Source organism: Ochotona curzoniae, unplaced genomic scaffold, assembly GCF_017591425.1.
Source record: "Ochotona curzoniae isolate NIBS_2020 unplaced genomic scaffold, NIBS_Ocur_1.0 contig_4064, whole genome shotgun sequence".
NCBI lineage: Eukaryota > Metazoa > Chordata > Mammalia > Lagomorpha > Ochotonidae > Ochotona > Ochotona curzoniae.
Window position 1 is genome coordinate 3,119,374 of NW_024466107.1, and position 70,876 is coordinate 3,190,249.

At 48.5% G+C, this 70,876-nt stretch overlaps 2 protein-coding genes across 2 annotated transcripts; one reads left to right on the forward strand and one right to left on the reverse strand.

The window, feature by feature from the left end:
* Window positions 1-11,621: 11,621 nt before the first annotated feature.
* PXDC1 (PX domain containing 1) lies at window positions 11,622-24,692 on the forward strand. Its single transcript, XM_040984040.1, has 5 exons — window positions 11,622-12,070; window positions 18,885-18,976; window positions 19,628-19,745; window positions 22,427-22,538; window positions 23,779-24,692. The coding sequence occupies exons 1-5, from the start codon at window positions 11,815-11,817 to the stop codon at window positions 23,894-23,896; spliced, it is 696 nt and encodes a 231-aa protein (XP_040839974.1). The 5' UTR covers window positions 11,622-11,814; the 3' UTR covers window positions 23,897-24,692.
* Window positions 24,693-30,021: 5,329 nt separating this feature from the next.
* Window positions 30,022-42,791, reverse strand: LOC121158970 (probable small intestine urate exporter). Its single transcript, XM_040983953.1, has 10 exons — window positions 42,609-42,791; window positions 41,711-41,944; window positions 41,540-41,627; window positions 41,042-41,128; window positions 38,835-38,953; window positions 38,552-38,713; window positions 32,936-33,068; window positions 32,703-32,850; window positions 31,805-31,895; window positions 30,022-30,156 (listed from the first exon to the last, which is right to left on the reverse strand). Exons 1-10 carry the CDS (start codon window positions 42,726-42,728, stop codon window positions 30,022-30,024), a joined length of 1,317 nt encoding a protein of 438 aa, XP_040839887.1. The 5' UTR covers window positions 42,729-42,791.
* Between the last annotated feature and the right edge of the window lie 28,085 nt (window positions 42,792-70,876).

The window sequence follows — 70,876 nt, forward strand, 5'->3', positions numbered from 1 at the left end:
GGCAGAGCCGATGTCACGGCGGGCCCGGCTTCCACAGGGAAGGCATAATCCTGAAGCCAGTGGAGCAGCTCCCTGGAGACACACAGGGCTGACCACGAGAGACTGGGCTCTCAGACAACTTGCAGACTAAAGTACTTTTCCAAACGCCCTTCAGGGAAACAGGGAATGGGATGTTCAAGTAAACATTAGGCATATACAGTGGTGAGGAATGGTAGGGCAGTGGGAAATAGATGGCAATTTCAAAAACCTCTCTTTTCCTTGAAGGAAAGTTGCAGTTAGCTTCAGCTAGCTCCCCTAAGAGGGTGTCTGGCCCTCCCCTCTCACCCCAGCTCACTACAGAATGCAGCCCGGCTGCCTGGGGGAGGCGCGTGCAAATGAAACCTCTGCCTGCAGCAGGTGCTCAAACTCTGATGACGCAAACCGGCAGCCCCACGTGCAATTAAGCCAAAAGGAGGGAAAGCACAAAATGATTATTTTTCTCTCTCTCCCTGGTGGTTAGGCAAGGTCCCACTCCAGCTATTGTGAGAGCAAATTGTGTTTGCCTCTCTCCACCGTCCTTCCAGGCACAGTGCTTTAGCTGCTTAAGATGATTTGCATATCTCAACAGAAATTGCTATCGCAGAAGTATGTCTCGTGCTGATAATTTTTTTTTTTTTAATCAGAAGAGTGAAATAACTGCTGATAGCATGATGTGAGTGTGCGTCTGTCTGAAAGTTCTCTTGTTAATAATGGTTTTCCCCCTGGTCCACACACTGACAACCCAACCAATAAGCATGGAAATGAACTTATCAGGAGAGGATGGGATGTCTGCTAGGACAAACCTGTCATGTTTGATAGACCAGAAAGGTCTCACATGGACACCACTTCCCCAACTGTGAGCTCAGTCCACAAGGGGAACTCAACACCCTGGAGAACCAGCCCTTAAAAGGGTGAGAAAACTGGGGCAGAAGCAAGTGGCAGGCGCCCGGTGGTGTGGAGAAACACAAAGGTATAAACTGCCTACTAAGTGCTGAGCATCATGCTGACATGCTCCCATTGAAGACCTCGGTAACAGTGGCTGTCACTTGCCTTACGGTACCCATTTCTTCTACTTAAAGGAAATCCATTTTTTTTAAAGATTTATTTTGTCATTGGAAAGGCGGATATACAGAGAGGAAAGACAGAGAGGAAGATCTTCCGTCCGATGATTCACTCCCCAAGTGAGCGCAACGGCCGATGCTATGCCGGTCCGAAGCCAGGAGACTCTTCCGGGTCTCCCACGCGGGTGCAGGGTCCCAAAGCTTTGGGCCGTCCTCGACTGCTTTCTCGGGCCACAGGCAGGGAGCTGGAAGGGAAGCGGGGCTGCCGGGATTAGAACCAGCGCCCATATGGGATCCCGAGCATGTTCAAGGAGAGGACCTTAACCACTGTGCCACCGCGCCGGGCCCAGGAAATCCATTTTTTAAATCAAAAGCTGATCTGAAACAGTATCAGAGACACCAGAACATCAACCTCTACAACATCCTTTTTGCTCCCCAACCGTCCCCTGGAGCCCGGTGGCTTTAGCTCTCAGACTAACAAGCTTAGAATGGATCAACAAAAACCCAGCTCACCTGGAAGAGAGTGGTCATCTGGAGCAAAACAACCAAAAGCACAAAAGATTCTCTGCCCATAGTGACACTACTTTCATTTGATTGGGTGCCTAGTACTAAGAATCTGTTGAGTGAATGAATGAACAAGCGTTTGAATGAATAACAAAAGCATGGAAACATTGGACAAAGAGGCTTGCACACAGAAAAGAAGGTAGTGTCGGGAGGAATGGTTTCATTCAATGGAAAATTGGAAAACAGTTCATGTGTAAGGAAAGACTGCTTCATTAGGCAGCCATCTGGGTTTGCATCTGGATTTGTAAGCAGCACATTCAAAAACAAAAGAGAAAAGGCGAGCTCCCTGCCCCCCGCCCGAAGTCCCAGTGGATGTAGGAGTTTCATTTCCGTGGGAAGTGTGCTCACTCATACGATGCCGTCACAAAGACGTGGATTGAGCATCGCTCTCTGGCTGTCTGCACTCAAGAACCTTGGGACTCTGCACATGCTGAATCAACAGGAGACAACGTGGAAGCCCCCCACCTACGCCTGCCTCCTCCCTGCTGCCCGCCCCACGAGAACTCTGTGTGGGTCCTGCCCTTGGCAGGGGCGCCTCGCAGCATCTTGGAGCCATGTGCAATGAGGACAAGTGCAGCTATGAAGGAATCCACGGCCGTGAGGCAGGAGGAGGCCGCGGAGCTTCCGCAAGACAGAGCCAGCTCCTGTGCCGTCGCTAGGATTCGTGGGAAATGCAATGCACAGATACGCTGATTCAGGTACCAAGAAAAAAAAAAAAAGGAAAGGAAATCTGTGAATACCAGGAGTCTTCAACAATGTCATGGAAGTGCATAGTATGCCAAAAAAAAGTGTTTTTCTTTGTTCATAGGTTTTAGAATTTGGGGCACCAAAATAAATGCATCTTTACATTCTTTCTTTTTCCTATGAACTTTTAAAATAATCTTACAGAATGGACCCTAGAGGTCAAGGATTTTGGTATGAGCAGAATGTCCTGGATCGGGGCACATTTGACACTGAACAGGGAGGGTGTACACGCTTGCGTTCTAACAAGAAGTATGCTTCTCCTGAAGGTGGGGACCACAAGCTCTAGACTCTCCCCAGTTCTCTGCCTCTCCATTTGAAAATTCCTGACTACGTGTCACAACTTGTTTGTCCAAAAGGAGCCTAGAGCAGCCCAGTTCAATGCCAAGAGCTATTATCTTAGAGCATAAATTTACGAAAAGACCCCTGAGGAGTAGACAGGGCTCCAGCGACAAGTGGGCGTGAGCTCTGTGAGTAGCATTTGAGCTGGGGCAATTGGTCAGATTGCCCACTAAACCATCCCAGGGGAGGAGGGAAGGCCAGCTCTCTCTGCAGACTTGCCTTTTAGCAAAATCATCTTCCACTGTGTCTCAGACAGACAGTGTGAGTAGCTGCTTTGGTGTGGAGTCTGTCTTTGCAGCATCCTGGCAAACCAAAAAAACTGGTCTAATTGACTGTCAGGCTGGGATTTGCTGATGCTGAACTTGGAACGGAGTTTTGGAAGGAGTATAATCAGAACCCAGAGAGATGCCAGCCTGCTGAACTTGAAAGTAGCTTATTAACCCAAAGCAAAGCTGGTAGAGCAATCTGCAATTGCTTGGCTTTCGAACGGCAGCTGCGGTTTAGTCTAAAGTTGGTCATTGGAATCAGCACTGATTTTTTGGAATACGCATGCTCATTTGTTGTAAGTAATGGTGGCAAGAAAGACTCAGTTATAAACTTAACACACACACACACACACACACACTCCTCTCTGGGGTCCCATGTAAGCAATAATAAATTTTGAAATGTTTTTAGTAAGAGAAAGCAAATATTCTGACAACTTTTTTCCTTTTTATTTTTGATGATGTCTTCATAGTTGATCAGGATAGGAAGGATCGAGGGCCAGGGAAAAGTGGGTGTGATTACTGTTTCTATACCCAGCCTCCCAACCGCCCCAGTACCTGGGGATGGGGAACAGTCACCCAGTACCAACCCAGGGTCCTGATGCGGCACATGCTCTGAGGCTTCTGCCCAGGCGGGTGTGGTATTTCTGAAATGCTGTTGATCTCGCTGATCCAAGGATGAGGAAATCCTTCCACATCGCTTAGAATGCGTACATGGGACCTCAGAGAGGAGTGCACGATCCCATTGACACAGTCGACCTTACAGTCTCCATCTGACCAGTTTGTTTTCTGCCCTCCTTCCTCTGCTAGGGGACAGCTGTCTTCTACACGCCCCGGTGAACTGCCATATCCTCCGTGTACGTCAGGGCCTGTCGTCCACTGCTCCATCTTTTCCACGGAGGAGGACCAGTTCTCAGCCAGATGATCCAAGCCTTGCTGGATCCCCCATTCCCAGGGGTCCCGGATGTGGCACGCATTACACAGGCGTGCCCAAGGACCCGGGCCAGGCAACCCAGGCCCCTCTAGACCCTCCCCCCCCAGGGCTCATGGGCCCTGCACCCATGTAAAAATTTACATGTTTTATTATATCTCATCTTTGTGAATTATTTCTGCTTTGGGTTAACTGAGTTCAGCTTGTCTTGAGTGTTTGACTTAGAAAGACCCCAGGAAAAGAAACTTCAACTGTTTTCTTGTGTTGATAAGCAACAGAACAATTCAGTAGTGGGGCAGTGTTGTGGTGTAGTGCATTAAGCTGCTGCCTGCAATGCTGGTATCTTACGTGAGCGCTGGTTCAAATTCTGGCTTTCTGCTTTCAATCTAGCTCCCTGATGATGTTCCTGCAGTTCCCTTCTTATGGCCCGGGAAAGCAGCAGAGAATGGCCTAAGTCCCTGGAATCTTTACCCACATAGAAGACCAGGAAGAAACTCCTGGCTCCTGGCTTTGGAGTGACAGCTCCAGTAGTTGCAGGCATTTGGGGAGTGAACCAGGGAATAGAAAATCTTTCTTTTTTTTTTTCCCTGTTAATCTGTACTCCCAGTAAAAATAAATAAATCTGTTTTTTTTTAAAAAAGAGAGAAAGAAAAAGAGAGAGAAATGGGATGAAGTGAGTGCTAACCAGAACTCTTCCCACAGCTCGCGGGGTCAGTCCCAAAGGAGCCTCAATCCCTTTCATTCATTAACGAAGTATTTAGAAAGTCTCTATGCTAGGTGCTGTAACTGATGCAAATTCAGAAGGTATGGCTGTCCTGCAGGGGATCACCAACTTCACAATCAACATTCGCTGCAGAGAAGCGATGATTAAAGTGCCTCTCGGCTGAATATCCACCTTGGGAGAGCGGGGCAGAAATTGCAATATTCTGGACTTAATGTGCTCGGGGCGCTGGTGTCCCTCAGCAAGGATGGCCACAACAAGCCTGGAATTCTTGGAAATCAGGTTTTAAATACAGCTGCCTTCACACTCACCATCCCCTCATGGAGCCCTTTGGGGTGCCAGATTCCAGCAGACTCTACGAATACTCTATGAAGTTGCAGCCCAAGTTCATAGCTCTCTGTACTTATCTTAAAGAAAAGACACATGGTGGACTGATTTTGCTTTTTCCCATGACCTCACCAGCATGAGGCTCATTTTCGTCTCCTATATAAAGACCCATGGCCACTCTGCCTCTTAGTCACTCAACAAGAAGAACGGAACGAAACAGTTTGTCTAGGCACAACACAGGCCTTTTCCCTCCCTGCCTTACCATGTGAAGTTGATTTGAAGCTATCTTTAGGATATCTGCATACTACAAAGAGTAGAAAGATAAACCGCTGTTGTGATGTAATGCGTTGAGCCTCTGCCTGAGATGCTAGCATCCCATTCTAATGCCATTTTGCATCCTGCTTGCTTCTGATTCAGTTTCATGCTAAAATGCTGGGAAGAACAACAGGGGAACACCAAGTGCCTGGGTCCTTGTCACCCATGTACGAGACCCGGATGAAGCTCCTGACCTCACCAGGCTTGGTTTGGCCACTGCATCCATCTGGGGAGTGAATCAGCACATGGAAGACTTTTCTCTCTTCCTGCTTCTCTTTCTCTCTCTTTGTAACTCTTTCAAATAAGTAAAATTTTAAAAGTACACTCTTCCGGCCCTGGTGCAATAGCCTAGTGTCTACAGTCCTTGCCTTACATGTGCCAGGATCCCATATGGGCCCTGGTGCATATCCCAGCTGCTCCACTTCCCATCCAGTCCCTGGCTTGTGGCCTGGGAAAGCAGTCAAGAACAGCCCAAACCCTTGGTACCCTACACCCGTGTGGGAGACCTAGAAGAAGCTCCTGGCTCCTGGTTTCGGATTAGCTCAGCACTGGCCATTGTAGCCACCTGGGAAGTGGACCAGTGGATGGAAAATCTTTCTGTCTCTCCTTCTCTCTGCAAATCTGAATTTCCAATAAAAATAAATAAATCTTAATAAAAAAGCACAGTATTCTCTTTCTTAGCTATAGTTTGTGATAAAAATTGTAAAAGGTGGAAGACCTGAATCCCTCCGCTTGAGTTCTAGGTACGTCAACACATCCTATTTACTTATTTATTCTTTTCCCTTTTTGCTGAGCCAGTTGCGAGCGTTACAACACTTCACTCTGTGTACCTTCGCTTGCATAACCTAAAAACGAAGGCATTTCCATTACGAACTACTGCTATGCTTCAGAGGAAACAGAATTCCCGTATCGTCTGATCTTTCAATTTCCCAAGTGACCTATGAGCTACTCTCTAACCGCATCAAATAACTTTATTGTTACCTACAAGGAAGTGCCTTTATCCACACTCGCTGTCATCTTAATTGTGGTCAGAAGCCAGAGTTTAAGCGCTTACTCTAACACTCGACTTGTCGATGGCACTGCTATTCTCAATTCCTCGGAGGCGTATTTTGTCTGACAACAAAACAGTTGGCCTGCTGGGAAGTCTGTCTGGTTTTCTGTCTGTGTGTGTAGACACGTAGCAGACAATTAGCAAGTGCTGGTTTGGAGTTTTCCCAAACCACCATCACTCTGGGCCGATTAGAGCAACTTCCAGCCCGAGGGAAGGGTCAGCTGCGGGTTCTGCTTGCCCCATCACCATCAAGAACTCAGATGCACCTCAGATGGAGTGAGCACTCATCAGATTCACACAAGAATTTTTGCATAAAAGATGTTCATTTTAAAAATTTATTAATTTTTTTCATCTGTATTTGAAATGCAAAGAGACAGAAAGTGAGATATCTTCCATCTGCAGGTTCACTCCCCCAAATAGCCAGGACTAGGTCAGGTTGAAGCCAGGAGCCCAGAACTCAGTCCAAGTCTGCCATGGGATGGCAGGGCCTGGCTGGGGAGCCATCGTCGGCTACCTCCAGGGGCGCACGGCAACAGGAAGCCGAATCAGAAGGAGTGTAGCTGGACTCCAATATGGGATGTGTTTACTTCTACTGGAAACTTAACTGCTGGTACCAAACACGAACCCTGAATTTGAAAGCACATGGCTATGTCCTCAGTCAACAAACAGCACCTGCACTCTGGCTGGGCCAGGGATGTAATCTTGACCACTTGCTGTGCTCAGGGCATAACAGTGTACACATAGACAAAGACCCTCTTCTCATAGGGCTAACGAGCTGGCAAGGGGACAATTCAGAGTGTGAGTGTGTGTGTGTGCGTTCCAAAGAAACTTAAAACAGTGCCTTGGTTTGAATGGGTCTCCCCAAAGCATCAGGGGCTAATTTTCTCCTGCTTTTTTTGTCTGTTACATTTCCTAGATGTTAATGCATGTATTTTTACTCTATAAAGTCAATGTCAATCTTTAGTGCAAATGCAACATAGCTATACCTGAATGCCTGCATGAGTGTTTGTACCCCTCTTCTATAGCTATCAGTCTGTCTGTGTGGTCTGAAATGTGAAGGACACATGACTTGTTTGGGGCTACCACTTTGCTGGTAAACACGAGAACCTGTGTTAGCTCAAGACAACTAAGAAGGAAGTTCAGCATGGACACTGTATGTCCACTGGGAATACAAGGAAAAGCAGAATTCCAGTAGGAAATAGCAAAAGCACACAAATCCACCATTTACAATGTGATAATCCTAAAATAAATGTTATGACCAAACACTTTGTCTTCCTGTCTCACTCAGTGTTGATCCCTGAATAGACCGGACTGGAACCTCAAACTTTATTCTCACTCCATGGTTTCCACGAACAAGTTACACAATGCTGCGGGCTCACCCATGTTCTCTTACTATTACAAAGTCCATGAGGCAAGATGTGAGTCACTCATGTCACTCACTCACTCATTCTTTCTAAAGATTTTGTTTTTTATTTGAAAAAACAAAGTTACAGAAGAAAAGGAGACATAGAGAAAAAGAGAGAGATAAACAAAATAACACAAAATAACACCCCTTGTTTGCTGGTTCACTGCCAAAATGGCCACAGTGACCAGATGCAGGAGCCAGGAACTTCTTCCAAGTCTCCACATGTGTGCTGGGGCCCATGGACTTGAGCCATCCTCCACTGCTTTCCCAAGCTATTAGCCGGGACTTGAACCAGTGCCCATATAAGATGCCCGTTCCGTAGGCAGAGAAATTAGCCTGCCATATCACGGTATCAGCCCCCGAATCTGCTTTCTAACAAGATCCCAGAGGATTCAGGGGAGCAGTAGGACTTGAGAAACGCTGGTCTGGGAAGATGAGTGGGACCAAGTGGTTTCAGGCAGGCTGGGGGCAGCTCTGGGTGACAGAGGCCATGGGCTAGGACCAGTGTCAGGTGACAGCGGGGCATCAGCAGAGCCTGGATCAGCCTGGCCCTGCAGGTCCTCAGTCTGGGGCTAGCCTGTTGCTCAGGACCACCCCAGGCCTCATCGGATGAATCCAGCCATCCTCCCCATCCCCCAGGCCTGTCTCCTTGGGCTGTTGTGCAGTCCAGGTAGGTTTACAACTGCAAGGCCCCAGGCCTTCCTTGGACGAAGACAAGCTGTGATGAGCAGTGGCTGGCCACCCTTCACTGTATGTTGTGACTGTGAGCTGAGACAACTGTCACTCACAGTGCCCTTGCCAGCCCAGGTATTGGTGCAACCAGGTGGCTATGAGCTCCAGCTTTGCACTGACATTAGGGGAGGTGTGTGGGCTTTTAGGCAGCAGGTACTTTGTGGCGTTAGGGCCACTGCAGCCGGCTGGCCAGCACCTCCTCTCCCATCCTCACTTCCTGGCTGCAGCCCATTCTAATTTGCAGATTCTAGCAGCCCTCAAGATACCCACTGCATCCCCAGAGGCTCAGAGAGGGTGGCTGGCAAGGACAGCCTGGAAGGAAACCCCCTCCACACAAACTCTGTACTTGCAGGCCTACTGAGAAAGGAGAGGAACCGACAATATCAAGCCAAACAAAACCAGGGACGCACAGTCACAGGGGTACCCAGGCATCTCCCAGGAAGGCCCCTCGGGGCCCCTCTATTTACCCAGGATTAGCTGTGTTGATGGGCCTCCAGTGTCTGGTTTCCATCTCTCTTAACTTCATCCAGGCCCCCTCCTCCTCCTCCTCACACTTTTGTAATTCGACCCTGGGCTTGGAAGACAAACAGGTGACCCAGAGAGCTTTTTTGTTCCCTGCTGTCTGCACTGCAGGCCCTGGCCAGGAACCAGCTCCTCGGCTTGCCTTACCTCCCCACCCTGCCCCCACTTGGGGCCCCACACATGCAATCACTTTCACTGGTAAGTTTCCAATTGAAGGAGAGGTAAACCCAAACAGTTCAAGGGAGAGGCGGCAATGACAGGCATTGGTGTTGTCAGCAGCTGGGGGGATCTGCTTTCATCGGAAAATAAGTCACAGCTAAGTGCTAAGAAAGTACCAGAGCCCTGGTTCCCACCCCCGGGGTCAGACTGCCAGCATTGCAGCAGTGTCTCACAGCCCCCATCCGACAGCTCACACATGCAGTTGCTTCACTGAGAAAAGCATGATGTGAGGCTGGTGCTGTGGCATAGTAAGCTAAGCCTCTACCTTGGCACCAGAATCCCCTGGGGTCGCCGGCTTGAGTCCCAGCTGCTCCACTTCCCATCCAGCTCCCTGCTAATGGCCTGGGAAAGCAGCGGAGGATGGCCCAAGTCTTTTGGGGTCCTACACCCATGTGAGAAACCTACAACCAGTTCCTGGCTCCTGGCTTTGAGTTGGGTCGGCACTGGCAATTGAGGCCTTTTGGGGAGTGAACAACCAGATGGAAATTTTTCTCTGTGAGCCTACTTCTCTGTAACTCTTTCAAATAAAAATGAATAATTACAAACAATGGATTAAGGACATTACAAATACATACGAAACACATCTGGAACCTCTTGTCTTGGTCCCACTTACCGTCCCAGGGTACCTTTGAGGGGTTGGTAGCTGGCTTTCCCAGTTGGCTTCGTTTTTGAGAGGTAGAGAGAGACACGGAAGAGACAGAGCAGACCGAGCTCTTTGGTCTGCTCACTCATTCGCTGGGCTTGGCCAGGCTGAAGCCAGGAGCCAGGGAGAGGATACCAGGGTCGCTCCTGGGTGACAAGGGCCAGGGCACCTGCCCTGTGCCCACATCAACGGGAAGGAAGAGTTGGAACTGAGGCCAGGGCTGCGGGCATCCTAGGGCTTCTTAATGGGTGATGCATATACCCACACCCCCAGATTTCTAGTGTCTGACACACGCATTTCATGTGCTCCCAGGGCAGCCCCATCAGCCATTTCCACAGCCGAGATCCACCCCATCTCCCAGCAGCTTCCACCTGGCAGTGGAGTGTGCCCACACACCTGTGCATCCTGCACTCGTAGGAACTTTCCTTTCCTTCTTGCACACAGCAATGCAACAGACATCTGTGCCCATGCCTTCCGTGTGGATGCAGGAATCTCTCTAGGACTCCCACAAGAGGGAATTGCTTTAGCTTCAGCCTGCCTTCCCAGAAGCCTGTTGGCGTTGAATGAAGCAACAGCAGGTTGCAAAGGCTTGTGTCTCTACAGCTTTGCCAAAATCCTTGCTCTTGTCAAACTTTGGAGCAGCTACCTTCACAGGTCGACAACACGACTCCCAGGCCGCTGTCTGGGTACCCAGGTCAAACACCAGCTCCATTTCCCGCAGGACTTGGGTCCCTGTGTCCCACACCAAGGACCCCGTGTCTGGCTCCTGCCTGGCCCAGACACGGCTGCTGAGGGCATCTGGGGAATAAACCCATAGATGGAAAATCTCTGTCTGTCTTTCACTAAGTGCAATTATAGAACACACCTGTGTGGCAAGCATTTCGTCACCTCAGTGAACTAGAACATTGATACAATTAAAAACAAAGTTGATCCCAAAACTACTTGTGGAGCTGGGTTCATATACAATCCCCTCTTCCTTTTTTCATGGGTTAAAGGGAGATGGTTAGGATGAATGCAAGTCGGTTACTGTCCTACACAATACTTTTCACCTGTTAGGGTGATGTGGATCCCGGCCGCACTGACCCGGCTGCCACCAGCTTGTGCCACACTCGGCCTTCCTGCGGCCCTGCTGGGCGCTCTTCGCCGTCCAGTGCGAGGTGATGTCCGCAGGCCAGTTGATGCAATTCACCTCCCACGCAGCAGGCGGTCGCAGGACAGCGAGCTGTCCCAGCCGGGAACCAGCGAGCCCAAAGCGCAGCACTTAGGCTCACCCGAGGACACTCCCGCCACTTCCTCCCGCTTCTCCCCGCTGTCCCCGTGACAGGGGCGGGCCGGCTGGCTGCGCGGCTGCCCAGTGTCTGTGCTGGGAGCAGGACCGCCGGTCCCGCCGCGTCCCCGGCCTCGACCTGCGGGAGGGAGGCGCGGCCGGAATGCGCGGAGGCCGCGTGGAAGTGTGCTGTGCTCCAGTCCGTTAGCAGGAGCGCGGGGGTGCGGGGACCCCCGCGGGATCCCGGGCTGCAGCTCCCAGACGCCCGAGGTCCCGCGGCTGGAGAAACGGAAAAAGAAAAAAAAAAAAAAAGTCTTTCCTGGAGCGCCCCCGTGCGCAAGGCCCGCCCCGCGTCCCCGGCGCCGTGGGCCACCCCGGGCGGCGCGGAGGCGGAGGGGCGCCGGGGGTCCCCACGGCAGCGCGCCGGGCCTGGCCACCCCTCCTCCCCTCCCGGCGGCGGCGGGGAGGCGGACACGGCCCGGCCTCGACGTCTCCGCCCGCCCAGGGGAAGTGCCTTATAAAGCGGCCGCTCGGCCGGGCCGACGCTCCAGTCCCCGTGGCCGCCCTGGAGTTGGCGCAGCCAGGCAGGCAGGCAGGCCGGCCGGGGCGCACCCGGCTTCCCCCGCAGCACAGACCGCAGCCCGACCTGCGGGCGTCGGGGAGCACGGGGGCGGGCATGCGTGGCCCGCGGCATGGCGTCGGCCGTGTTTGAAGGCACGTCGCTGGTGAACATGTTCGTGCGTGGCTGCTGGGTGAACGGCATCCGCCGGCTCATCGTCAGCCGGCGCGGCGACGAGGAGGAGTTCTTCGAGATCCGCACCGAGTGGTCGGACCGCAGCGTGCTCTACCTGCACCGTAGCCTCGCCGACCTGGGCCGTCTGTGGCAGCGCCTCCGCGACGCCTTCCCGGAGGACCGGCCCGAGCTGGCGCGCGCGCCGCTGCGCCAAGGTGCGGGGGCATCCGTGGGCGGGCTGGCTCCGAGCGCGGAGAAGTGCGGCGGGGAGTGCGGTAACTCAGATGCCTGGCCGCGGCTCAGGGGGGACACTCGGGCGGCCTTGCGGTTGGGGGGGGGCGCTGCGAGCCGGGACGCGCGCGGAGCCCTGTCCCGAAAGGAGGACCGGGGCCGACACCAACCCGACGCGCCCGCTGCCCGTCGCAGGGACGGCTCAGCTTAGGAGGAAGACGCAGCTCCGAGAGGGAGGCAGGCGCCCGGAGGTGTCCATCGACCCCGGGACCCCGCGTGTGTACGGCGGGTAGGAGTTGTGGCGCCTGGGCCGGCAACCCACCCACCCCCACCCCGACCCAGAGGACTGGGCGGCTGGGAGGGGCCGCCCGGGTGACGTCCGAGAGACGGAGTGCGAGGTGCCACGCAGCCTGTCCCGAAGGGCCACCCCACCCCGCTTCCCCCGTCGCTGGCGCCGGCCGCCGCTGGCGGTCAACTCACATCCAGGGGTCTCCACCCAGGGCTGATGCCCATGCTGGTTTGATTAGCGGCGCTGGCCGCCGCCGCCGCCTGATCCCTTGCCTGGGAGCCGGCCCTGGACTTTACCAACTGCGGGTTTCCCTTTCCGTCCTGCTTGCTGGCCTTGCACTTGGGAGGCAAGGCTGACAGGCGGGGCGGGAAACGCCGAGGAAATGGAGCTGGGAAGACTGGGAGGGAGGGGCTGTCCGGGAAGGTCAGGAGAGAAGGAGGGAGTGGGGAAGACCCCCGTGCTCCCACGCACCCACCCTCCACACGCTGTGGCCACCTGTGGCGCTCAGCACCTGGGGCTTGAGCGCCCGGGCTTGGAAACTTGGAGCCAACTTCCCCAAGCCTAGGGTGGCCAGCACGGATACCCTTAACGGCCTCTGGCTGGGCCTGGAGATAAGCGCTGTTTGCCGTCAGTCTTCTCCCACACACCCAGCGCGTGCCCTGTGCATGCTGACCTCGGATCTCGTAACACGTCCTCTGGCCGCCAGGTCCCCCTGGCAGAGCTCCCCAAGCCGGCGACTGGGGGCCGCCAGGGAGGAGTCCCTCCCTCGGCTCCTGGGGGCTGGAATTTCCAGCCTGTCCCGAAGGTGTGGTTCAAGGTCTGCCCCGGCTCTTCTGTTGACGATCCTCTTCTGAAATGTCAACAGGGAGACAGACTCTGTGAGGGGGCGGGGGATGGGATTCCGGGGTGAGCGGTTGGCCAAGGGCCCTAAGCAAGGAGAGTTCTGGAAGGAAAGAGACTCCCTCAGGGCCTCACTGTGGCCGGGCACCTACCCCTGGGCCCGGGCGGGCCGTGTCATCCCCCCCCCCCCCCCCCGCCCTCAGGCTGCTGGTTATTGCTATCTGCAGCAGCGGCTTGGCCCGGATTGGCGGTTTCAGTCGCCTGGGCATGCACCTGGGGCGGGAGGGAGTGAGTGTGCAAGGCTCGACTCAACTCCGTCTGTGTTTTTATTCTGGGTTCCGGGGGTCAGAGGGGAGGGGGCTGTCATTGCCGTAGCTAGTGAGAAGTGGACACCCCCGGGGTACCCGTGGTTTAGGAAGTGGAGGAAGGAGACTCAGGGGTCAAGGTGGGGGCTACCAGGGGCCACCTGTGGAGTGGCTGGCCGGGAAGGACCCTCAGCTGCTGAGGACAGTGCCTGGCCACAGTGGGTCCTGTCCTTGTCCCCTGCTAGGACACAGCCAAGGCCTCTGGCAGGAGAGCAGAGGGTGCCCGGGCCAGGGGCTGGGCCGCGGAGCCCTCCTCCCCTGCCTGGAGGCAGGCCCCTCCCCAGCGCCTGCGGGGAAGGCCTCTTCCGGCAGAGGCTCCCTAACCAGGCTCCCTAACCATAGACCTAGTGGCGCTGGCGCAGATTCCACCTCATTTACATGCAGATGTATTCCTGCTTGCATAAAGCTGCTGTCTGACCTGTAGGAGCACCTGGCAGCTGGGGGGTGGGTGCGGCTCGCCCCCTTTTCTCCATCAGGGTCCTTTCCTGGGGGTCCCGTGTTTCTGGACTGGGGGAGAGGGTGTTTTTGCACTGTCTGGGTTCGTTGACTTGGGATGCTGAGCTGGTGCATGCAGTTGAAAGGGGTGCCGGACCCCATCGGCGTGGTCCCAGAAGTATAGCCTGGGAAGGGGGGACATTTGCATGGAGACGCTGCTGCTACTGGTGCTGCTCCATCTTCCTCCCCGCCCCTCGCCCTGTGCTGTCTCCCTTCCCTGGTCCTGGGATGCCTCACCAGGCCACCTGTTTGAGCTGTGTAGGGTGAGGCTCATCCAGGGCTTGTCTTTCTCTTTCCCTGTCCTGGGCCTCTTGGTTTCTCACCTGGCACCCTTGCCTTGGGTCTGATGGGCCACCCGTCCCTGCCTCGGCCCTAGGGGAGGGAGGAGGCTGCACCCTGGATTCAGCACCTTGGGGTGGTCCCTGCTCTTTATGAACTCCAACAGTTATGGGTATCCTGCCCTTGGGGCATGATGAAGATCTGTTATTTCTAACTTCTCCCACCCAGAAAGACAGCCACCCAGCGGGGAAATGGCATTAAAAGATCCATGTTTTCTGCGGGAAAAGATGGTGAATGTGTCACATTTTCTGCAGACTTCAGCACGTGGAATTTTCCCCACCAGGGGTCTGAGGCTCTTGGGTGACACTGAGAGAAGGAGTGACACCCCTCCCGTATGCTTGCAGCAGCTTTGGTCAAGAGCCTGGCACTGAGTGTCTCCCTCGCGGGTGGCTGGACTCAGCACTTGAACCTCATCTGCCGCCTCCAGGGTGGGTGAGCAGGAAGGTGGATCTGAAGTGAATTGCAGCCAGGACTGGAGCCCGTGGGTGTTGCCAGTTAGGGGAAGGGAGGAGAGTGCAGGTCAGGGAGGCTGGGCAGGAGGCAGGGCCTGACTCTCCTGCATGGATGACCACTCTGAGCTCTGATCGCACTCAGGAAGACTGCTCCCTGGGCAAGACAGAGGGCAGGGACGTGTGGCCAGGTGCGTGGGGGCAGGTGTGAGGAATGGCTAAGCAGATGTGATGGGGAGGAGGGGGCTGGTTCCAGAGAACCCCTGGGAAGTTGGAAGATAGGCTAGTATTCTCTCTGAGTGAGGTAGGGCACCCGTTGCCTGTCGCCCTGTGCCATTGAGGACAATCATTTTGCTGAGGGCTGATCCTGCCCAGGCTTGGAGAGGGCATCCCCGTGGCCCCTGAAAGTGCTGGACGGGGCACTGATGACCAGAGCCCTGACCACTCCGGGTGTGGTCCCCCAGGACTTAAAGCTGTCCACATAATGTCCACGTAGGTGTCAGGGGACAGGCTTCGAGTGATCCCAGAACGCAATGAGCACAGTGGGACAGGGGAGGGGAGGCGATTGGCCAGGGCCTGGGCAGCCCCACAGGGAGTACCCGGTGGGCACCTGTGGTTCCCCAGAACCTGCTGCTTCTGCGCACACTGCTGGTAGCCTCCCCCAGGAGCAGGCTCTGTGCCTTTCACAAAAGAGGAGAGTTAGAGAGAAGGGAAAACAGAGAATTGGAGGTTTTCCATCTGCTGGTTCATTTCCCAGATGGTTGCAGTGGCTGGAGCTGGGCTGATCCAAGCCAGGAGCTTCTTCCAGATCTCCCACATGATTCCAAGGACATAAGCCACCCTCCTCTGCTTTCCTAGGCCATAAGCAGAGAGCTGAACTGAAAGTGGAGCAGCTGGGACATGTGCCACTGCCCATATGGGGGGCTGGTACCCCAGGTAGAGGCTCAGCCTACTGTTCCATGGAGCCAGCCTCTGGGCCTTACAGTTCTTTAAAGTCCAAAGAACACATGCTCCCCAGGCTGCAGCCAGGCCCAGGCCTGGCAGGTGACCCCAGAGCGCCCGCGTCCTTGCCGCCCATTGGCATCAGTTCCCCATGGTGTGTTGGCACAGCGGTGAGTGATGGTAGGCACCCACTGGTGTCATTACTTTGCCAGGTGGCTCCTTTGATGTTAGCAGGCCTCGGCTGAAGTCTGGGTGTGTGTGACAGGACCGTGGTGGAAGTGGGGTGGTGACTCTGAGCTCCATTAATGCCAGTAGTGTGGTCATGCTTGGTGGGGGACCCTCAACGCTCCTGGTGGCCTGGGTGGCCTCGCCCCCAGGAGTGGTGAGGGTGGACACAGCCACCTGGCTCTCTCCCAACTGCTCCTTGCGAGGTTGCCTTGCATTTATCTGTAGGGCAGCAGCCTTCATGCTCCCTCTTTGATGTGTGACCGAGTCGTGTAGCAAAGACCTGGGAGCAGCATCAGCTGCAGGTGGCAGGGGACGAAGATGGGGAGGGGTTTGGGCTGTGACACTGACCTTCCTGCCTCCTCCAGCCACCATGGAAAATTCCAGATGCCCTAGGATCGAAGCCCGGAGGATTAGGGGAGGACATAGCCAGGTCCGCAGACACCATCAGCAACACGGGGGGTGGCTTCAGAAGGCTCCTTGAGAGCAGAGTGAGGGAAGGAACTGTGCATGGTATGTTTGAAAACTTTTCCACCCAAGTAAATTCATGCCACATGGTATCCAGCCAACAGGGCTGTTGTGGGTCCCGATGCAGACATTCACTGTGCACCCGGCAGGTGGGCCAATTGCTGGCATGAGGCTCCGTCCTTGGCACACACCGAGTGCCCTCAAGAACAGACACCTGCTGTGATTCCCTCGTTCTTTGCCTTGCTGCCCAGCTCTGGGTGGAAAGCCCTTAGGGTCTGGCCCTGTGGCATTGCCAAGTTTAAAAACTCAAAACAAACCATGTGGATGAGGCCACAGAGTGGGGCGAGTGTTGGTGAACTCTACCCTTAAGGCCAAGCCAGCCACAGAGAGAAGGGCAGCCCAGGGTCGGTCTCCAGGTGTGTGGCTGGCCAGCGGGCTGCTGGGGATGTGCGATGGTGTTGACCACATGTTTAGTTCCCAGTTTCCGATTGGCTGATTTTGGATGCAATGACCATGTCACCGATGATCTTGCAGCATTAGAAATTGTGGCAATGTTTGTTATTATCTTTCACCAGCTACTGGAGATTTTTTTTACCGGTGCTTCCTTAAACTTCAGATTGCAGATGGAGGAGCCTTGCTCTGGCTTCCATGGAGTGCTGGCACCCCCTACCGCCCTGCTCTGGAACAGCCCTCCTCAATAAGAGGTGGTTAGGATTTTCTTGGATGCCAAGCTGTTCAAATTCAGGCCCGAATTGCCGTGATTCCTGGTAGTACAGCTAAGACAAGAACTCGACAGAACTCTCAGGCCGTCAGCAGTATTTGGAGTACAAAAACAAAAGCCGAAACGCTCCTACCACCTTATGGCATTTCATCACATGTTACAAAAAGAGGATGTGAAATTGTTAAAGACAAGTATTTTAACAGTGTTAAGACTATCAAGCCCCAAAGCACATAAGCCACACAAGGAACAGAATAAAAATAATCATTTGTTTATTTGAAAGGCAGAGTTACAGAGAGAGAGAGAAATCTTCTGTCTATGGACTTACTCCCCAAGTGGTCGCAACGGTCAGGGCTGGGCCAGGCTGCATCCAGGAGCCAGGAACTTCATCCGGGTCTCCCACGTGGGTGGCAGTGGTCCATGCTGCTTGCCCAGCCCATAGTCAGGGAGTCCATTTGGAAGTGGAGCAGCTGGGACATGGCACCAGTGCCCATATGGGATGTTGCTGGCAAAAGGCAGAGACTCAGCCTACTCTGTCACAGCATGAGCCCCCTACTTCCTTTCTCATATGGACTTCCCTGCGGGGGGCTGTGATGAGAGGTGCAGTGGGAGTCACTGCGGGCCAGCGTGGGGCGTGGGGTTCAGGTCCCTGGTGGGCGGTGTGTCTGTGTCATGGTCCCGCCCACTCGGCCAGGTGAAGCTCTGGCGTTTCCCTCCTCCCTGGCATGGCAGGCACATGGCTTGTCTCTCTCAACAGGCACTGGGACCCAGGGGGTGGGCTGGCTGCAGCCAGCAGTGTGAGGCTGCCCCTATGCTGGGGACAGCGACCTAGGCTCACCCCTCCCCCTCCTTCCACTGCTGCTAGCCTGTGGTCCTGGGCTGTGCCCTGGTCAGGGCCCAGGATGCCCTTTGAGGAGGGAGAGCTCCTGCACCTCGCTGTCCCCCACCCCATTGTGCCCCATTGGTGTGGGCACAAATATTAATGTATTCACTGTGGCTTTGGGCCGTCTTCCACTGCTTTCCCAGGCCACAGGCAGGGAGCTGGATGGGAAGTGGAGCAGCTGGGACACAGACTGATGCCGAAACAGGATGCTGGTGCTGCAGTCAGAGACTTAGGCTGCTATGTCACAGTACTGGCCACAGCAGGCTCTTGAATGAGGTTGTCAGTCTCCAAGTGCAAGGCGAATGCTCGTAACGTAATCTGAAGGGGCAAAAGGCGCACGCCGAGGCTGCTGAGAAGGGGCATGGGGAAGGAAGGTTCTGGGTGTGGCAAAAGGAAAGCTGGGCCAGCTCGTGCCCACAGCCATGCCCATGGCCACAGTGAGACCGAGTGGAGGTGCCAGAGGCATTCCATGCCCACACCACAGTGGCCATGCCCATGCCCACAATGTGCATGCCCATGCCACAGTGACCATGCCTATGACTGCAATGAGCATGCCCACACCACAGTGACCATGCCCAGGGCCACGGTGAGACCGAGTGCAGGTGCCAGAGGCATTCGGGAATGGAGTTTGGCACTGGCTGTGCTTCCGGGCATGTCTTGCAAATTTGGCTCGTGTCTGGACCCCCATGGGCGTCTGTCTCCAGGAGCACCTGCTGGTTGTTTCATGAGGGACCTGCATCCCTGTCTGCTCCCCTGACCTGTGGCTGTTTCCATCTGCATTGCAGGCCTGCTCGCCATCAAGAACGCACAGGACATCGAGAGCCGGCTGGACGAGGTGGAGAAGCTGCTGAAGCTGGTGATCAGCATGCCCTGTAAGGTGAGTGGCTGGCCTGGCTGCAGGCTGCGCAAGAGAAGGGGGAGGAGGAAGGAAGGCCTCCTTGGGTCCTGCTGGCTTTGTCTACCCCCGGGGTGGCGAGGGGGAGGGATCTGATGGGGGCACCACGTGGGGAGGGTCTGGCTCTCTGGCCTGTGCTGAGGACAGCCTGTGCTTAGAGGGCGGAGCTGGTTGGCGAGAGGCTGATGGAAGCAGCCAAGGGAGCCGCCAGTGTCAGCAAGGGTGACGGCAGCCTCTGTGTGCTCATGTGGCCAACAGCAAGGGGACATAGCTCATGTATACAGAGAGGGCGGTGTGGACAACATGCCAGCATTCAGATACCTGGCCGGAAATCCTGCTGTTAGCACAGCCCGCCCCGGCATTTTCCAGCCCTGCATCTTAGTGAGCTGAGCTGAGCTGGGGCAGGAGGCGGCGGAGAGCGTGGTCTTGCCAGGCCTGGCTCTGGCTGCCTGGGCTGGGCAGGGGGCAGTGGGAGAGTGGCCTTACGAGGCCTAGCTGTGCCTGCCTGGGTGTTGTCAGCCGGCAGGTCATTCCCTGCTGTTAGTGGACAGCAGCAGGGTCATCCTGTCACACAAGCAGGTGTGGCCGGCGGTGAGAGCTCTCCGTCTTGTCATTCCTGGGGTTCCCTTCCAGTATTCCAGGTCGGAAGTCGTGCTGACTTTCTTTGAGAGGTCACCCCTGGACCAGGTGCTGAAAAATGACAATGTGCGTAAGATTCAGCCCAGCTTCCAGAGCCCCGTCAAGATCTCAGGTGAGAGACCGCAGGGACGCAGCTGGCTGGGGCGAGATCAGCAGAGGGGAGAGAGTGGAGCAGAGGGGACAGAGCTGTCCACAGGGGAGACGGGAGGATGAGTGTGGGGCAAAGCCATGTGCCACCCTCCGCCTGCCCCAGGGAGATGCATGTGTGGGCAAGTTCTGGGACCTGAAGCAGAGGCAGGAGGTCGTGTGTGAAGGTCTGCCGTGTGGCTGGTGCACCTGCTGCTGCCTGCATGTGGCCTTGCCCTCTGGTCGGGTTTCTGTGGACCCTCGCTGGGCCCGTGGGAGGCTCAGGAGAATCCTGGCCCCTTGGCTCTATAGCTGGGAGCAGGTTGGGGAAGCCCCTGCCCTGTATGTGTCTGAGCTGGGAGGGGCCTGGCGTGGGCATCTGTTCTGGGGATAACAGAGAATGCAGAGAGCAGCCCCTTCTCTCTGAGGGCCTTGTGCTGAGAAGTGGGGGGCCCCAAGGAACAGCCCGGTGGGCTCAGCCCCAGCCTTGCATGCCCCCAGCCTGGCTGTATTAGCCAGGGGGACACAGCTGGGCCTCTTGTTTGTCCTGTGGGCTGGCCAGAGGGAGATGAAGCAGAAGAGGGGTGAGGGCAGCACCCCCACACATCACAGCTTTGGAGATGCTCTTTTGGGTCTCACTGCAAAGGACCAAGGCCAGGGAGCCTGGAACCCCCTCTTCCATGTGGGTGACAGTGGTCCCAGTTCTTGGACCATCTCCCATTGCCTCCCCAGGTGCGTCAGCAGGGAGCTGAACTAGCAGCCAGGATTTGATCCAAATGGGATTTAGGTGTCACACAGACAGGGGCTTAACCTGCTGTGCCATAATGCCAGCCCCAAAGGGCAAAATTGACTGTGGCGAACAATCCCTTTCCAAACCACCCTTGGGATGGTCGCAAAGCCGCCCCTGTCCTGCTCCACACCACACTCTCCTGTCTACCATCCTCCCCTTCCCCCTCGCTTGTGAGCCTGGCTTCCCAGAAGTCATGTGAGATCTTGGAGGTGATGGAGCGTGGAGGCGGGATCCAGCACTCCTCAGCGACTGTCTTTGGTGGCACACCGATGTCTGACGGCACCTGAGGCTGCTTGTGCAGGCAGTAGGGCCCAGGCACCCCTGAGTGCCTTCAGACCACAGAGGTCACTGTGGCCAGCTGCAGTTATCTCCCAAGAGTGGGGTCAAGATTCCAGCTTCGAGTCAGTGGAATATAGGTGCTGGCTCAAGTCCTGGCTGCTCTACTTCTAATCCGACTCCTTGCTTGTGGCCTGGGAAAGCAACAGAGTGCTTGGGATCCTGCACCCACGTGGAAGACCCAGAGGAAGCCCCTGGCTCCTGGCTTCAGATCAGCCCAGCTCTGGCTGTTGTGGCCATTTGGGGGAGTGAACCAGTGGATAAAGGTCAGAGTTTGCAACAAACCATGGAGAAAGTGGGTCTACACTCCCACCTCTTTGATGGGGTGGAGCATCCTCTTCGCTGTCTCTGGTCTCCAGAGAAGGCATGGACCTCGGAGCTCCCAGCTCACAGCTCCTTCTAGCCTCCAGCCAGAAGGAGTGGGCACAGAGGCAGGCAAGGATGTCCTGGGGGGTGTGGCTGGTTGAGGGGGCAGTGTAGTAGCAGACCCCTGAGTCAGGAGACTCAGGCAGAAGGGGGAGGGGGCAGGAATTTTAGGCGTGACTCAGCAGATCAGGTGGATGAGCCAGCAGGTCAGCCTGTTGAGTCATCATTTTGAACCCCTGGGGAATGACAGGAAAGTCGTTTTTCCTTTCTTCATGTTTAATGTTCCCTGATTCTTTTGGTACGGAGAGAAGGTTCCAGAATGAGACATAAATACCCTGACAGACTAAAAATAAGCAGGAAGTGACCATTTCAGTTATAAAAAAAACAGACCCATATGTGGGAATAAATTGATTTCGCTTGTGGTGTCAGATATAAAGGACACCAGTTCCGTCGGCAGTGCAGGACTGGACGCCCTCCCGCTGGCTGAGTCTGTCAGCAGTGCCCTGGTGGCTTGCTGGGCTGGGAGCGGCGGGCGCTGTCCCTTGCATGCCAGGGTCCCCAGGGCAGGTGGTGGGCTGACTTTAGGATGTGAGTCACAAAAGCTTTCTTTGTACAAATGGACACAGGCGGTCGGCAGCGGGCAGCCACTGGGAGTGTGAGAGCGAGCCGGCTTCCCAAGGAGCAGGCAGGCATCCTTGCTGGGGGACCCTGAACGGCACCCAGACCCACTCTTGTACAGGGAACAAAGTCCCTCGGGACAAGTAGGTCAGCGGTGCTGCTGGCGCCCATGGCTTCTGGATGCTTGCATTTAACCCACGACTGATGGCATTATTCTACTGAGCATGTGCGGGACACTCTCCACAAGCATTCGGATGTTTTTCCAAGCTGAGTGCCAAGCCGGGGGCTCCTGGCTGGGCTGGGCCGAGCTGAGGTCGCACTCCATGCCCCAGCCCAGCTCAGGTTGTCCCAGATGTAAACCTACCACACACAACAGTGCGTTTATAAATGGACCAAATCCCACACGGGTTGGAAAAGGTATGAGAAGCTAGGTAGACACAGGATAAGGTGACCGCCAGCCCTGCCGGGAATAACTCCGTGGCACACAGGCACAAAGTGGGGAGACTTGGAGGCCTCAAACTCCTACCCCTCCTGACGCGTCAATGTCTGATTTTCAGAAATCATGAGGTCCAACGGCTTTTGTTTAGCCAATACGGAGACCATAGTCATCGACCCCAGTATACCCAACGGAAGAGACCAGCCCCTGGGCGTGGATTCCCCAGAGCATCTGTGAGTATGTTTTCGTGGAAGGGGTTCCCCAGCCTTGGCCTTCGCTAGGAGGTGCTTGCCATCCGGTTGGAGTGTGGGCGTGGCCAGAAGTATCCATGTTTGTCGACTTACTGTTTAAGATTTATTGTATTTGAAAGGTAGCTATAGGGAAGAAGGGAGAGACAGAATGGGAGAAATCTTCCATCTGTTGATTCACTCCCTAAATGGCTGCAACAGCCAGGGCTGGGCCATGACAGAAGCCAGGAGTTTCTTCTGGATCGCCCAACTTAGGTACAGGGACTCCAATACTTCCCGAGGTCATTGCCAGAGAGCAGGATCAGAAGTGGAGCTTCCCGGACTTGAACTGACGCCTGGATGGGATGCCAAGGTCACAGGCAAATGCTGAACCTGCTAGGCCACAGCACCAACACCACGGAGATTGGTTTTAAACATTGGCTTTCTCTCGAGCTTGTTTAGACTTCAGTGTGCCAGCCTCGGGAGAGTCCAGGTTGCCGGCTCCGAGCGGCTGCACGCTCTGTGCTGCTTTGGCATCCCTGGACAGAAAAGCCACACGCCTCTGTCTCTAACTGCTTTCCTGGATTAGGATGACCGGTTCTCTGTGGTTCACTGGGTGGCCCGTGACCCCATTGCATGGGATGGAGGGATGGCCGGGTCCCTGTAACTCACCAGGTAGATCCTGACCCGTGGCCCCATTGCATGGGGCAGAGGAATGGCTGGATGGCTGGTTCCCTGTGGCTCACTGGGCGGACCCTGGCCCATGGCTCCATTGCACGGGCAGAACAGGTGTCTGTGTGCACTGACCCATGTGCCCCACGCAGAGTGGACCTTCTGGTCAGTCTGCTCTAGAAAGCCCCGCAAGGTGTAGTCACCCTTGTCTTCTGTGTCTCCACCTCTCTGGTGGAGTCCTTGGCCCTTAGGCAGGGGTGAAGGACAGTCCTAGGCGGCTTGTGTGAGCTCGGGCAGCTGTGCAACCTCTCCCAGCTGCTCTTCACTTCCATTGGCTCCCTCGTGGCTGGGGGTGGCACTCCAGGTGGCCCAGAAAGGTTGCACAGCACCCTACCTTGGCCTCTCAGGCTGCAGAGCCTCCTACTGTGGGGATAAGACACGGTTCTTAGCACACCGGTGCCTGGGTCCTTGCACAGGGCACAGCTCTGCGTTGGCCCCTTGCGTCAAGCACCTGCTTTCTGCCTTTCTCATTCTCCACATAGCTGACCCTCAGCTCCTGTCCGTCCTCTTCCAGGTTTGAGAACAGCAACGAGTTCACCTCGGAGCTGGAGGAGGGCGATGACCCCGCAGCGTATGTGACCAACCTGTCTTATTACCACCTGGTCCCCTTTGAGACGGACATCTTGGACTGAACCTCTGCAGTGGGCCTCCCTGACCGACCTCCACCCTTGACCGTCAGTGCAGACGCTGCCCGTCGCAGCGCCAGCGTCTGCTGTGCATGGGTGCGTCTACCTGTGTTCCTGGTGGCCACGACTAAGCCACCAGGTCCCCCAGCGGCCGAGGTCACGTCCCGGGAGCCACGTGACAATGCTGTTCCGAGGGTCTTCTCTGCACGGATGCCACCAGCTGCCCTTTGCACCTCGGGCCTCACTGTCCAGGACGGGGACTCCAGGCCAGCTGGGCTGCACTGGCTGGTGGTTCTGTCTCCGGGCAGTGTGCCCCCACCATCCCTCCCGGGCCAAGGCACAAAGCATTCCAGAGGAGCTGCTGAACAACACCAAGCTCTGGGCCTCGCAGATAAGGCACCTGCTGTCTCCCCCACGGTGTGCCCCAGAGCTCGGAAGCTCTTGCCTCTGCTTTTCATCTTCTAGCTGAAAACAGTCTTCTCATTCAAGAGGGAGCTTGCGTGGGGAATATTGGCTACAGAGAGAGGGGACCTCACGCCCGTCACGTGTCCGTGTGAGTGGACTTCGGGGTCCGTGGTTTGGTTCTTTCTTGGCTCACCAGCATTGCTGCCCCTTAGTGTACTCTGAGAAGGCAGGGGAATCGAGACGGGAGCTCCAGGCGGCGGCGCCCACCGTGGGCCCCCGTGTCTACTAACGACCAGCGTCTGCTAGTGTACATAGTGGTAAATTATTGAGATTTCTAATTCTTTTACACAGTCTGGTTTTTAATCTATTTTAATTAAATAAAAGCTGTTACTCTGCTCCTTTCTGGGTCGGCTCTCCGGGTATGAAGGTGTGGTCCTCTGGATGTCTATCCAGCCAAGGAGGGGGACGGTAGCCTGAGCTAATCCCTTGGGGCCACACGCATTAGACAACTGAACCAGCACACGTAGGGCCATGGCTTCTCTGTCTCTCTGTAGCTCTGCCATTCAAACACGTAACTGAGCGAATAAATAAATCTTTAAAAAAGAGCAGAAGGCATTAGAGAGAGCAATTTGGCTGTTGGTCATGCTGCTTGCAGCACACCTCAGTGCCTGGCTCCATCTTTCTGATGTGGCTCCTAGGAGACAGGGGGTCAGGGGTGGCTCAGGTCAATGGCACTTGCCACTCCTGTGGGAAACCCTAGCTGAGTTTCCAGCGACCTGGAAACAAATGCTCTCTCTCTCATCCTGTGTATCCATCAAAGAGATAATCTTTTAAGGAACTACACTGTGAATGCTTGACCCAGGCACTGATGGATTAGAGCCCCTAAGATGAATGAAGAGAACGGGGGACTTCGCAAATGGAAGATCTATGAACCCCAGCCACTCCCAAGCCAGCGAGGTGCTGAGACACGGCTTGGGAGGGAGTGTTGTCCCCAGGCATCCCACTCACCCGATACCGGGATGGGGAGAGCATGTTGGCAGGCGGGTGGACGCAGCAGGTGAGGTTGGCCAGCATCGTCCACCAGATGGCGCTGCCTGGGCACAGCTCAGGTTTGCGTCTGCGGTGCCCTGTGCTGCTGCTGCTGCCCCGGAGGCCCGCACTCCCTCCTGGACACTCACCTATCCCCAGTCTTGAGACGCTTTTCCTCCTGCACCAATGGGATTTGCACATCCTGATGCTCGTTAAGGTTAAGTGTGACTGCCAGAGTAACACAAAAACCTTGGGTACGATTTTATTTATTTACTTATTTTGAGCAAACTGCAAGAGATGCTCATCGAAAAACTAAATCTTGAAAACAGCATGGTGGCACAGTAGGTTAAGCCTCTGTCTGTGGTGGCAGCATCCCATACGGATGTTGGTTTGAGTTCCAGATGCTCCACTTCCAATCTAGCTCCTGGTTAATATGCAGAAAACAAAGCTAGATCTCTGGGGTGGTTGGCTAGCTCATTCTTTTTTTGAATCTAATATCAGGAGATTCTTGTGGCTATCTTCCCTTGGAGCCTTCTGCACCTGACCTACATTGCCAGTTGGACTTGCTAGCGAGGCTCACAGAGCATGTCAGAGTTGAGAAAGGGCTTCCCTATAACATCTCCAAGTGACTAAGCTGGCTTAGAACTCATGAAAGGTCATCTCTGAAACACCTGCACAGCAGCTCTGCCCTTCTAACCCGCAGTTGGCAGTGATGGACAGCCTCAAAGAGCTTCGTGGAAGCTCTGGCGGTCTTTGTCCCATTGTCTCAGTTACACAGGGTTGCCTCTTACTTGCTTCAGCTAGTGGTTGCTCTCAGGTATTTTTCTAATATTTAAGGTTAAGTCCATGCCCATGGCTGAAAAATCCTCTTTAAGACCTACAAGAGAGTGGATCAGACATCAGCCAGGTCCGTGATGCCATGGAGTAGGTCACGAGAGAGTTTTGGGTCTGAACTATAACAGCTCGGTGAGGTGGCAGCTTGCTCACATCCCACATTCAGACAAGGCATAAACTAGATAGAGGTCAGCAATCAAAACAAGGAGGTCCTCCAAGCAAAGAAACCAAAGAGCACGAGAGAGTGGAGCAAAGGAGCAACCAAGGAGTGACTAGTGTTCCAACTCCTGCTCCATTCACCCTTCACGGGATGGCCCCCAGTGAACAGTAAGTGCAATGTGTGACCAGCAGGCTAGCCGTGTGGCCTGTTCGCGCCCCACCCCTCTCCCTGAGGCCAAAGCCAAGTAGTGGGCGGTGCCCCCAGGGAAGGTGCCACCAGCATCATCCTTGTGTGATTATTGCTTCCAGAGCTCCTTCCCTACCACATCAAGGAGAGCTTGGAAAGGGTCCGTTCCAGTCCTTGCATCTGTCCTGCTCTTCTTTTGGAGGTTTGGTGGGAATCTTGTCTACTGACGGCTGTTCCAAAAAGCCCACCAGCACCAAGTTGGGTTGATCATTAATCCGCCTTCTTAGGTAACTTTCACTGGCTTGGTTCCTTTGTGATAATCATATCTTATATTTTTCATACACCCTGCTTCTGTCTCAGGAAGTTCGTTTCTCCTAAGTCAGTCATGGATGGCTTGGGCACATCTCTGTTATCGTTTTGACTCTCACCTTTTAGTCTCTTGACCACTTTTGAGTGCATTTTCTTATAGGATGTGAAGCCATGGTATTTTATTACAGCCACTCAAGCCACCTAGGATGTGATCTTTAATGTCTTTCAACGATATTTTGTAGCTTTGTAGTTCTTTTTGCTAAGTTTCTTTCTGAGCAGGTTGGTGTTTTTCTAATGGAAGTGTTTTCTTAGTTTAGTTTTTGAGTGGCTCACTGCAAGTGCGTAGAAATCCAGTTGGTTTTAGCATTCAGATGGACCTTGTGCCCCGCAGTTTCTCTGGCCTCATTTGTTGGCACTAGTTGATTATTTTTTATGGATTTTTAGAAAATATACAAAATTATGTCATCTGTAAACACAGCTGTACTTCTTTGGCAATCTGGATACGATTTGTTTCTTTCTCCTGCCTGGTTGCCCTGTTCGGAACCTCTATTACAATTCTGAGTGGCAGGGATGAGAACAGTTGTCTTGCTCTCACTGTTGATCTTGGGAGAAACTCACAGTTCTTCTGGAGCCTTTCTGCACCTGCCTGCTCCCGAGGCTTCCCTTTCACGTCACTCTGAACTCTTAGAGCCGGGGGCTGGATACGCTCATGCTCTGAGGGCTTTACACCTCACCTGGGAGTTGACACCTTGTTTGTTTTTCCACCTAGATCAGCCTTTCCCACATGACACTAAAATCATACACCTGCTTACAGAATTACTCACCAAGCATTCCTATGAAGGATTCTACCAAAACAGGCAGCATCCAGAAAGGAAAAACAGACACCTCAGGTGGGTTGTGTGCATTCAAAGTGTGATATTTTGGCGAGAGGTGTTGAATTTCCTGCAGCTGTCCAAATGCCTGCCCGACAGTAGCTCCTTGCTTTGGAATAATACACATCTTTCTTATTATCTATGCTGCAGGAATGTTTATACTCAGCTAACATGTGCAAACACGTCACGCAATAAATAAGTAATGTTGGTAGCTATTTCCGTTGAAAACTTCCAAAATGTCTGTTTGTATAAATGTCATGTAAACTTTCAGGTACCAAAAAAGAATAAATCATTCCACCAGTGACCTAGTAGCAAACCCAAACTCAGACGCCACCCTGGACAGCTTCTCTCGCTCAGGGTTGGAGTCTCATCGGGTTTACCTCTCAAACCCGACAGTCTGTTTACTTCTCTGTCAGCGTGTCCGTGGGCTCAGGCCAGGGCTGTCCCTCTCCTGGAATACACTGTGAATCTTTAACTTACTGCTTCCTACAGAGAACTTTGAATCCCAGAGCCCTGACTTAGTCCTTTCCCACAAAACACTGCGCTAGTTACAAGACAAAGGTCTATGTGCTTCACTTGGTTCGGAGTGTCCTGTCTCTTCTTTACCTGAATAATTCCATAGCCTCCTCATGAACCGTGCTTTCTTTAGTCTACTGGACACATGGGATGCTCTCTCTTACCAACCTTTGGCCGTTCCAGGCCCTCTTTCTAGAATGTTCTGCTCAGCAGCCTCCTGTACCAGGTAAGTATTGTCCTTCAGATCCTAGCTCAGATGACACAGTGTGGGAATGGTCCTCTCTCCACTCTCAAATTAGTTCATTTATCATTCACCTTCCTGGCCCAGGGCCCCCTACAATTGTCATTTGCACATCCATTTCTGTGATATTTTTATTAAAACCATCAGTCCTCCTGAAGTGTTCAATCCCTTGAGGTTGTGTTTGATTTTGGTTTCCACCATGCCAACATGTATGTGTCCATTAATATTCAGGTAGTGTTTGCATATTTTTGCTCTTTGCAATTGTCCCATGATACCCGTATTGGAACTCAATGAAGGCAAATATGCTTTGCACTCTCTTCAGATGTTTGAAACAGGGTCAAGCCAGTGCAGGACTTGCATTCATTGTGGGAGACAGGTGAACACGGACAGGCCTCCTGAATGGTGATAAGGATTTCAGGTCCGAGGGGTAGAGAAAGGACACCCAAGCTGGGGATGATGGCGTGAAGGGAAGAGGGTGGGGGGGAAGCTGGGATGTGCTTCCCAAAGATACCAAGGATCTTCCCATAGCTATAAGATGGATGCAAAACTACGTTAGAGACAGCCAGAATAAAGTCAGAGTAAGGGACCCTACGCTGGAGAGACCTCCTGGGGGTGGCGCGAGCTGCACAGCCTGCATCCCTGTAGGACCAGCCTTCTGGAAGAGTCAGAACCCAGTCCTGTGCCTCCTTCACTGGACGGATCTTTATCTGCTGGACATTATGAATTCATTCTTTCTTTAAAGATTTATTTTATTTTTATTGGTAAGTGAGATATACAGAGAGGAGGAGAGATAGAGAGGAAGATCTTCCAGCCATTGGTTCACTCCCCAAGCGGCTACAACAGTCAGAGCTGCACCGATCCAAAGCCAGGAACCTGGAGCCTCTTCCAGGTCTCTCGTGCAGGTGCAGAGTCCCAAGGCATGAGCCATCCTCGACTGCTTTCCCAGGCCACAAGCAGGGAGCTGGATGGGAAACAGGGCTGCTGGGATTAAAATTGGCACCCATATGGGATCCCAGCGAGTCAAGGTGAGGCCTTTAGCTGCTAGGCTACCGCTTCGGGCTTGACAAATTCATTCTTTATCATCCGTCCCTCTTGCTCATTCTTCTCTTAGGCGCCTTCCTTACGCCAAGTCTCAGAAGGGCCCCGTATCCCCTTCTCACTTGAAGGGACACCATGTCACCTGCTGTGCTTCCCACTGCTCCAGATTCTTCTTTGATGACAGCCTTCCTGGAGGGTTTGTTTCTGCATGTTGGGCTCCTCTCCTATTCCTCAGTCCTGTGGTTCTAGCTTTCTCTTCTGCTCTGTTGAGAAACGCGTCCTCTGGCCCCTGACGTGCTCGCCGGTGTCACAGTGGAGAGAGTAGAGAACTCACAGACATTCAGACAAAGGAGCTCATTGTAACAGCCTCTTCTCCTTTAAAATCTCCCAGCACGTCAAGCCTTCAGGGCTGCAGAGCCAAGGGCTCTCAGAAGACACTACAAATGAGATCAGTCCCAGTTAAGTGAATCAACGGCGTGAACACCAATGGGAGCGTGTGAGCAGGAAAAACCAAGCACCAGGATCTTCTCACCTGGCTCACTCAGAAGTGAGTGAGTGTCTCTTCTTTAGCCCAGTCCTGCTCGTGTGCTTGGCCAAAGATAAGGTAGATGATCAGGCCGGTTATGTTAATGGCAGCTGTAATGAAGAAAACATTTCTCCAACCCAGTTCTGGATCCTAGAGACAGGAAACACCAAGTTATGAAGAGTCTCCAAACTCCCATCTATGCTGGCTCATGGAGGCTCTGGCTGCAGAGCTCACTGCCCCTCCCTTAACCCTGCTACGGCGTCAGGCTCTTCCTTGCTGGTGGAAGTTGCCAATGAGGCTGGTAGACTAGCAACGGGAATGCTGCTGGCTAAGACACCCACCTGTCCAACTTTTGCTGAATTGCGACTTTTCAAGCAGTCCTTTCTTGACCTCATTTAAGTTGAAATTCCACCTTGTGATGTACCCTGTTCTCACGTTTCTCTTATCATCTACCTCCATTCAATGTACCACGAACTCCACTTATTTCACTGGTTTTCTATTGGTTTCTTTTCCTGCCATACAGGTTTCATAAGAGAAGGAACTTTTGCTTTCCTGGTTCTAGTGAAGTGTGTGCATGAATGAATGGATGCGTAATGAACAGATTGGCAAATTACAAGGGAGAAACGAGATCAGTGTGAGAATTTCTGTTTCAAACAATAAATTCCCTGACAACGCGTTAGTCAATGACAGAAAGGGAATGAGAGCTTAAAAGAGAGAGAGAGAGAGAGAGAGAGAGAGAGAGAGAGAGAGAGAGAGAGAATAAAACTTATTTTATTAAAAAGAAATGCCATTTCTGGGACTGGCATTTGGTCCAGTTGTTAGGATTCCATGGGTCTGTGTGAATCCCACTTCAGGGGACCTGGGCGAGGGCCTTGGTTTTGCTCCTGATTGAAGCTGCCTCTAATGTACCCCTGAGTCTGCCACCCATGGAGAAGACCCAGACGGAGCTCCCGAATCCTGGCCCAACCATGGCTGTTGTGGGCAGTGGTGGAGGACGACAGCTGAGGTCTGTATGTCTCTCTGTCTCTCTCTGTCTTTCCCTCTCTCCCTCCTCATCTCTTCTTTCAAACGAATCAACAGTTTTGAATAGCCTTCTTTGTTCATCTACATTCACTTTAAGAGTGATGAGTGAACGTAAAACACACCTTTCTTCGCATCTGCATTAATGAGATTCTTGGAAAAACTCAAGTCCCCAAACAAATTTATTGATTTTTGTTTAGGTGAAACACTCGGTTCTAGGTTGGAATTCTATACAATTAGAGAAACAGAAACACTGTTCAGAAGAACATCTCTACCAACTGTACGTGAGCCCATACGTGAGAAAACATTGTTCCCACACACTGACACTCACTCAGCATCTTGCATTATTCATTCTGCAAATATTTGTGGGTTTCTGTGCAGAGTGATAGAATCATTTTGCCAAGAACATTCATTATTCTAACACTAAAAGTCTGAATCCTGGCAAATCCCTCGGTCCCCAGCAAACCAGGGTGCTCCCATTCCACAAGGAGCAGTGTCAGGAGCACTGCTAGAAGTTTTGGTGTTTAGCATGAAAATCTCGTCCTGCAGAACTCACGCAGCACAGATGTGTAATCCCGAGCACTGCCCCTTACTCCACACATGGGAAACTTCCCAAGTAGAGCCAACGGTGGGAAAGAGGGCGCATCAAGTGTTTGATTCCTGAGTTTGCAGTTGAATCAGATTGAAAAGAGAGCAGAACTACTCTTGATTTGACTTCTATTAAGTGCCCTCTAGCTTGATTTTTTCTTATGACTACTCACCAGAGAAATGTTCTCACCTGACTGAGCAAGACTCCAGAGACGCTGGGAGAGATGGCTCCAGCTATGTTCACACACATTTGAAACAGCCCCTTGAGGAAGCTGGTGTACCTGGGGAGGGGGAAGAAGAGGGACATTTCCACATACGCAGAGGGTCACTCTGGGGTAGACTTCTGTTGATCTGAAGGCTTGTAATTGCACCAAGCCTTGGTTCAACTTGAACAAACCATACTAAACAGCGAAGAGCTTAATCCTGTGCTGGACTGCGAGGCATCCAAGACGTGAACTGTGCTAGTTGGCTGATATTGCTTATTGTTTGTGCAGAATGATGGTTTTCACAGGTTTATAGATCTGCTTGTTTATTGCAACTGAACCTGCCTCTGTAGGCTTTTATTGGGGTATAGAGGGACTTGTGTGGCATGACAAAGTTTCTTTCTGAGCCCAAGGTATCACAGACAACATGTCTCAGTGGTTCCTGTCCCGAAGATCAAGTGTGATGTTTGCTGCTACCCAAGACCCTAGAAGTACGGTTGGAAACATAGTCCACTCTGCAAGCACCTGCAGTGGGGATGAGGGTTTCTGCTATGATTCTGTGTCTTTGTCCTTCATGTAAACGAAAACACTGTGGTTTCTCATGACTGTTCTGGCCCCACATCTTCAAGAGAGACATGTGTGTTTCCACCAGCTGAGCTATGAGCAGAATTACCAACTTCTCCTGTTTCATCCTTTTAAGTCTTCTTTCACATCGAGTTCACCCTGACTGACCAGCTCCAGGTCCCCTGCAGGCATTATTCGGGAGTAGGACCAGAATTGACATTTCCTGTGACTTGTGGTACATGTCTCAAGTTATCTGGGTGTCAGATTGAGGGCTGCTGGACCCTCAATGAATTCCTAGGAAGGAGGCAAAGGGATCCCTACCGAGGAGCGATGTCCACGAAGTTCACTAGGGCTCCTGATTGGCTGAAGCTGCTGAAGACAGCAGACAGGACCAAGAAGACCATGGTGGCTCCTTGGCTGGATCTGACCCAGTGCAGAGACACAAGGACGGCCGATGAGCCGAGGACCCCTGGGGTGCAAGGACACACAGAATGAAGGGCAGGCTGCCTGAGCGAGTGGCTCCCAAGCACTCCTGTGCCCAGCACGCTCCTTACCTATAGCAGTGAAGAGCTTCCTGATGGTGATGAGTCTGAGGATTTTTCTGGAGAGGAGAAAATCTGCCAAGAGACCTCCCAGGATGATGCAGATCCAGCCAGCAACAAACGGCAGTGCCGACAGGATCCCACTCTGAGGACCAGAGATAAAGAGAACAGCTGTGCCATGCCCACCCTCCAGGACACAGCTGACCTCAGATGGGCTGACCACATCCCCAGCTTCCCTTCATATGAGCTAGGGTAAGTTTAGTGCCCGAGGGAACATATGCATATAGCTCACCTTGCCAGAAAAGCGGATGTTGGCTCTATAGAAATCCAAGATTCAGCAGAAAATAGATATTTTAAAAATCAAAGCCAGCAGAGAAACAGTCAAAGGAGATAAACAACTTAAGGCAAAACAGATATAAATGACTCTTAAACATCAAAAATTACACACTCACTTATAACACTAGCAAAACAACGCTACAGAGAGATATAAGTTTTGATGGATCAAGCTAGCAAAAATTTGCAAGATTTTTGGCATGCTCTGTGACAGGTTCTGTTCCCTCTCTCTTCAGACACACACACATAGAGAAGGGGGCAATTTTCAATAAATGTAAAAGTCTATAGGACATTCTGCCGTTGATTCAGCAATCTGATATGCAAAAAATTATTCCATAGAAATAGCCATGCGGTTGCATGAGAAATGAATGAGGTTTTCACTTGCAGCATTGCTCAAAAACCAACAGCAACCCAAACACCTGTCGTAAGGGTGTCGTGTACGGATACAAAAAGATCTTCATGGCATATTTAATGGCAAAAACTTAGTGGGTTGGAATCCCAAAAGTTGTACAAAATAGAATTAAAAGGTAAGTGTGATGTAAAAACACTTTCTTACCCCAAACATAGCTTTCTTACGGCACACTTGTCTATGAGTGTCTCGAGGTGCCCTCACATATAAAACACACCAGCATATGCAGTCTGTACTGCTTTATATAAAAACTGGGAAAATAAACATGACTATTCATGAGTGCTTGCATTCTTAAAAGGAAATAAAATGCAAAATCTAGAAAAGTTATTTGCGGAGTCGTCCAGGAGAGCAGGACCAATCAGAAATATGAATGGGAGTGGGACTTCTCACAACTGACTTTTTAAAGATAGACTTTTAAAGAATGCATTTGAAAAGTAGAGCCACAGGAGAGACAGCGTGAAAGGAATCTATCCGCTCCTTCTCTTCCCAAATTGCTACAAGGGCCAGCACTGTGCTAGACCAAAGCCGGGAGCGTGGTCCTTCTTCCAGGTTGCCCATGTGGGTACAGAGACCCCAAACCATGATCCATCTTCTGCTGCTTTCCCTGGCACATTAGCAGGAAGCTGGGCTGGAAGTGGAGCAGCCAGAACATGACAAACCAGCACCCCTGGGGGATGCCCACACTGCAGATGACAGCTGTACCGTCCACACCACTGAACCGCCCTCCACTCGCTCACTTTTTAATACTGTCTTGAAATTTTGAATTCTATTACGGTCTTTTGCATCTCTAAATTCACATTTTTAAATCTGCCAGGATCAGAGGACTATCGTGCGTAGAATACAAGCACATCATTAAAGGGAGCGATCTTCACCTGGTTCAAGTGGATCATTCGTTTTACACACGAGTAGCTGAGGTCATCGAGGCTCATGTGGCTTCGTCCAAGGACCTCACGTATCCTTCTCCTCCTCATCCTGGGTTTCCTTTCTGGTCCCACACCAGACACAAATCACTTGACCATATAGTGAGGCTCATGGAAACTGTCACCCAGCCCTATTACCTGGTTTTTCTGGTCTTGCCTTGCCCCGAGTGCCTGGTTGGTAAATTTGGTTTCCTTGCTGGCTGAGACCCTGAACCCCTGTAGGAGACAATGGACCACTTTTCTGTTCTGAGGCTCTCTGATCTCAGGACCACTGGCTCCTGACCCCCCATTGAGAAGGTCAGCTTTCTGGAGCCTCTGAGCACGGTTAGAGGAGCTCTCAGTAAAAAGCTACGTTTAGATTACGGAGGGTGAAGATACTAAACAATTCCCAGACTTTGTGATCTGTCACTAGATACCACACCATCTGATGTCCTCTTTGCCACTTGTCTTCTGCAGGTTAAGCAGAGTGCTGGTTTGATTTGTGGCTGCACTGCCTCCAACCCACTTCCCTCTCATGCACCTGGGAAAGAAAGCAGCAGAAGATGGCTCAAGTCCCTGGGTTCCCCCTCCACATGGAAGCCTTGGATGGGGTCCCAACTTCAGTCTGGCCCAGTCCTATCTATTACAGCCATCTGCGAAGTAAATTTGTAAATGCCACACTTTTTTTTTTCAAATAAACAACAATAAATTTCTTTTAAAAAGACATCGCTGTAGCAGAAGTTAAAAGGCTTGCGTTAAACAACCAGAAAACCCGTTCATTCTGTGAAAATTCAGAGAACAGTACAAAATGTTTAATTTTAAATGTCCATAATTTTTATATGTGTCCTATTTGGGACTGTATGTCCTATTTTAAAATTTTTATTGTACTTCTTTTTATTATTATTATTGTTGTTGTTGTTATTGTCATCATTTTAGGACACAGTTCCGTAGACCGTGGGATTTTCCTTCCCTCTTCTCAAGTCCCCTCCCCCACCGCTAAGTTCCCCTATATTATTAGTATAGTTCTTCATAAACAGTCAATTGTCCATCATTGCTGGCATGGACAATGGCAGTATCCTATTGTCAAAATATAGTAAACAGTTTCATTGGGAGTCCATCTATGTCTGGAAGTAGACATGCATACTGCATTGTATCCTCACATCTGGATATGATAGTCTCCATTACACAGTTACTGTACATCCCCTTAAATGAAAAACCACAAAACGAAATGAACAACAGGAAGAAAAACAGAAATTTACAATGCCATGAAGTTAAATAAAATACTACTAGATATGATAGTCTCCATTACACAGCTACTATACATCCCTTTAAATCAAAAGCCACAACACAAAATCAACAACAGAAAGTTAAATAACATGCTGCTGAGTGACTAATGAATGTGTCTCTGAAGAAATGAAAAAGAAAATCAAGAACCTTCTTGAAGAACATGATGCTTCTGGATGATCTAGGAGTCAGTGAACAATTTAATCAGAAGAAAGTGCTTTGAAGAGATGAAACTAACAAAAAAAAATCAAAATCCATGAGATAGAGTTTCCACTGATCTTTTTTGGTGACATATGTCTCCTGTAGGCAACAAATAGATGGGTTTTGTTTTTTGATCCAGTCTACTAATCCATGACGTTTGATTGATGAGTTTAAGTCATTTATATTCAGGGTTAATATGAGTGGGTGGTAATTTGGTTCTGTCATTTTAGCAATGGATTGTTCATTGATTTAGTCTTCTGTGGTTATTTTACTGGGATGTTCTTCCCATTTGCCTTTGGTTTTGGTGGGTGCTATTGCTTTTCTCTGTCGAGAGAACATCTTGAAGTATCATTTGTAGGGCAGGTTTGGAAGAGGTATATTCTTTAAACTTTTCTTCTCTGTGCAAGAATTTCATTTCAATTTCAAACACAAAGGAAAGCTTTGCTGGGTATGTTATCCCAGGCCGACAATTTTCTTGCTTTTAGAATCTGGACTATGTCACTCTATTCCATTCTGGCCTGTAGAGTTTCCTGTGAGAGGTCTCCTGTGAGTTTAACTAGCATTCTTTTATATGTCAGTTGATGTTTTTCATGTGCACATTTACGGATCTTTTCCTTATGTTGGATTGAAGAGAGTTTGGTTTTCATGTGTTGTGACCAAGATCACTTTTGGTCAACCCTGTTGGGAGTTTTGTGCCCCTCCTGGATGTTGTTTCTCAATTCCTTTTCCAGATCAGGGAATTTTCCCCTCATTATTTCATTAAATACACTTATAAACCCATCTCCTCTTTCTGCACCATCTGGAACTCCCGTAACCTATATTTGGTCTTTAATAGTGTGTTTTATCCTTGAATATTTTTTAGCTTAACCCGGTTCTGCTTCCAGCTGTTTGATTGTTTCCTTCTGGTGACAAGGAATGTCTTTTAATTTTGAGATTCTTTCTTCTCCCTCCTTGATTCTGTTTTGGAGACTCTCCATTGTACTTTTAATTTGCTCCACTGTATTCTTCATTTCTGATATATCAGCTTTCATTTGATTCATTTCCAGTGTGACATATTTCTTGAATTCCTTGAATGCCTGTATTACGTGCTTCTCATTGTAGATAAGAAGTTTTTTCACAAGTGTTTTGAATTCTGTATACCCATTTTCTCAATGTCTTCCTCAGTTATCTATGAGGTTGGCAAAGGATTTTGCTCTTTTTGCAGCGGATTCTTCAGTAATATTCATTGTGCCTTTGTCTTTTCTTTTGCTCGTGGTCATTGTACTTCTGGTTAGCAGATTCTCCTTGGGGTAGATTTCTAAGGTAAGTCACCCACAGGTCTACAGTTTGAGTTTACTTAATGCAGTTGGTACATGGCTCTTTGTTTGTGGTCACTTGTGCCACTCCCTCCACTGAGTGGTGACCAGTACAATGCATTGAACTTAGTGAGTTCATCCCAGCTCAGAGCATGCACAGCTCACTGTTGTCCCTGCAGTCTCAAAGGCTTTGCAACACTGTACATAATGGTGCCTAATGTCACAGTGCAGAGTTCTTGATCTATTGGCTGTTAGGTCTGGGGGCTACTTGCACCTGTTTTGGGTGGATCCTGTAGGATGTCATGTCATTGCAATTCACTGTGTCAGAAATGAGTTTGCTCCTAGCTTAGTGCAGGCAAGTTCCTGTCCCATAGCGTTTTCCTCCCTACACAAAACGGTACCCAATTTGATTCTGTTGGGGGTCTTGGCTGTGAAATCCACCCTGTTCCTTTGCCACCTGTGTAGGATCTGCTGCTCTGTCTCTGCTCCTGGTCAAATCAAACAAACCAGCAGGTCGGACAGTTCTTTGTCTGGGTTCACCTCCTGAGCTCCCGGTGAATGTCCCTTCCCACCTGGTTGCTGGTGGATTTCCGGCTGCTGGTGGAGTTCAGATCACTGCTTGCTGGATGGCTCTGGGTATCAGTTACTGCAACACCACACCATTGTGTCCACTGCTTCTCATGTCTGTCAGCCTCCAGGTTCCCCTGTCCTCTTCTATTCCCTGGAATGTGCCCTCTCTACTTCTCCCTGGGTAATGTTTCTCCGATGTTTAAATGTGTCCTCACCCTATTCTGCCATCTTGATTCTCCCTGTATCTCCTATTAATAATGTCTTATTTTCAGTTTAGGCTGTTGATGGATCTTCATCAGTTTTCTCAAAGGCGGAATTTCCTTTGTTCATCTTTTGTTGTTATATCATCAGTGGAATATCCTGTGACAAAATGCTGATTGAAACAAAGATAAAATTTGTGTACAGGTCTTTTAGAAATACGACATTCTATGAATACCAACCTAAGCTAGGCCCCCCTCTATCTTGATCCAGTTAATAGTAGACCATGTTAAGAGCAATCAGAACACAAGTTACCCAGGTTACATTCCCCACCTGGGGATCTTGACCTAAGCTCCGATCCTGTGACCACGGATAAAAGAGAGAACTGTATAACAAAGCATTGAAATGGAAGGGCCAGGTGAACTGTCTCTGTACTCACATCTCTGACGTTGGTTTGAAGCATAGAACTGATGTATGTTGGCATGTATGTCATCACTATTTGCAAGGTCCAGTATTCACAGAAATGAAACAGTAATATGGCCCACAGTGGCAGAGACGTGATCATAGCTTTAATGGGAAGAGACCAGTCTGGCAAGCGATCCTGAAAGAAAGCAACCATCAGTATCCCTCTGCCAGAGACAAGAGCTCCGTTCCAACGCCCTCTTCAGTGAGATGTGCAGACACAGAGACGCGGGGAAGTGGAAGGAGAGTGCTCTGAGTACCTGCTGAGCCAGTGATGCTGCGATGTGTCTCTTCTCATCAGCACTGATAAAGGGGTGCCTCTCAGGGTCATTGTAAGCAAGAGGAAACCACAGAAGACAACAGGCACAGCCAATTCCACCTGGAGAAAGAGGATCCCGTTGGAGTTCTTCAGCTAGCCTCTGCTTGGAGACAATTCCTGAGGTTGAAAGAATGGCCCCCACACTCCACTCCTCCCTGCAACTTGGCCTTTCGATAGCCCTAGCACAGACAGAAAGACTCCCCTTCCATTTGACTTTGGCCTCATCCTTAGTACCTGCTTGTGCCGATGCAATGAGACATCCCAATTAGTGCATTAAGAACAAGTACCCTGTATGTTTATTTGTTTTGTGGGATGTTCTGGCCTTTGGGGGGAACATGTCCTAGCTATTCCATTGACCAAAGCAATGCAGAGACACCCAGCTTGCCTCAGAACAATGAGAGTCAATAACCACTATTTCAAAGCACTCTTTAAAGCATAGCACACCGTCAGTGGTTCTTGCTGCATCTGCCCCAACTGTTTGAAAATACCCACCAGGCATGAGTACCTATCCGAAGCCCTCCCACTAGATGTGCTTGTACAGTTTCTTTCCTCTCCATGCTTCCTGAAAGCATGGAGAGTTCAAAGCGATAACCTTTGTATGTAAAATTAATTACCCAGTTCATGTCTAGACACAAAACGGAATTCATACTCCGAAAACACATTTTCTTCAACATATAAATCATTACACTGTTGAGAAACACAGTGTTATCAGTTTTGAGTGGAAATATGACACTTGTCAGAATTCTCTGTTTAATTGGACCGGCAGGTTAAACTGCCACCTGTGACACTGGCATCCCATATGAGCATCAGTTCAAATTCCTCCTGCCCACTTCCAATCCAACTTCCTGCTAACATGCCTGGAAAGGCAGCATAAGATTCCCAAGTGTTCTTGGCTTTGGCCTGATCCATTGAGGTCATTGGGGAATGAACCCTCTCTGGCACAGTGTGTGTGCGTGTGTGTGTGTGTGTGTGTGTGCATGCGTGTGTATGCTGCTCTCCTTGTAAATCTCCTTTTAAATAAATATATAAGCAATTATTAAATTCCATTTTTAGAATCTTGACAGAAGCCATCCATTTCGCTAAATTTTTAAGGATATAGCATTGCAAAGTCACAGTTTTGTCATCCAGGAACTTTTTCCTTTATATATATATATACATTTACATTATATATATGTGTTTTGCTTTTTTCTTTTATTGGTTTTTCTTTTTAATTTTTTTCTTTGCCATCAAAGAGCTTAAGCAAGTGGGAAGAGTTAGATATGAAAATTAGCAATGGTTGTTCATTAAAATTGAAGGGTATTAATATTAATGCAATAATTACCTAATGAGTTCATACTTTGTGTATACTTCTTACTGGTTCTCAAGCCCTTAAGCACAGCGAGGCATTCTCTTTGAATGATTTTTATGATCTCTGAAGGTTGATGCACTATAGCCATCAATCTCCAAAGATCTTCTGCCCTGGCGCATATATTAACTTGATGCTACAGAATCCATTGGTCGAAGAAGACAATGCCCTAATGAGAAGTTAAGCCGAGTATAACTTGGAGAGTCAGGCAATTTGAGGTAGGAGGTCAGATTTTGCAGTTCTGACACACTGAAGCGGCTGGAGACCCATGAAGGGAAGATGTCACTTCTGGAACCTTCCAAGTGGCTTGGGATCTTTCTGTGTGGAACTTCTCCCCTAGCATCACATGATCTGCCCTGTCCTGCAGTTTCTCCTGATGGATCCTTCATTCCAGCCACTATTCAACCTACCATTAGGCCACATGCACACAATATGCTGGTTGTTGTCATCATATGAGACATTTGGAAGAATGCGTTACATAAACAACCATGCTCAACACCATAACCCCATCAAGACAACATTTCCAGTCTCTTTGAAAGAAATTTCCCCAGAGTTCTTTCATGTTAATTTAGAAAGGGGAAGGAATGCTTTGATGTCTTTAAAAGTCCTAAGGACACTCTGTGTGTCATTTTATAACACATTCAACTCGCATCATGATTAGCTCTGACATGACCAGCATTAGTAGTATAAACACCCGTATCGATTAGGATTTGGCTAACCATAGGCAAGTTTGGACCTCAGAAATTGCATTCAACATTCTGTTCATGAAATAAAATGCTGAGATTTGAAAGGTGCCAACTCACCAAAGATGTAGAAGACATAAGGCCATCCAATGGTCTGGCAAATGAGACCGCCCACGATGAATACCAGGAAGGATCCCAGCATCCCCCCTGAGCAGAAGAGGCAAGGACGGTTTAGACGAAGGACTTGTACTGGTTATCTGCATGCTTCCTATGAAGCTGAGCTGTGCAGCACTGAAGGTGTGAGCCTCAGGGTCACTGCCTCATCCCAGTTCTGGCTCGCTCAGCTCTGTGATCCTCAACAAATTGAGTTCATTTGTAACTCAATTTCCTTGGGCATGAAATGGAGATTATGTTTCATACAGCTCAAGTATAAAAGTAAAATCAATATTTGTAAAAACCAAGAATCTCTGGTATACAGTAAGCATTCCATTGTGAGCAAGGCTTTACAGCAAGTACTATCAAGACAAAGGGGCTGGGGTGGAAGACGTGGGTCCTTCTGAGGAGCGTAGCTTGCAGCCTCTTGGACTGTGTGTTGGGTGGGGACAAGGAGTCGATTACCTGATGCAGCAATGCTGATGAGCTGACTCCTTTCCAGCGGGGGAGCCCATTTGACCCAAATGGAATACTGACCTGTCAAAACCGTGACCTGGAAGGGGACATCCCATTCTCAGACATATGAGATCATTCTGGAACCTATATTGCGAGTGTACTTGGATAATATCTTGGTACCTGGGCTATGCCTTGAATGACGCGGACGACAATGAGTGCAGCCACTCCAGCATCAGCTGACAATGGGATGAGGAGGGTCAGGACTGAAGAAATAAGCAAGCCAGCACCAACCACATACTTGGCTCCAAACACTCCAGCCACGTAGCCACTGGGAAGTGGAGCCACGAATGAGCCGTAGTTGAGGGAGCTGAGGATGACGCCCTGGGTTTCAGGGTTCCAGTCGTATTCTGGGGCCTAGGCAACAGAGAGAAGCTCACTGTCTGTCTTTGGCTGGAGAGCTGACGACTTTCATTGTGAGGACTTGAAGGACAGAAGGAGAGATGCAGGTGAGAGTCAGTTTCCCTTCTTTCTAATTCTCTTCAATTCCTCTAATCAGCTGCATATAAAAAGACAAATGTAGGTACAACCTTTTTCAATGTCTGACAAAAGTCAACCATCCAATTGAAATGTGACAGAGACTGAAGTACAGAGTGTCTTTAAAGAAAGAAGGCATCGCTGGAGGCAGGCCTTTGGTGTAATGACTCAGACAGCTGAGTCCCGTGTTGAAATGCCTGGGTCTGAGGACACTCTGTTTGCAATTCCAGCTGCCCGCCAGCATGCTGGACCCTTACCACCATACATGAGATCCAGATGGAGTGATGTTCATCATTATAGAATCAAAATGGATGACCACTAAGTGGCCTGTTTCCATCCCTGACAGTCCCTGGTTACAATCATAGATCCCAAGTTGGGTTGTTACCCCCTTAGATTGTCTGTTACGTTCTCACGTTGCTCCTGACATGTAATTTATGCTTAATAAATATTTGCCAGTGAAATGAATCACACTCTCTTATAAAACAATCCTTTCCATCAAGTTATTATGAATCAGAGAAAGGGCCCTCTGTCTCACCAAACTTACTATGGCCTGGGATTCCTCCCGCGTTGCGTTCCAGTCGTCCTGGGAGTTGATGGTGACATTGGGCTGGCCCTGCAGGGCTGTGTGGTTCACCATGGCAGTGATGGCAATGCTCAGATTCATTTGTTGGGTGTATATTGAGAAGTTACAGATATGCAAGATGAAGGCCAGTCCATGTCGGACTGAGCAAAAGCCTGAGAGGAGAAGGCACACGAAGGCTCCGTCAGGATGATTCCCCCGATCTTGCGTAAGTTCAGAGAGAGAGAAGGCTGGTATTTTTGTGTGTACCAGAAACACACACACACACACACACACACACACACACACACACACACACACACAGATATTACTCCCCTTGGTCCAGCTCCCAGGAGAAAGCACTGTTCAACAGAACCCACGCCCCATTGGCCAGAGCGAGCATAAAGGAATTGCTTTCCAGGTGGGATCATGGGGTAAACTGGTGAGGATGGGAATAGGAAGAAATTGATGAAGGACTTGGCCAGAGAGAAAGAGAGAGGAAATCGTTGAGAATGGTTCTCGGTGCCTTTTTGGGGCAGCTGGGATAAAAGCCACATTGATTTAACTTGGTAGAGGTTTGCAGGAGATGAATTTTGAAAGATAGGCTGGAGTTGGAAGTATTGCAACTTTGACATAATCCTGCCAGCTAAGCTTGCACAAAGTATGCCAGTACGTCCTCGAGCTCTGGGGCCACGCTTGTGATTGACGACAGCTGGCAGGGTTGATTTGTCCCCCTGGAGAAGGGGATATCATAGATAGAACTTGTGGGACCAACACTGCATCATTCTGTGTGAAATATTCTTGCTGAGTTCCAGAAATTGACATTTGGTTCAAATCCAGGGGTGCTGAACTCTACAAGTCCATGCACTCCAGCCGCAAAAATCACATTGAAAATTTGATGTCAATCTTGTACCATCTTGACGAATCAAGGATGAAAGATTAGCACTTTTATTGTGTTGACTACCCTTAGCCTACTCAGATCTTCAATGCTGCTGCTTTCAGAGTGAAACTTCATAGTCCTCTTCAGAGAAGTCTCACCCGTTTTACAGAAGGACTTTGTGTTGTTTCTGTAGATGGGTTTATTATCCATATGGGTTTGGATTAACAGAAATAATTTAAAAGTTTTATATATATATATATATATATAATAAATATTTTTGTCATTTGCACCAATTATTTTTATTCACTTCAACAACTTAAAAAATCATTTTCAAAGCCATATTACACTGGAATGGTGAGCATGGACCTCCTTCTATGTCTGAATTCATCAGAGATTCTTATACCCTTCGGCATACTACTGGTTGGTAGAGTGACCCGCACTTTAATTCTGAGTTACTCCTGTATTAACATGGTCTTGGAGAACACATGGATTTTGTCAGCTGCATTTCAGTACTACAGTTGGCTTCCTGCTTTCCTGCCCCACGCTTTCAGCTGTGGGTTCCTGTGCAAGTGGCTGAGGTCCTGTGGCCTCTGCTGAATACAGGGCGACAGCCTTGACCAGAACACCACTGAATCAGCTCATGCAGACTCATCACAATGGTTGTTAATGATCCTTGATTACCAAGGCATTCTCAGGAGGATGTCTCATTAGGCTATTTTCAATGAAAAATAAACACATGAATTATTTTTCTCTGGCATTAGCTAGACTCTTAAGCCTATACAATTTAGTGTATGGTCTTGTATGTATGTGTATATATGCGTATACATTTATTTTTGCTGTGTTTCTATCTCACTCTCTGACCTAAAATATTACTATTTTAAGATTCTTATTTCCTACTTTTAAATTTATTTTTTATTGAAATGTCACAGTTACGGAGAGAAGAAGACACACACACAGAGAGAAATATCTTTTATCTACTAATTCACTCCTCAAATGGGTGCAACAGCAAAGCTGAACTGATTTGAAGTCAGGAAGGAGCCTGCTTGGTGTCTCCTTGGTGGGTCCAGGGGCCCAAGGATGTGGGCCAGCTCCTGCTGCCTTCCCAAGCCACAAACCGGGAGCAGGAGGGTCAGTGAAGCAGTGGGGCTTGAACCAGAGCCCAGGTGGGAAGCGGGTGCCACAGGTAGAGGCTTAGCTGGCTATCCCACCATGTCGGCCTCTCTTTTTTGTTTTTAAATAACATTATGATTTTGAATTATTTGAATTGTCAGATACATTGCCATGTTTAACCATAATATTCCACTCTTCCTGAGTTTTATACCCCTTAGTTAGGATTTGCCTGGTGTTTTTCTGATTAGACAGATCTTAAGGTGGAATACCTACATAAATCATTTGAAATTATTCTGCACAAGACACATAAGCATTTCTGCTCCTTAAAAAACCTACATCCAGAAACCTTCAAACTCTTGCAGGAAAATGTAGGAAATACCCTGCAAGACCTAGGAGTAGGTTCCGACTTTCTAAGAAGGACACCAAAAGCAATAGCAGTTGAGAACAGAATAAACAAATGGGACCTCATCAAACTAAGAAGCTTCTGTACAGCAAGGGAAACAATCAACAAAGTAAAAAAGCAACCCACAGAGTGGGAGCAGATCTTTGCACACGATATAGGCGATAGGGGGCTAATTTCCAGGATATACAAAGAACTTCAAAACAACCAAAAAACCAAAACGAACAAGCCACTCAAGAAATGGGCACGGGAAATGGGCAAACATTTCACAAAGGAACAAGTCCAAATGGCAAACAAACATATGAAAAAATGTTCCAGCTCCCTAGCAATAAGGGAAATCCAAATTAAAACATCGATGAGGTACCACCTAACACCAGCAAGATTGGCCCACATAAACAAGAACACCAACGACGCTTGCTGGCGAGGATGCGGGGAAAAGGGAACCCTACTCCACTGCTGGTGGAGCTGCAAATTGGTACAGCCTCTATGGAAATCAGTCTGGAGAACACTCAAACAACTCAAAATCTGCATACCATATGACCCAGCAATAGCACTCCTAGGAATATATCCAAAACACCTGTTTTACGACAAACCAACATGCATCCCTATGTTCATTGCAGCACAATCAGTAATTGCAAAAACATGGAAGCAACCGAAATGCCCATCAGCAGAAGATTGGATAAGAAAGCTTTGGTTCATCTACTCCATGGAATACTACTCAGCTATTAAAAAAAACAAAATGCAGTTCTTTGTGGCTAAATGGGCACAACTGGAAACTATAATGCTAAGGGAAATGAGTGAATCCCAAAAGATTAGATACCACATGTTTGCCTTGATTTAACCTGTAATTTTTGTATGGTTGTTTGTTATTTTTTGAACGTGTCATTGATACTGTCTCAACCCAGATGTTTCGAAGAATGGAACTTGCATTATTTTTAACATATTGTTTACCCAATACTATGTCAATTAATTCCATAATGTTGTATATTGATACTGAGGCCTTGTTGGGGCTTTTAACTGACCGGATCTTTACTCTGTTAGACCTATCTTCAGACCATAGAAGGTCTCCCCAAGAGGCCACTGAACTTATCTGAACAATAAGACGCTGAACTTTATGCTAGGCATGTGTTTGCAAGCAATGAATCTCAACTGAACTTGAACTATGGTTATGCAACAAGGTGGAGGAATCCACCATGGGGGGAAGGGTATGGGAGGGGTGGGGGGAATCCCCAGCGCCTATAAAACTGTACTACATAATACAATGTAAGCAACAATAAAAAAAAAATCTCATGGAAATTTCCCAGTTAAAATTTGTTGGATATATGGGCCTGGCGCAGTAGCCTAGAGCTAAAGTCCTCGCTTTGCAAGCACGAGGATCCCATACGGGAGCCAGTTCATGTCCTGGTGGCCCTGCTTCCCACCCAGCTCCCTGCTTCTGGCCTGGGAAAGCAATTGAGGATGGCCCAAAGCCTTGGGACCCTGCACCCACATGGGAGACCCAGAAGAAGCACCTGGCTTCAGATCAGCACAGCTCCAGCTTTTGCAGCCACCTGGGGAGTAAATAATCAGATGGAAGATCTTTCTCCCTATCTCTCCTCCTCTCTGTATATCTGACTTTCCAATTAAAAAAAATAAATCTTAAAAATAATTTGTCAGATATGGTGTTTGGAAAGGAATATTTTATGACAACTTCTTTTTATCTTATATCTCTCAGATTTATGAAAATTTTGTTTTTCTTTATTCAAATTTATAAATTGAAAATTTATAATTTCTAGAGAATAAAAATGGCACAATAGGATAAGGACACGTTTAAATGGATGTAGAAATATCAGCCAGTGTGAAGCAGAGAGGAAACATTCCAGGAAATAAGAGAGAACAGAACAACACAGAGGGGTACCTGGAGGCTGACAGACATGGGAAAGCAGCGAAAACAATGGTGTGGTGTTGCAGTGAATGATACTCCAGCGGCATTCAGCAAATGTGATCTGAGCTCCACTGGCAGCCAAAGCTCCACCAGCAACAAGGTGGGAAGGGACATTTAGCGGGAGCTCAGGAGGTGAACTGCTCATCCTGCTGGTCTGTTTGATTGGACCAGGAGCAGAGACAGAGCAGCAAGTCCCAGAAGGGCAGTGTGGGAGAGGGTGGCTTTCATTGCCCAGTCTGCCTCCTAGAGCCAAATTAGGTATCAGATGAATCTGATAACCAGAAGTACAGTGACCAAGATCAAAAGAGACAAAGGCATAATAGATATTACTAAATACTCCCCTGCAAAGGAGCAAAACCCTTTGCCCACCTCAGAGATAACTGAGGAAGACATTGAGAAAATGGGTATACAGAATTCAAAACACTTGTGAAAAAACTTCTTATCCACAATGAGAAGCACGTAATACAGGCATTCAAGGAATTCAAGGAATATGTCAAATTGGAAATGAATCAAATGAAAGCTGATATATCAGAAATGAAGAATACAGTGGAGCAAATTAAAAGTACAATGGAGAGTCTCCATAACAGAATGAAAGAGGCAGAAGAAAGAATCTCAGAATTGGAAGATATTTCCTGTCACCAGAGGGAAACAAACAAACAGCTGGAAGCAGAGCTGGATCAGGCCAAAAAAAAGTATTCAAGAATTGAAAGACATTATTAAAAGGCCAAATACAAGAGTTATGGGGCCCTAGAAGGTACAGAAAGAGAATCTGGGTTTACAAATGTATTTAATGAAATAATGAGGGAAAAATTCCCTGATCTGGAGAAGGAATTGGGAAACAACTTCCAGGAGGGGCACAAAACTCCCAACAGGGTTGACCAAAAGCGATCTTGGTCAAGACACATGAAAACCAAGCTCTCTTCAATCCAACATAAGGAAAAGATCCGTAAATGTGCACATGAAAAACATCAACTGACATATAAAAGAATGCTAGTTAAACTCACAGGAGACCTCTCACAGGAAACTCTACAGACCAGAAGAGAATGGAGTGACATATTCCAGATTCTAAAAGCAAAAGTATTGTTGGCCTGGGATAACATACCCAGCAAAACTTTCCTTTGTGTTTGAAATTGAAATGAAATTCTTTCACAGAGAAGAAAAGTTTAAAGAATATACCTCTTCCAAACCTGCCCTACAAATGATACTTCAAGATGTTCTCTCGACAGAGAAAAGCAATAGCACCCACCAAAACCAAAGGCAAATGGGAAGAACATCCCAGTAAAATAACAACAGAAGACTAAATCAATGAACAACCCAATGCTAAAATGACAGGACCAAATTACCACCCACTCATATTAACCCTGAATATAAATGGCTTAAACTCATCAATTAAATGTCATGGATTAGTAGGCTGGATTAAAAAACAAAACCCATGTATTTGTTGCCTACAGGAGACATATGTCACCAAAAAAAGATCAGTGGAAACTCTATCTCATGGATTTTGATTTTTTTTTGTTAGTTTCATCTCTTCAAAGCACTTTCTTCTGATTAAATTGTTCACTGACTCCTAGATCATCCAGAAGCATCATGTTCTTCAAGAAGGTTCTTGATTTTCTTTTTCATTTCTTCAGAGACACATTCATTAGTCACTCAGCAGCATGTTATTTAACTTCCTGTTGCTGATTTTGTTTTGTAAAACTTTTGATTTAAGGGGATGTATAGTAGCTGTGTAATGGAGACTATCATATCTAGTAGTATTTTATTTAACTTCATGGCATTGTAAATTTTTATTTTCCTTCCTGTTGTTGATTTTGTATTATGGTTTTTCATTTAAGGGGATGTATAGTAACTGTATAATGGAAACTATTATATCCAGATGTGAGGATACAATGCAGTATGCATGTCTACTTCCAGACAAAGATGGACTCCCAATGAAACTGTTTATTATATCTTGACAATAGGATACTGCCATTGTCCATGCCAGCAATGATGGACATTTGACTGTGTATGAAGAACTGTACTATAGTAATGATATAGGGGAACTTAGTGGTGGGAGACCAAATTGGGGAAGAGATAAGGGAAATTCCAGGGCCTATGCAATTGTATCATAAAATGATAATAATAAAAAGAAGTGAAATTTTTTAAAAAATGAAAAAAAATTACGTTTTTTAGAAAACTACATTGGAATTAAATATTATCACGTATTTAATCATTAAATTATATGTAATTACATTATCACATAATTTAATTAGGTTTAAATAATTATAAATAATCATATACAATTTTCCTTTATGTTTTCTCATCATTATCATATATTTTAAATCTTTTTGCCTCTTATTTTGTCAAGATTGTTTAATCTCTGCCTGTCTAATTGACTGCCAGTTTGTTGTTTCATTGCCATGAGTGACATGTTCTTTATTAAGGAACCATTTCATGTATATGATTTTCATCTCAATTGCTTTTGTGATTTGAGCCCACAGTGTTTTCTGCATTTAAGCTGTCTATTTTGTTCTTCCACACACTGATCTCAAAATTGTAGACTCAGTGAATCGCATGCAAAATTCACTAGGTTTTATTTATCTCGTGCAACCTTTGCTTCCCTCCCATTTTCAAATTATTATGTTGAGTTTTCTGAATTTTCCATGACTTTTCCCAAGGTTTGGGTCCATGTCCCTGACTTGACTTTGTGGTTGTAATTCTACCTCTCGCTCTTTCCGGTTCCAACTGTGATGCTGTGGTGACATTGCTACTCTCCTCTTTTAGATATAAATAAGGCCTTCTGTTTGCCTGCTGATTTATTTCATGCCCCCTGAGCCTTTGTATTACTGCTGTGACACTTCAGAAATTGGAGATGAAAATGTTCAATATCTCCCCAAATAAGATAAACACAGCAGCTCCCTGAAAGGGCTAACTGCTGTGGCTCTGGTCACAAGCCTGGGCTGCCTGTCTTTTGGGCTGACTTAGTTGAGTTTCTTCATTTTCTGGGTCTGAGATCTGGCTGCTGTGAATTGGAGATTCACAGTCGAACTTCCTCGAGGAACTGCTTCAAACCATCTGCACATTACTATATTCTAAATAAATAAGGAAGGCAGCTTCCTCTGAAACTGCTCTGGGTTCTCTGTGCCACCTCTATTTCCACGACCCACATAGTGTCAGAGGGACAAATTCCGGGTAGGTCCACTACTCAGCTCAACCGCTGTGTAAGTAGGATTCCCTTAAACTCCAGCAAGAAGTCGAATCCTGCGCAGTGCAGAAGCATGAGGACAGGAGGCAGCCCTTTGCTCCCTAGGCAGTTGCTGGCACCTGAGTTCAGATCGTCAGGGTGCACATGGCATATTTGCCTGTGACATCAGCACACCCTCCTGAAAGCTATCCCCTTTAGGAGCCTCTCATGCTGCTCTCCTGGATATCCTAACGGTAGCCAACCTGACTGGACCTCTGCAGCTTTCCAACATCTATGGAATCTTCCAGTCTCTATGTTACATATTTTCCTTGTTGAAATACCTAGGATGACTTCTTCATTGGGTTGGTTGTTTGAACCTAGACAGACAAAGAAGCTCATGGGCCCCCGGGGAATGGCAGTCAGCCTCAAGTGTTTTTAACCAGTCCCAATACAAATGCCGTCAATCTTTTACAAAGCCCAGGGCTCAGTTATTGTCGCTCAGGGTCTCTGGAACATGATGTCACAAATAATTCCATGATGTAGCCAGGTGATGCGTATCTAGAGGGAGGGGTCATTCCTCCACATTCAGCTCTCTCAGGGCCTCAGGAACAGCAGCATTAAACAGCCAGTGAGGATGCTGATTCCCTGAGAAAGTCCCAGCAGTGCCTTGGGGACCAGTGTGTGAGGCAGTCTGATGTGGAGAACGGCGAGAGGGCATGAACTGGAAAGAGATGTGAATAATGAACTAATGAGACCATCAGCAAGGTGTGTATTCCTGTGTACTTGTATGCAATACCTGGAGATGCGACAAAATAACCTGAGGAGGTTTTGAGGAGCCGCTGGGGTCCTGCTTATCGATGGGGTAATACTGTGCCCCCCCAAAGTTTGACTTTTCAGCATAATGCCATTTTTTAACAACAGGCATTAGAAAAGTTGTTTACAAAGATATCGCCTGATTTAGCTGAAGTTCCCAGAGAGGTCCCCAGGACACTGAGCAGAATGGTGGGGCAGATGCCTACGAGACAGTGGCCGAAGCCAGATAAGCCACTTCTGAGCCCCGTCTCAGGTCAAGTGTAGATGAGTATGCCAGAGAGGAGATGAAGAGCAGTAGTGTGAGAGGTGTGGCATGAGTGTTATCAGCAACAGCTGATGTTTAGAGGGGGTTATTACATGAATTGCTGCTCTATGTGTTTGTATTTCAACTCATTTTGTGCCAGCATCAACTTGCTGCTATTAGGTAACCAATCCTATATCACTAGCAACCAATTTTTAAAGATGGGAAAAACAGAGAAAGTGGCCTCCAGAACCCTTAGCAATGGATGACACTTTGAACCGAAGCCACTGGAATAATTTCCCTTTTGGGCCAAGTGGTGATTCTCTGCAAAATGCGTGTGGGCAAGCGCATCTTCTGACTTCTTTGGTGGATAAAATCAGAACACTTCTTCCTCAAAGGTCTGCCTACTTCCTAACGTCGTGTTGTTGACTATTGTCAAAGTTTGGTTAGTGCTTCCCTTTTGAAAGGCATTGTCTTTTGAAAATGCAACATCCCGAAGAAATTAAAAGATTGGTATTCTTAAAGTCATTAAGGATTGGATTTAGGGTGAAATAAGATCTTTTACGATGGTCTATGGCTGATGATAGACAATTACGAAGTCTTACGTAGGTGAGAAGAAAGGGTAACTTCTGTGATGTGTAGAAAGCCCTGCTCTTTCTGATGCAGATTAGATCTAACATGAGCAGAGGGCTCTAGCAGGACATGTTCTGGACTTTAAATCAAATGAGCCAAGATCACCTTCTATGTCTTCTGTAGAAAGCTGTACTGCACAAAGGGAGGTCATGTCGATCCCAGCTTTAACCACAACCAGAGTCTTCTGCATCATCTTACCTTTCCTGGTGGACTGCTCTGAAGTCGTGAATAAATTGCTCTCATTAGAAGCGCCTCCTCCTGTGGGCTTCACATCTGCTTTAGCACACATGTTGGTCCTCTCTTCCCAGGCACTGGCATTTACCTACTGAGATGATAATTTTAAAACTGTAAAAGCAAATACAAAGAGAAACACGCCCTAGATCTCATATGACATTGTCCCAATTCTTCTTTCTAAGAATTAGGAGGATATGCTTCTTGTTGGAGAAAATGCTAGATTAGGATTCAGGAAATCCAATTTGTCACCTTGGCTGTTCAATGTTGTGGCCTGGGAAAGGTTACTGCTTCCTTGGGTTTCGGTCCACGCCTATCTGCAGCAAGAGGGGTTGGTCTGCATTGCCTTTGTGAATGGCAAGACTCCTCTAGTTCTGTGTTTCTATGTCTCAAAATGAATATTAGCATCAACTGAGCATGAAAAATCACAAAGTTTTCATCAGGAAAGTTCCTATAGATCAAACTACCAGGAAAACTGTACTTATCAACCCTTCAATGCAGCAGTTGAGATGTGACTAACATCCTTTCAACCCAGAGGGAGAAAGAAATGCCTTTCTCTCCCCCATCTCTTAAATAATTAAATACACAAAATAGTTTTAAAAGAGGGAGAAGTTCATTACAACATATCAGGTAAGCAGTGGTATCTTAAAAACTTCAAGATAACAAGAAGCCAAAATGTAGAAAAATTCATAAAAAGTGCAGAACCATCAGAAACCGATATCAGTATCAATGAATAAGTACAGGAAGAAGCGCTCTGCTTCACCATCGAGCACAGGCCACCGCACGCATTGTGGGGTTATCGGAAGGCACAAGATCGCTCTCTGTCTGTCCTGCTCATCACTTTGCCTTCTATGGGATGAGTGTGAGAGCACCAGGAGGAGTTCAGGCTGTGCCACTTCTGACTCCACATCCTGCTGCTGCACATGGGGAGGTGGTGGATCCTGGCCCAAAGGCCCAGGTTCCTGCCACTTGTGTGACTTTTAGTTCCAGTTTGGTTGAACACACGCATATCTGGAGAAGGGAAAAAGGTGTCACAACCAATGCAGAGTAAAGAGAGAAAGTACAGGAGAGGATTCCCGGAGCAGGAGGCACCTGGAGACACCAGGAGGCACCAAGAGGCACCAGGAGGCTGGAGGCAGAGCCAAGAGAGGCTGACAGCAATTGTTGGAGAGAACGTTGCGGGTCTGGTTTACTTTGCTCTCAATTCTGCCAGTGAAGGGAGGAGGACACTGTCTTCAAGGCAAGTGCTAGGGGATTCCTGCAGCGTGACCACTCAGAGTGGGGTGCACGGGTGTGTGTGTGTGTGCATGCGTGTATGTGTGTGAATTCTTATGTCTGAGCATGTGTGCTGTGTGTGTGAAGGTGGCTGTGAGTGAATCATGCCTCACAATGTAAAAGCATGAAGCAGGAAGCGTTGGCTTGAGGCCACAGAGAAGGGTGTCACACGGTGCTGGAATGTTCTGATACCTCCCCCAGCAGCAGGTGTGAAGATGATGGGATGGAGACCTGCAAGTCTGTCGTGAGCTTGATATGGACAACTCAAAAGCAGTCCCGTGTATGACCCTTTGAAATCCTTCCCAATGGAGTCAGCATTGGCACTTAACGATGCTAGCATCCAATGTCAGAGAGGCTCAAGGGTCCCTGCCGTCCGCGTGCAAGACCAGGGGATGCAGTTCCTGGCTCCTGGCTTCATCTTCACTTAGATAGAAATGTTGTACCAGTTGAGGAGTGATCCAATGGATAGAAGATCTCTCTCTGCCCTTTCTCTCTGCCACTCTTTCAAGTAAATAAATATTTAAAAATAAATGAACAGACTGAAAGTTGAATTAAAATCCAAAGCAATCTTCATTGTTGGAATCGAGTAGTCTTTTTTAAAGATTTATTTTTATTGGAAAGTCAGATATACAGGGAAGGGGAGAGACAGAGAGGAATATTTTCTATTGCTGATTCACTCCTGGAGGGGCCACAGTGGCTGGAGCTGAACCAAGCCGAAACCAGGAGCCAGGAGTCTCTTCTGAGTCTCACACACAGGTGCAGGGTCCCAAAGCTTTGGGCCGTCCTCAACTGCTTTTGCAGGCACAGGCAGGGAGCTGGATGGGAAGCGGGGCTGCCAGGATTAGAACCAGCACCTATATGGGATCCCAGCACTTGCAAGGTGAGGACTTTAGCCACTAAGCTACCTCGCTGGGCCCTAAAGTGGTCTTCTAACTCTGAGAAGGAAATTGAGGCTGGCACAATGGCTCAATTGGCTAACCTGCTCCCTGCAAGCACTGGAATCCTATATGGGCACCAGTTCCTGTCCCAGCTGCTCCACTTCCCATCTTGCTCCCTGCTTAACAGCCTTTGCAGTGGAGAATGACCCAAAGCCTTGGGACCCTGTACTCATATGGCAGACCTTGAAGAAGCTCCTGGATCCTGGCTTCAGACTGGTTCAGCTCCAACTATTGTAGCCATCTGGGGAGTGAACCAGTGGATGGAAGATCTTTCTGTCTTCCTCTGTAAATCTTCCCTCCACCCTCCCAAAAAATCAGACAAATCTTCAAAGGAAGAAACTGGTACAACGGAGGAAGTGGATTTTCTGCTGTAGAATAATTTGGCTGTTTATTTCCATATCTCAGGACGGTTGTTGGAATTAAAAGGATGGTATTAGTTATAAAAAAATCAAAAGTAAACTTGCAAAGGAACCTTTTTGCCCTAGGAATTGGATCGGTTCAGTGCCTTCCAGGACACCCACACCTGGGTTCAATAACCACTAGTAAATAAACTTGCGAATGAACATGTTTGGCTCATTGCCTCCCAAAGCACTCACAGCTAGGCTCAATGACCACCAGTTCATTGAGAGGCTCTGTAAACATGTGGTTGCCTTAATGAATGCGATGCTCTGTTAGCACAGCTCTTTCTCCTGAAGGACCGATGGCTTAGTTTTTAGTAACTTGGTACCCCCACACCCACCTCCATGTAGCTGTGTGTCACATAATAGAGTATAGACATGACTGTGGTCCCACTGCATTGTACGGCCTGGTGATGTGGCCATCTTCGCTTGTGGAAGTGCACTCTGTAGAGTTCACACAACAGCCCACGTGTCTCTGAGCACTACCTTCCAGGATTAAGCCACACATGACTGTTGTTACAAGAGAAGTGCTGGGCAGTGCAGTAACCAGACACAATGATTTTGCTGGAGTCAATGAGAGCAATGGAAGCTGACCCTGGAAGGTGAAGGCGGGAAAAGGTGTTGAAAGGCAAGGGATGCAGACATGAGCAACTCAGAGAAACTCATGTCCTTGCGGTCATGCCCCAGGCGGCAAGCATCATGAGAAGGAACATGGAAGGATGACATTTGCTGTAAAGAACACCCAGGAGCAGCACTGACTGAGTCACCAGCATTATGAAAGGAGGGCAACTGCTTGGCCTGGTCGAACAGTCCAACTCCGTCACCTGTTCACGTTCCCAAGAAGTTATAGCTGAGGTGAAAATGGCAGTGAGGTCAAAGCAGCAGCAGGGCAAGAGGGTGGGTAAGTGGGATATCTTTGAGAGGTTTTGCAGTGGAAGTTAGTCCAGGTGACTTAAGAAGCAGTAGAAACTTTGGAAGTCATCAGCCTTATCTATCTTCTTTGAGGTCAGCTAAACAAGAACTGCAAAGAAACGGGGCCAGTATTCTTGTCAGCTAGTTTCCCACGTGTATTCCTTGTCATGGCTATCTGTATGTCTTTCTTGCGGATCAAAGCATCCCTGTTCCCAGCCAGTCACCAGTTTCAGATAGGGTGAAACTTTACCTTCCAATGCTGTGCCAAGCCATCAAGAGCCAATGCTGTGCCAAGCCATCAAGAGCCATCAAGAGCCTGCTGTCCTCTGGCAGGCTCCTCTTGATAAACAGCTGCTGGATATTACAGCTCCCACATCTGGTTCTAATTCATCATCATAAACTTCCTAAAGTCAGTGAGATTTCTTGTGTCTTGATTTTTTTCCTCTGACATAAATTCATCGGATGTGGGGGCTGGCATTGTGGTGTAGAAAGTAAAGCCACCTATTGCAGTGCCAACATCTTATATGGGCATGGGTTCCAGACCACTCCTGATGCAGCTCCCTGCTAATGCAGCTCAGAAAGCAGTAGAAGACGGCCCAGTGCCTGGGCCCCTGCACCCTTGTGGGACATCCAGAAGATGCTCCAGCCTCCTGGCTTCAAGCTGGTCCAGCCCAGCTGTTGGCGGCCACATGGGTACTGAACCAACAGAGAAGATCTCTCTCTCTCTTTTCCTCTCTCTCTCTCTCTCTCTCTCTCTCTCTCCTGCTACTCCTCTCTGTGTAACTCAAATAAGTGAATGTTTTAAAAATTCATTGAGTATGATCAAAGTTTTATGCCTGGTGGAACTCCAATTCAATTCAATATTTGCACTTACTGTCTTAATATACACTCGATAAACATTTTTTGAAAAATTCAGGTAACCTCGCCAATGAGAAACAGCCTGAAATATGCATCTTACACTGTACATCATCTGGTTTTAAATGTTTGGGTTGCACTGCTGCTTCAGATAATTCAGCCCCCACCCCCTTCTGCTATACTTTTGGGGAGATTTTCCCCCCAGTGTTCCAAGGTTCATGCTGCTTTTAGGAAAGGTCAACATTCTCCCCCTTTTCATCTGAGGAGTGATCTAGTGTCTGCGCCCCCCTCTCTGCCTGCCTCACAATCTCTACCCCCAAGCAACACATTCGGTCCCTCTCTAAGAGGCAAAGAACCCACTCCTCACCAGCGCCAATTCCAAAGCAGAATATTAAAGGCACAAGTTTGAAAGCTAACCTGAGGATATAGAGGGCAGGATCCCAGCCTTTCCAATGAAGATCTCTCCGCTTTACGCAGGTGTCTAACGAGTAAACAAGTATCCCAAACCTTTAGCCCTTATGATGCCAGCCAGGAGGAATTTATTGGCATAATGGTTTAATGTTTAAACCTGGCTTTATTGTTTTGAGTGACAAGCAAATCCAGCTCATTCAACCTTACCATGCTTCAGACTCACCATCTTCCCTGGTGTCCAGCAGGATTAATGCCCGTGTAAGATTTGTTCTGTTCTCTGATTTTCATTTTACTTGAAAAGCAGAGAGTCATAGAACCAGACAGATAAGCAGAGGTCATCCATCTACTGACTCACTGCCCAGATTCCCACCGTAGCCACAAGCCATCACCAGAAACCCAGGAACTCAATCCAGGCATCCCTTGTAGGTGGCAGGGACCCAAGTACTTGAGCCATCACTGGCTGACTTGCTGTGTGTGTGTGTGTGTGTGTGTGTGTGTGTGTGTGTGTGTGTGTGTGTGCGCGCGCGCACGCGCACGCGCATATGTACACACATTAAAAGGAATTTGGATCCAACACAGAAGTGGGATTCAACCCCAGGTCCTCCGATAAGGGATGCTGGCATCCCAAGCAGGGTCCTAAGCAGCGTGCCAAACATCACCTTAATGCTCCCTGTTTACTTGTGTAAGGACCCCAACACTCTGTTTTGGGGTGGGTGGGGTGGGATGCAGTCTGGGACGTCCTGAGCTGGATGCTGCCAAATTCAAAGATGAGACACAGATACAAACCATGCCTCTGTTTCCATCACCTGTTCAGATGGCTGCTGAAAGGTGCTCAGAGATCCCACTTAACGTTAGTATGAACCGCCAGGTAGCTCTCCAGTCAACATTACTAGGAGCCGCAAGGTAGCTTTCCACCTGGCACTGTTAGGAGACTGCGAGGTAGCTCTCCATGCAGAGAACTGGGTAAAGCAAATACAGATTTTCTTGAAAAATTACAAATGGATTTGCTATTTTTAATGCGTATATATTTTTGTGTCATGCACTCATTTTATCTCTTAGAAAGAGCAGCAGAGTATATGGTGTGTGTGTGTGTGTGTGTGAAAGAGAGGGAGACAGACAGAGAGAGAGAGAGAGAGATCCATCTGTCGGTTTACCCTCCAAATGCCTGTAATGTCTGAGACTGGATGGGACCAGGCCAGAGCCAGGAGCCAGGAAATTCATTTGTTTTTCCCACGTGGTTGGCAGGTACCCAAGCATTTCATCATCTGCTACCCCACCGGCACAGAAAGGAAGCTGGATTAGAAATGGGTCTCAAACTGACAAATATGGGATATGGAAACCCCAAACAGCAGCTTAATCCATAGTGCCACAGTGCTCGCCTCTAAATGGACTTTAAACACACACACACACACACACACTTATAATAAGAAGATAAATTAAAACTACAAGAATATTTTTATCTCGGAGAGTTTGTAATCAAACTTTGGTGATATAATTAACCGGAAACCAGGAAATTCAGTTTTTAAGTATGCCATTCAAGGGCGTTATGGGCTGACTGTGCCTCCCCGGATTCATGACAACTTTGAAGTCCTCATTTTCCGTGAGATGATGTTTGGGAGGCAGCCCCGTGGGACGCACTTCGCTTTAGACGAAGTTGTAGGACTGGACCACCATGAGAGAATTACTATCCTAAGAGGCGGAGAGGGACCAGTGGGCTGCCTCTCTTCCTCTCAGTCCGCCTCTCCCTCCCTCCCTCCCCTGCCTTTTTATTTTGGATATTTTGAGCTTGTCAGTTCAATGAAAGTCATCACCGTCATTTCTTTGGGTCGTTTCACCGACTTCTTTGGGTCGCTCCGACAGAATTGTTTGCTGCAGGTCGTCTTAGCCCACTTAGAGTTCTCTGACAACTGGTGAAATACCTAAACAGTGATGACATAATTTCCGTTCCTCTTGCCAACAACTTCACTGAATAGTAGGTTCAACATGGGACTTTACCTATACATTCAAAAATGTATGTTCCTTGTTCCACTAGTGCTTATCAAGGTGCACACCTGTCCCTGAAGGCAATGCCAAGATGCGTTGGCACTTTACAGTGTATTTGTAGCACCCTATGATTTACACTGGGTTAATGTCTGTATTGGTTAGGAAAGGTGAAGTCATGCAACAAAAACTTTAATTATTGATGCACAACTCAAAAAATAGATCTTTCAGCCACAAAAAGAGAGTCTAGGGCATATGCTGGGTCAACCCTTTCTGGAAAGAAAGCCAGATGATCTATTTTTGTTATTATTATTTCGATGTTTCATTGTCCCCCCCCGCCCCCAAGTCTGAGCTAAAAAGTGAAATCCGTAAGGTGAGGTCTGAGCTAGTGTTACCCCCACTGTTTTCCTTAGTGCAGGGCAAAGGGCTTGTTCCTGTGCTCTAGCCTCACAGTCCCCAGCAAGTCTGTCGGAAAAAAGTCTGAAGGATCCCTTCTCCTCTCACTGTCCTCTGAACATCCACCCACTTGGGGACTTTTCTCAACCGCGATCTTCATCAATAGTGACCATCTGGTAAATGTTTAACAATGGCTTCGAGAGAATATGAACACCTCGCACACACACTTGCCATTGAGGAAGTCAACAGGCAGCTCTGTCTCAGGTTCCTCCACGGCTGGACTTTGAGCTAAGCTCTGTGCACTCGTTCACCTGGATCCAGGCTGCCCTGTGACCTGGAGGATGGCCACGCACCCCAGCCTTTCTGAAAATCGTCTCCCCTTTGCATCCTGAATCAATGCCGCATTCCTTTTCTTCTGTTCTTCTTTTTTTTCTTATCAATTTATTTTTATTGGAAAAGCAGATTTATATAGAGAAAAGGGTCTTCCATCCACTGGTTCACTCCCCCAAGTGGCCTCAGCGGCCAGAGCTTGAGCTGATCTGAAGTCAGGAGCCAGGAGCTTCTTCTGGGTCTCCCACACAGGGGTAGGATGCCAAGGACTTGGGCCACCCTCTTTTGCTTTCCCAGGCCACAAACAGAGATCTGGATGGGAAGTGGAGCAGCCAGGACAGGAACTGGTGTCCATGTAGGGCCTTGGCCTGTGCAGAGGGGAGGGCTAGCCAATTGCACCAGGCCTTCCACCCCTTCCTTACAAAGTAGTTCGACTCTCACTTCATCACTTGACAAACAAGAAATGCATTTAACAATCCCATGCAGTTCATGCTTTTAAAAATAGCTGCCATCTTGTAAAAACCTTCAAAGGTATTTTTGAGATGGTTTAAACTACTTTCCTGATTTTGGTGCTAGTAAAACCTCAACCAGTGCAATTCTTTATTCTCAACTATGATGATTTTACCTTGACTAACAATACCCACACATATTATTACAACTCATTCTATCATTTGAAGGTTCATGGGACATTTCTGTTCAACATCTCTCCAGTTTCAGCCTCCTGTGTTCACCGTGGGAGGAGAGACAGTGTACCCCCATGTGAGTGGCCACATGGGACACCTGGCGCTCAGCGTAGACCTGTCCCAGCTGTTCCTGGGGGAGTGAACCAGTGGACGGCAGCGCCCTCACTGTCTCTCTGCCTTTCAAATAATAAGAAAGGGTTAAAATGCTTCTCTGTATATCTTTAGAAATGAATTTCGAGACAACATTCTTTCGTTTGGGGGCTGTAATGTTAAAGAAATTGCAATTTGTTGCAAGAAGATTTTTACTGTGTTGTGTTTTGTGTTGTCAGTACTAGTGTTGCAAAATGAAAGCTGCTTCATCCCATCGCATGCGCATGCCGTCTAGGCCGTCACAGCCTCACCTGCACAATGAGTGCAGATCCGACAGGAATGCTGTTTTCTGCTACTTTTTTTTTTTTTAATTAATTAGATTGCATTATGTGACAGTTTTATAGGTACTGGGATTCCCCCCCCCCTCCCTAAGCCTTCCCCCCATGGTGCTACTTCTTTTTAAAAGCAGTTTCATCAAGTATTTTTTTATTATATTTTTAAAAAATTTAAATTTGCAACAATAGCTAGGGATGTTTTAACTTGTGAATTAATCTACCTTGCTAAATCTCTTGTGCAAGATTTTCAGTGTAAGCATTGTTGAAAGAACTACAGCTTTGACTGATTATGTTTGATGAATTCCACCGTGTAGAGAAGCCCAGAGTGGCTGGTAGTGTAGTGTGGTGAGGTAAGCCCCTGCTCTCACACATGGGGTTTGGTGGCCTAGGTTTTTTTTCTTTTTCTTTTTCTTCTTCTTCTTTTTTTTTTTTTTTTTTTTGCTTCCTACCTAGCCCCCTGCTCATCTGCCTGGAAAAGCAATGGATGATGGCCCGAGTATTTGGGTTTCTGCTACACACATGGGAGCCCAGAGTTCCTGACTTCTGGCTTAAGCCTGGCCTCAGCCTGGCTGTTTAGAGAGAGATAATCAGCCAATGGACAATCTCTCCCCTACCCTGGCCTCTTCTTCTATTACTCTGTCTTTCAACTGAGACGTCTACCAGGCTGGCTTCCAGCTATCCACAGGACGCCACGCTGATTACAGAGTTAGGAACAGGCCCACAAATAGCATTTCCACATTTCAGATAGAAATCACTCAAATGACTCCAAAAATAGCGATAGTAAACAGTAAAATGTTAGGAAGCAATGAACATTTTTTCACCTAGCCTAAATGTGTTTAATTGGCATTGTATAAGATTTTTTATAATGGTGCTCATAAATGGTGAGATGGCAAAATTCCTGAAATTGTGGCCGTGAGCTTTAGCATGCCACTGCAGGTCTCTGGTCCCTGTAGATAAAGGACAGGGTCCTGAGCTTCGGGGTCCAGGAGTTGCTGAGGTGTGTCACTTCGTACCTCTCCACTTCCCTAGCATAAGCAAGCCCCATGGGTGCCATCAGTTTCTCTGCCATGCACCTGAACTTCCCACTGCTGAACCAAGGGACTTTGGACACCTGCCTCTACAAGTTTATGTGCATTGTCCTCAAGTTGAACCTCGGTCATATCTTCCTCCAATGCATGCTGGCATGTTCTCATGCTGACAGGCTTGCCTTTTTTACACAGGGAGCCATTCCCAGCCACACCTCAGAGGCTGTAAGGACTCTGTTCTCTCTCCTTGAATAACCCATGCCCTTTGCTTGACACAGCCTGAAGTGACAGCTCTCTGCAGACTTGGCTCAAGTACTTCTCCCCTAGAGAAACTCCTTGCACCTTCCTTTCCCTCCGAACAGAAGCAGAGCCTCGACCCAGGAGTCCGGATTTTCTGCTCCTCATTCTCTCAGAATCCTAATCTTAGTACAAAGGGTTTCTTTTCTTTCTTTTTAAGTGCCAGGCACAGGTTTAGACTCTACTTGGCTTCTATCCATCTTTGTCACTGACTTTAAAGCTTTCGAAGAGGCTCAATTCCTTCAAATTATTCTCCCTGCCAGTCTGACTTTTCACTTCATCCGGTGTAAGTAAGGTAAGAAGGAACAGCAGAGGGGCTGGCGTGGTGGCACAGCAGACTGATTGCTCACCACGTGGGTGCCGGTTTGTGTCCCAGCTGCCTCAGCAGCAGTCCAGCGTCCTGCACGATGGGGATGGAAGCCGCTGCTCGTGATGGCCGCTCCCCACACTAGAGAGCTGTCCTTCACCACGCTTCCCCTGCGGAATGCCTTTCAGACTGCACACGGGAAATACGTCAAGTTGTGGAGTTCATGTTGTTCTACCCTGTGTGGACAGTTGTGTCACCATCTCGCCACAGCTAAGAAATCGAACAAATCTGTCATCAAAATCACTACCTCCTGTCTCCTTCTCCACCAGCTGTAACCCCTCGCGACTACGGATTCACTCCTGACCTCTGTATAGCTTATTCTGAATTGTTGTAGCAACAGAGCCATAGAGTGTGACCTCCTGAGACCAGCTTCATTTTCACTCAGCATAATCCCACCGAGGTCTGTGCAGCTGGTCCACGCACCCAAGCTGACTGCTGTTCATTGCTGAACCTACGGCGTGACTGCACCATGCCATGTTCAAACACAGACCTGCAAACAAATGATGTGTCGGCAGTTTCTGAGCTTTGGTTATTGAACAATCTGTGATGAACGTTCACATACAGGATTTTGTGTGAAAATAACATTGGAAAGGGAGGGCGTGTTCTGTTCCTAGATTCTGACCTTGAAGCTTTGCCCCTCTGTGGTCTCAGGAGACAGGACTGCGGGAAGGAGATTGCAGAATGAGGTTGGAGACTTCAGCGATGGGAATAGTGTGACTCGTTCTGGGGCTCCCAGCTGGACGGCAGGGATTCAAGGCCTGGAGCCGGCAGCTGCTCTCTCCTGGGGCATGAGCTCCAGAGGAGCTGAGACTTCAACCAAGGCTCTTGATGTGGGAGCTGGCATCACAAGCCGTGTCTTCAGTCCTCATGCTGGGGGATTCTCCCGAAGCCACAGGCTCCAGTTCTGACCAGGTTCAGCCATTGTTTGCTTTTCAAATGATTTTGGTCTTATCTCTGAAAATTTTGCCAAGACCAGGAGGCAGGAGATTCTCCTGGTCTTTCTCCCAAACAGCTGGCTATGTTTACCTTTGACTTTGTCATTCACTCGGCATTGACTTTGTGTAGGTGTGAGGTATGGGTGGAGCTTCGTCATTCTCTTGTCACATCAGTGTTCTTTATTGAGAGGAGTTCCTTCCTATATTAAATTACTTCTTAGTCTGCCGATAAATGAATAAGCAAGCTGCATAAGCTCTGCTACTGTAGGTGTGCTCGTGTTCTCTGTCTCTATTTTCCGCATATTTGTGTATCCCACCATTGCAGCAGCGGCTTATTGTGCTATATGGATCTTTGAATGGGGTTCAGTGTTACCTTCTTCCATGTTATCCTTTTTCAAAGTTACTTTACCTATTACAGTTCCTTTTTCTGTCACATACACACCACCAGCTTTAGGCTTTTTCCTTCTTTTTTTCCCCCCTTTGACATTCCTTGTGTTTTTCCTGCTGAGAATCATGGCATCTACCGTTAGAATGATATCCTCCTTTTCAATTCATCTGGCGCTTCTTGCCTTGCACTACGAGCGTTATTAGCGAGGACTCGCAGGGTGAGGATAAATGCCATGGTGACAGTAAACATCCCTGCTCTCTTTGCTCATAGCCTTAGGCAAAAGCTTCATGTTATTCTGCATTAGCGTGACATTCCTGCACAAGTCTCTGCTCTCATTCCCGAGCAATGTCATAAGCTTTTGCCTCATTTGTCATAAATGCTGCAACTCTTGGATATTGCAACTCTTTATTCCACTCCTCTGGCAGCCACAGGAGTAAGAGAGAATAAGAAAGATGGCACACACAGAAGAGGGTTTATTCAAACAAGAAAACGATCTAGGGTGCTGAGAAGCACTGTCAAAGACTGGAATTAGGAGTTTGGGGGTTTCTAAAGAAATAAGCTCATCCGATTGGTCTAGTTGTGTGCTAATGAGGCATGCCGTGTGAACCCATCAGGGAGTTGGCAGCGTCTGCTTAGGATTGGCTTGTCAAGGAACTCCCATTACTGAAAGTAACAGGGGTGCGTTCAGACCAGGTTCTTGGGGGTGGGTCTGGTGAAAGGCAGAAACCAGCAGACAGCAGCAGGTTGGAGGTTTGCAAGCTGCTGGACTTGGGAGAGGCCTCCATCTGTGCTCTGCTGCTCCCGGGTGCCCTGGCATCTCCAACCAGGGTCCCCTGTACCCACGTTAGCTGTAACATCTTCGTAGATGTACTCTGCCAAGATTCTAGGCTTACTCTGAGCATTTTTAAGTCAGGAAATAGTTTTGCCATGGGTTTTCTCTCAGTTCATTGATTTTTTCCCCATGTTATTCCTCTTTGTATCATGAATATGTTGCACTATTTTTTTTTTAAGTATTTCCCAGTCCTGAATTTCTTGTCCATCCTTGACTTTAGTTACAGTGTGGGACTGATTTGGTAATATTTTATCTATGCTCAAGAGGAGTATTGATCCCAAGTTTAGCTTTGTTTTCTACTGCCTTTGGTCTTTGTTTTGTGTGTAGCTGATTTGGGACTGATAAATTGAGCCAGAATGCTTTCTTCAATTTTCTGTAAGCAGTTGTGTAAAATCAGTGTTACTTCTTTTTAAAAATATCAGGTAGACTTGTCCAGTGAAATTCTGGGATTGCAAAGTTTTACCCTTGAAGAGTTTTTAGCTACTATTCTAGCGTCTTTAAAATCTATAACAGGGCCCGGCGCGGTGGCGCAAGTGGTTAAAGGTCCTCACCTTGCACGCCCGGGATCCCATATGGGCGCCGGTTCTAATCCCGGCAGCCCCGCTTCCCTTCCAGCTCCCTGCCTGTGGCCTGGGAAAGCAGTCGAGGACAGCCCAAAGCTTTGGGAACCTGCACCCGCGTGGGAGACCCAGAAGAGGCTCCTGGCTTCGGATCGGCATAGTATCGACCCGTTGCGCTCACTTGGGGAGTGAATCATCGGACGGAAGATCTTCCTCTCTGTCTCTCCTCTCTGTATATCCGCCTTTCCAATGAAAAAATAATAAAAATAAATCTTTAATAAAAAAAATCTATAACAATATTTCATTTTTTCAACTGATCTTGGGTGAATTTTGCTAGCTTGGAGTTGTTTGCGTTGTCTGTCTTCTTGGGAACCCCATTACATGGAGAATGAGCCTTAAAAAGGCCCTTGGTCCAATCGGCGTCAAGAATTCAACATCGGAGCTGAAACTGAATGTCAACAACACAGTCCCTACTCGGTGTTCAAGGAATCGAACAGAGGGAGCCTTGTTGGAAAATTAATTCCTCAGTTGGCTGGGAGCAGGGGGCTCATAGATACACAGCAGTGATATTGAGGGAAGAAATACTCGGTTTTTCCTGGAAAAGGGAGGCGTAAGTTTTGGGTCTGAGGAACCATATTTTTGTGCTTTTTTATACCAAAGGACATGTGGATATTGATAACAATTCACGGATCACCTGTCACCTGACCCGAGGCAGGGAGAACCAGCAGCCACACACCTGTCACCTGACCCAAGGCAGGGAGAACCAGCAGCCACACACCTGTCACCTGACCCGAGGCAGGGAGAACCAGCAGCCGCACACCTGTCACCTGACCCGAGGCAGGGAGAACCAGCAGCCACACACCTGTCACCTGACCCGAGGCAGGGAGAACCAGCAGCCACACACCTGTCACCTGACCCGAGGCAGGGAGAACCAGCAGCCGCACACCTGTCACCTGGCCCGAGGCAGGCAGGCATGCAGCATGATTTAGTGACTGGCTGGGAAGCAGGCTCCCAGGGGTGGTGGCTATTCTCCGTCAACCTTTCTACTCTGTCACCTGCCTTTGTGGAAGAATTGTTGGTTGCTTCCTTCGCACTAGGCGAAAAAGTCAAACCACTGTAGGTTTTCTCAGCCATAGGTCTCAATTGAACCTTAATTATTCCTAGGGGCAGGATTAATTATTCAAGTGGATAAATTGGTGGGATGGTATGTAGATTTGGCAGTCAAACAGGAGCCCCTGGGAATGGCGTTTAGCAGGAGGGACGGGCCCTGCTGTGGCCATAATGACTGAGAGCCTGGCCCTGCAGAGGGCTGCGTTATGTCCTGGCTTAGCCTGGATGCCCAGGCCTTCACTCTCTGCAGGTGTCAGGAGTGACTTGGTGCCAACTCTGGCTCCTAGGCCCAGACTATGTGAATCTCAAATGAATCATAGTTTGGCCAACATTTTTTCTTTCTGTGGTTGCATCATGATCATTTGGCACATTCTCAGAGTGCACAATTTCAACAGGTGCACAAAACTGAAAACGGTTGCAGCTGAGAAACGGGGGACTGGTCTCAAGCCAAGAGTGGGCTCACTGCTGCTGTCCCTGGGGGTGGCCAGGACAGCCTCTCAGGGCCTCTGCTCCCTTGCTCCATCCACTTTCACCGTCTTGGTTGTTTCCTGGGACCCTGCTCTCTATTGGAGATGGCTGTTTGCTCCCTGTAGCCATGGATCCCAAGCTTTGCTCTGAGCTGGCTCCCCGTGCGTATGCCAGCCTCACTGGAGGTCACCCTCCTTCCCAAGCCTTCCTGGGATCCTCCAGGGTCCTTGCTCTCCTCATTGCCTGCTCCAGCCAGCGGAGCCAGTAATGTGGACAGGGAGAGAGTCTGGGATGAAGCACCGAAGGAGGCCAGTGATGGTGGAAGTCCCTCCGAAATCTCTCCTTATTACTCCTCGACCTTTCTTCATATATCCTTCCTGCAAAGTCCTTTAGCCAAGCAATTGCTTACAGCTGAGCCCAGTTCTGCTCAGTCCACACAGCTGTGCAGGGAGCCATGCGGTTGGGTCGTATGGCATGGGTGTGTGATGAGCACCGCTCCTCAGCAAGGCTACGAGGAGTTTCTGGCTGCGAGGCAAGGCCCGGCAGAACGTCTCTGGTCACCTCATCACTGCCTCACCCCATTATATGGGTGCTCAATTGCCTCTCTGATGTTTCATAGAATTCTCCTGAGGGTGTTGCTGTTTTGCAAATGTGAAGTGATTCCTGTAACTGGTATAACACCTCATACTGATCAATCATGTTATGATAAAAACATCTTTAGCAATGTAAGGCAATAACACACAGCTAAAAGCACACAATAGTACAATTGAGCCCACAATCTCCAAACATCCTGTTATGTGCCCACCTTTGTCCTGGAGCTTGTCCTAATATAAGTAATGTTTTCCTTCAGAAATGACTTGATAATATCTTGGAACAGATGGCAATCATGGAGGTACAAAGAGTTTGTTTACCATGTGCCTCGAACTGTTAAAACACAAGAAATGACGCATTTTGGTTTCTCACCATGGAAAGCAGAAAGTATATGGAGCATATTCTAAAGGGAGACAAATGTGAACCGCCCCCCCCAATGGCTTGACATTTCTACCTTATATTGGCATTTATATTTATGGAAAGAAAACAGCTTAGAAAGATAAAAAGAAGTTTCTTGTGAAGGCCCTCTGTTTGTAGAATAGCTGAGTTGCCCTGATCTCTTTCATTTCCCTTTAACAAAAGAACAAAAAACAATTGAATCAGTACTAGGCGAAGGTAATGGTGATTAATGCATGATTGATTATAAGATTAAATAAAGAATCTATGCTATACGCTTTTATAAATTCCTTTCATTTATGAGCTTTCCTTTTAATTCTGTACTCTTGATATTTTAAGTCATATTAGTTAGTTTATGTTTAGTGAACATTGATTTTGGATATAAGTAAACCACTTGTGACCATGTAACCGCATGTGCTGCCCGCCGTGCAGTTCCTGGCTTCAGCCAGGTGACTGCAAGTTTGAATGAGTAATAGCTTGCTGAAAATATTTTCTCTGAAGTAAAATAATAATAATGTTTTTAGGTTTGATTTTGTAATCAGTCTTTCATAATGAAGTAAAAATGAAACAATTGGATATTGTGCAAAAGTTTGTGATGATTCATGTATAAAGAAGGCAGCTTTTCTGAGTTGTCCATCATGAGCATCAAGCCGTAATCGTCCATGCCTCCTCTGCCTCTTCTTGTCTTCTTGCCAATCCATGCATCCTTTGCAAGCTCTCGAGTCAGCCGGAGCAGGTCTCCGGTACAGCTGAGTCCAATGAGTTCAGTCTGTGCTGCTGCTGTAGCTGCCAGCCCAGTTCCTGTGACTGCTCAGCTTAACCAGCGCTATCAACCCCTTAGCCCCCGACAATTGCCCCATACTGTCCAGCAATGGCCTCTCTGCTCATCCTCAGACACCCATCCCAATGTCACTCCTTGGACTGTAAGGAGCAGAAGCTGCCCATGTCCTCAACAGCAAACTCAAACACTGCCCCATTCCCTGTAGCTCACTTTCCTACTGGCTCTAATCTCATCTAATGTCCAATGTGTGTCATGTGCATTATGTGTCTTTTGTATGTGTGCAAATCACATACATGACATAAATATCACTAATATACTATTAGACGTTATATAAAATATTATATAACAATGGGAAAATGTACACAAGATTACTCTAAGTCATTTTTAAGTGTGCCGTTCAGTGGTTTTAAATCGGTCACATTGTGTATAACAATCCATCTCGAGAACCTTCTCATCTGCCAAGATGAAAACTCTATCCCATTAAACACTCACTCCCTATTCCCAGTACCTGGCACTGCCCCTGCTCTTCTGTGTCTCTGCTTTTGACTCCTCTCAGGAACTCACAGGAATAGAATTGAGAGAACTGGATGCACACAGGCACACAGACGCACGTGAATATGCATACACACCGATCCTCAGATCCATAAACACACAGTCACTTAAATATACACAGACACACACATGCTACCACATGCTGATGGGAGGAACACCTGTGTGGAGGAGCCTGCTCACCCCTGCACCAGGGGCACAGAGCACACTGATCCACACTTGCAGCAGGGCCCACAGGCTCTGGCATCAAATCAGGCATGTCACCACTAGAGAACAGTGGCTACTTACCAACTTCCATGATAGCACTTGGCACCTGCCCCCTGGAAAGACAAGTTGGATTGTCATGAATGTCCTCATGCAGACTGCATGGCCAAGAAAATAACCCTGGGAAAGGTTGTGTTTCCTAAAGGAAACGACGCTTGCTGGCGAGGATGCGGGGAAAAGGGAACCCTACTCCACTGCTGGTGGAGCTGCAAATTGGTACAGCCTTTATGGAAATCAGTCTGGAGAACACTCAAACAACTCAAAATCTGCATACCATATGACCCAGCAATAGCACTCCTAGGAATATATCCAAAACATCTGTTTTACGACAAACCAACATGCATCCCTATGTTCATTGCAGCACAATCAGTAATTGCGAAAACATGGAAGCAACCGAAATGCCCATCAGCAGAAGATTGGATAAGAAAGCTTTGGTTCATCTACTCCATGGAATACTACTCAGCTATTAAAAAAAACAAAATGCAGTTCTTTGTGGCTAAATGGGCACAACTGGAAACTATAATGCTAAGGGAAATGAGCGAATCCCAAAAGATTAGATACCACATGTTTGCCTTGATTTAACCTGTAATTTTTTGTTTGGTTGTTTGTTATTTTTTGAACCTGTCATTGATACTGTCTCAACCCAGATGTTTCGAAGAATGGAACTTGCATTATTTTTAACATATTGTTTACCCAATACTATGTCAATTAATTCCATAATGTTGTATAATGATACTGAGGCCTTGTTGGGGCTTTTAACTGACTGGATCTTTACTCTGTTAGACCTATCTTCAGACCATAGAAGGTCTCCCCAAGAGGCCACTGAACTTATCTGGACAATAAGACGCTGAACTTTATGCTAGGCATGTGTTTGCAAGCAATGAATCTCAACTGAACTTGAACTATGGTTATGCAACAAGGTGGAGGAATCCACCATGGGGGGAGGGGTATGGGAGGGGTGGGGGGGATCCCCAGCGCCTATAAAACTGTACTACATAATATAATGTAAGCAACAATAAAAAAAAAATTATCAGTTGAAATGCAGTTACTGAGGAATGGGCAAAAAAAGGAAAGAGAGGGAAATCTTCCATTTCCTGGTTCACTCCCCAAATGGGCAAAATGGCTGACAGCAGGAGCCTGGACTTCCATCCAGGTCTTTCAAGCTCTTGGACCATCGTGCACTGCTTTTGTCAGGTGCGTCAGTTGGAAGCCGGATCGGAAGAGGAGCAGCTGGGAGTCCAACTGGCACTCAAGTGGACTGCCAGCGTGACAGGTGTCGGCTTCACTAGACATGCCGCAACACTGCCCCCCAGGAAGCACTGGTCTCTGCTTACCACTCGGAGACCCTCCTCTCCGGATAGCTGTGCTCAAGCTTACAGTGTTGAAGATTTCCTTTTTATCGCCTGGGGCACACTTGGGACCAGATTGTAGAAGACCCTGTATGCTCTAGATGACCTTAAATGTTCAGAGTATTTCTGTCATTTCTTCTTAGTAACTTCCAGAAAGGCGCTGCTAGGAGATCTTTCCTGGCTCCAAACAAATAACCCTTGAGTCCATGAAAGCCTGCTTCTCACCATGAGTCCAGGAAATCTGAAACAGACAAAGGGTGAGTGGAATGATTAACTCAACCTCGAGCTTCAGTGAAGTGTGTGCACAGAGCAACTGCCCTCCCCCCACAGACAGTCTGTCCCT

What these genes read in the sequence shown, in the direction of transcription:
- PXDC1 (XM_040984040.1), top strand. Translation starts at nt 11,815, where the DNA reads ATGGCGTCGGCCGTGTTTGAAGGCACGTCGCTGGTGAACATGTTCGTG. An exon ending in TGATCAGCATGCCCTGTAAG is followed by an intron (nt 18,977 to 19,627) that starts GTGAGTGGCTGG and finishes GTTCCCTTCCAG; the next exon opens with TATTCCAGGTCGGAAGTCGT. An exon ending in GAGCCCCGTCAAGATCTCAG is followed by an intron (nt 19,746 to 22,426) that starts GTGAGAGACCGC and finishes TCTGATTTTCAG; the next exon opens with AAATCATGAGGTCCAACGGC.
- LOC121158970 (XM_040983953.1), bottom strand. Translation starts at nt 42,728, where the DNA reads ATGAATCTGAGCATTGCCATCACTGCCATGGTGAACCACACAGCCCTG. An exon ending in GGGAGGAATCCCAGGCCATA is followed by an intron (nt 41,945 to 42,608) that starts GTAAGTTTGGTG and finishes TCTGTTGCCTAG; the next exon opens with GCCCCAGAATACGACTGGAA. An exon ending in CAGCATCACTGGCTCAGCAG is followed by an intron (nt 38,714 to 38,834) that starts GTACTCAGAGCA and finishes GCTTTCTTTCAG; the next exon opens with GATCGCTTGCCAGACTGGTC.